This window comes from Phascolarctos cinereus, unplaced genomic scaffold, assembly GCF_003287225.1.
Source record: "Phascolarctos cinereus isolate Bilbo 61053 unplaced genomic scaffold, phaCin_HiC Scaffold_9;HRSCAF=440, whole genome shotgun sequence".
In the NCBI taxonomy this organism is placed as follows: domain Eukaryota; kingdom Metazoa; phylum Chordata; class Mammalia; order Diprotodontia; family Phascolarctidae; genus Phascolarctos; species Phascolarctos cinereus.
Window position 1 is genome coordinate 119679317 of NW_027556402.1, and position 72089 is coordinate 119751405.

Genomic DNA, 72089 nt, shown 5'->3' on the forward strand with positions numbered 1-72089 from the left:
TCCTTTCTACATAACATAACTAGAATAGATACTTTTTGCTGTCCCTAGCCTTCATTGCCAATCTCAGATCATTCTGTTGCTTTTTGACAATTCTGACACTCTTCTGATAGAATCATGTCATTGATTTTCATTCATCTTTGGTTACTTGCCATTCCTTACATAGTCTTGTATGTGCCCTTTAAAAAATTAAGCTGGTTGATGAGGTCCACATATAATTTTTCACCGAAAGTGACATCAATCAAATAACTCATTCATAAGACTTAGTTCCAAATGACGTTTGACAATTTGAACAATTCAAACTTATTATACAAGATGAAGAAATGCAACCTTTGGGAATACTGGTTATTTTAAATAATGTGCCATAGGCTTCAAAGTCAATTTAAAAAAAAAATTGAAGTTTGGAATAACCTCCCAAAGTGACCACTTTGAAAAGGATAATTCTTGTGTTTGTCATATTATCTATAGACATAGTTTTACACTGTCAAATGCAATGAAGAGATCACCTGTTTTACAGAAGTGCCAGCTTCATGAAATAAGTGACTAGTAAAGATGATTTATATTTGGCACCCCATATTGTGGTGATAGCTAGTGTTGTGGAATTTTAGCTGGTCATTCCAGTGTCTTAGGACATGTAAGTTAGATGGAGCCTTGGTAAGCTGTGGAGATTGTCAGTTGCCTACAGTATGATTTTCATATTCTGCTATCTGTATTGGTTAGTCCTGCTGTAGATAATGTAATGGTTAGTTTATCTGTGTGTGTGAAGGACTGACCATGGGATACTCAGGGAATTTTCACAAGGGAGCCATGCTTTCCTGGAGATGCAGAACTTTGGATCTTAAATCTCAGGCAAGGCACAGAAGCTCATACCCAGGACAATGTGAGGCAGTGCAACAGGCAGGTGCAAGCTCCACATGGAAATTCCAGAAAGTACCACTCTGTTAAAGGCAATCCAACATGGAGTATAACAGCACTAGTAGAACCTAGCAAGCTGGGGGATGGATTTACTTGGTGGCAAAAGCCAATTGCAAGGAGACCTCTTCTGTTAGTTTCTTGGATGTTTGACAATGACAGAGTAGCCACTGAGGGAGAAAAAAGAACCTGTTGTTTCTATGCTCCATCATATTTAAATTTCTTCATCCTCCTCCTTCCCCAATGTTAAGATAGTTCTAGATGCAATTATCTACATCTCCTTAGCCTCTTATTGCTCTTTCTGCTTATTCAATAACGCCAACTTTAATTTATTGTATCTTGTCCTGTGAAACCTTATCATTAATCTATCCTGGTCATTTTATTCCTTGTCCTAGTTCCTTTCTCATTAATGCCACTGTCTATTCTCCCAACCATAAAAGAAAGGAAGGAAGGAAGGAAAAAAAAAGAAAAATGAAAGGGAGGAAGGGAAAAAAGAAAAGAAAGAAAAAAGAAAGGAAGGAAGAAAAGGACAGAAAAATGTTATGGGTCATATTTTGAATTTTTATTAAAATATGGTAAATAAAATTTTTTTGACCATTTCTGTTATGTAAGCTTTAGCATTTTGATACTGTGCTAATTCACAGTTACACAAGCATGCCTTTAGAAGGCTCATTCCTATTGCAAATGCCATTAGTGAAATAGGAACTTAAAGCATTAAATACCATTTTCACATACTTTTTATTGTTTTCTCATTTAATTCTATTGCTGTGTTTTTACCTTAATAGTAAAAGTACATGGATAACAATACATCTAAAGCCAAGGACTAAGAGAACTGTCATTTTAGATTGGGGAGGGGTGAGGGTGGGATTTCCTAGATATTTTCAATTTTGGAACTACATAAAATTTCTCATGTAAAAAGTAAGCATATTTGATGAATAAACTGAGTCCTTGTCTAACATATATAACTGTATATATAATATAGATGAAGCAATGTTGATTTTACAATGTGTACATATATATATTGTAACATATATATACATACACACACATACGCACACACATACACACACATATGAAACATATACTGTAAGATCAACATTGTTTCTTCTGTTTGGTTAGCAGGCTAAATATAAATGAACATTTCTAATTTCCAGAAAATTACCACTTTATTTTCAAAAATAACAGAAGCCTATACAATTTAAAGTATCACCTTAATCATCATTAATTCCTCAATGCCCACACATCCCTTTGCAAAAACACACATACATATAAAGCATTATCTTATTGTGTAGAGAGAAAAAAAATAGATTCAGCAAAATTCCATTGGAAAGAAATAAATCTTTTTTGAGTCTTAACTTCAAGACAATCCCATACTAAAGTTTCCATGTACTTCTTTGATTTCGAAGCAGACAAATCCCCAATTAAAAACAGTAATAAAAACGACCTTTAAAAACTCCACAGCTGATACTACCATTGACACTAGCCATTAGCCATGAGTAGAATTTTTCAGCTGAGTTTTAAGCCCCTGAGAAATTGGGTTTCTAATGGAAATACTGACAGGCTCTTTACTGCAGGGGTACTAGCAGGCGCCGTTGTAATAAATGAGACTGAGTGAGATATGATACAGGCCCACAGGTAATTAATGGCAGGAGGAAAATAAAATAGAGACGCAACATCCCACTGAGAGCATGACTCAGTGGAAGAAACTCGTAATAAAACACAAAGAATGTCTATTTAGCAAGGAGCTGTGTGAGAAATCTTGTAAAATAAATCATGCACAGGGACTGTGGCTAGGAGCAATCAGTGCATATGCTCTTATAATCAAGACTTTTAAAAATACCTATTAAAGAACATTTATTTGGTTAAGCAAAATTTCACTAATGCAATAAGAAGGCAGGTCACTACTGAAGTAAGGTGTGAATATCCAGCAGGGGTGGGGAACCTGTGACCTGGAGGCCACAGGTTTCCCACCCCTGGGGCTTTCTAGAAAAGCTTTTGTGGAATGTTCACCTGCTAAAGGCTCAGGAATGTCCACTTCAGAATTCTTTGTATGGTGTTTTCTTAGAATGTTGCATGTGTCAGGAAGCACTTTTCTCCTCCCAGTGACTTCTTGAATTTCTCTCCGTGGCTCCAGGGTTATTGTTTTATTTTCTCCAAGAGAATGTGGAAGGAGCCAGAAAGTTCACTGCTCTTTGAAAACTTGTGTAATTTCTTTTAGTTTTGTCTATGTACAGTGGACTCTGCCATTATGATAGAAGTCCCCTTCACTCTTCTTCTTCAGGCACTAGTTAAGGTTAGCTCCTGTGCGTTTGGGGAAGTTCTCTGAGTAATTAACAGTTAAGGAAGTTGTGCCCATACTCCCTGGAAATTGTAGCAGGGATCAAGGAAATAAAGTTAAGAAATATCACTGAGGAAAAACATCTACCATAACGTTCTATTATCAACAGTGTAATGCTAAGTTTAACAAATGGCTGTTCAAAAACATATGACACATTTTTAAGTTTAACTCGCATTTTTAACATTTTCTTCGTTACTTTCTTCAGTGCAATCAAAAAAAACAATAAATCAAGTGCTTATTTGTAGCATTTGCCATTTTCAGAGGTATGAATGCTCACACTGAAAATTTAACAATCAGCTTTCCAGGAGCTGGTATGATCTGACTCCAACATACTCCTGCCTATTTTTCACTCATTCGTATTATAAGGTTCAGAGTGGCATTTTATAATTTCTTTTATATTTTGCAATAATAGACTTTTCCTTTATATTATCCCTCAATCTTTAGTTTGAAACAAGATCTACGCTCATCTAGAGAAAGTATTTGCATTGAGTTTTCATATAGTAAGGCTAGAATGTAAATGGTGAATGATTTGAAATTCCAGGAGTAAATCATCTTATTAATTAACATAAAATACAGATATACACACACATATATATATGTATATACATACACACACATATATACACACATATATTTATACGCAATACATACATATACTTTAAAACTATATATATACTTGTATATGTGTATATATACACATATGCATATATATATGTGTGTATGTATATACACACACACACAAGTATATATACATACATACATACACACACACATACATACATATATACACTTGCAAAGTCCAGGGTTAGGTGTTTAGCTGATGTTTGCTGTTGTGTTAATTGATTAATTGGAGCTTTTTATGCAGTTTTTAAAGCAACAAGAAAAGCTCAGCTGAGGCAGCACACAAAAAAATCATCATGGGTGCTCCATTTCCATACAATAGGTCAGGAATAAATGAAGGAATGAATAAATAAATACATGAATAAATGAATGAATGAATATTTAATCCACCTCTACATTGCTATTGATGTTGGTGTGTATTGAGCAAGAGTAGCCAGGTCGTTTTTGAAATTGCAATGCATTGTATGGCATGTGGTACAATAGAAGCAAAGGTTCAGAAATGTTTGCAGCAACCTGGCTCAGGTATTTTGAGCTTTACCTCCTTTCTTTCCTGGTGATGTGATACATGACCCTGGCTACTTTATCTCATGGGAGGGTTGCAATTTGAGAGTTTGTGTGCCATGTCTGATTTTTTCCTAGAAGTTATTCTGTGGTCCACGGCTAGTTTCTCTATGGCTAGCCAAGATGCAGAGTAGATCTAAGAGGAGATTTCAACACTGCAAATACATTTTTCAGAGTCTGGCTCAAGTTGTATATCTGATTCTTCCAGAGCAAAAACATGACAATCTACTTCCCTTCTCCTGGGTTAGTAACACAGCTACGTAACATCAATTTCAACACAAACCCAATTTAAAAAAAAAAAACAATGAAATAGACTTTTATCCGAGAAAAAAGTTGCATCTATTTGTTTGTTGTTCACTCGCTTTCAGTCATGTCTGACTTTTCATGACCTCATTTGGGGTTTTCATGACAGAGACACTGGAGTGGTTTGCCATAAGCAAACAGGGTTAAGTGACTTACTCAGGGTCACACAGCTAGTAAGTGTCTGAGAACAGATTTGAATTTAGGAAGATGAGTCTTCCTAACTCTAAGCTGGGCATCCTATCCACTGAGCCACCTCACTGCATGAACCATGTTTAATTTCTTATTCTGTTTAGTTATCATGAAGATACTATATAAATTCGTAAATGGATTGAAACAATAAAATTATTAAGAATCTTTACACTGCAGATTAGAGTGTACCTCAAACTATGACAACATAAATGAGTGAAATTCACAAATGTTTTCCATGCATGTTAAGTAAATTGGGAAATTACAAGTTATTTCAGAAGCTATACTTAGCACATAGCTAATGAACTTCATGAAACCAGCATGTGATGCTGTTTTGAAAAGTTGGCCATATAGGTGAAGGGGTGGCACTTATCTTTGAAATCTCAGGTTTGTCCATTTCTCCCAGATCATGGCCATCTTCTTCTACCATGTGACCCAGGAAAGCCATGTCCTTCTTGTATTGCACTCCTCTATTCTTTTCCCTACTAAGGGAAACAGAAATTTCAATGAGATGATTTCTAAACCAAGCCATCTGAATCTTGACTTGAATTTATAAATCGATAGTGTAGAAGTGAGTGGTTCCAATATCTCCACTATTTAGAAATATATAAGAGCTATTATTTGATAAAAATAACACACAAAACAACAAATAATAAAGTAATAATAATAAAAAAGATGAAAAAAGAACAAAACTGTAACAGTTTCTCATGATTACAACTCAGATTGTCTGAAAGCAAGGAAGCAATGACAGCTAATTTAGATCAAGGTCCAGACCTCTGTCCTATTTAGTACTGTGTTATTTCTAGCTATTCATTGGCTTCTTCTATGGAAATCCTTTCATACACAATTAATTAATAAATACAATCTATTAATTAATAGACATTATTAATAACTAATAATCAGCATTAATATATTACAGAATTTTTTGACCAATCATAGCTATAGCAGACAATGTGAAGAATTAGAAATAGTTGGAAGTTGATATTTAAGAAATTTAATGAAGATATTTAAAAAATGCCTGTTGTTTGCAGGAAGGAGAAGAACTACTTTGTTGTCAGTTCTCTGATCTGTAGGAGCAACATCAGCAGCTAGCAGATTCGGTCCATTCTACCCCCATACCACTTCTCCATGAATAAACAGAGCAATGGAAAACTCTATTCACCTTATCGATATCCTTTCTTTTCCTTTTGCCACCCAGTGTTGAGCTTTATTCAAAAATGCCCACACATTCCTCTCTAATCCTGAACTGAACTTTGGCATGAGGATGCTTTGGCTCTAAGTTCTTCCCATGGCCCCATGGGATCTTCCTGGTCCCAAAAGAAAGAACTTTCACTATCCCTTTGGATGGCAATTTTCAGAACTATATGTAATCATTTTCTGGAGCCTGGTCTTGTTCATGTAGGTATAAGATTTGTTTTCTTAGAACCTTAGAGTCACGGATTTAGAGTTAGAAGGGATATTTACTTTTATATGTTTGTCTGAATTTATTCATTCAATAAATTAAATAATGGACACCATGAGGATGGATGAGAATGATTTCGTGTTATCTACAGTAACTTCTAGTTCTAGCCACTTTAGACTTACTATGAGAAAAGTCTTAACTTTTTTTTTTCTGTCCTTGTCACTTGAGATGTATGCTTGACTAACCTTTATTCCCATCCACACTAAAATAAATAGCTTTCCTCACCTAGAACTTCATGTTAACCTTTGTTTTGGTTATAGGGTCAGTTCATTTTTTTTTAAAAATTGAATATGTCTCACTGCTATCTAGAAATTGTCTAATTTTTATAGCCCACAAATGGGCTATCTATGGCTAACACTGAGAACTATATGAGTAGCCAAAGAAATCAATAGTTTCTTAGATTCTTTTAAAATGTTATTACTTTGCAGGGACCAGTTCTTTCTAATGGGATGCTTTCTTACTGTACATTCATACTGCTTCTGCAAATTATTTGTCTGCTGATAAGGAAGAGATTAGAAATGAGGCACTTCTTTAAATCTATAACCAAAAATGTTCCAAAACAACCTTATCATTATAACGCAACTCAATTTAACAAACATTTGTTAACTGCTTAATATAGTGGAAATAACTCTGGCTCTGGAGTCAGGTCCAGTTTCAAATGAATCCCATCTCTAACGTTAACTATTGGAGTCCCCCAAGGCTCTACCCTGGGCCATTTTCATTTCTTCTTGTCTACTGTTTTACTTGGTAATCTCATTACCTTCCTTGGAAGCTTGGTGGTATAGTAGAGTGCTAGTCCTGGAGTAGGAAAACATGAGTTGAAATCTAGCTTCAGACACTTACTAGCTGTGTGACCCTGGGAAAGATAGTTCACCTCTGTTTGCCTAAATTTCCTCAATTGTAAAATGGAGATGATAACAACACCTACTTTCAAAATTGTTGTGAGGATCAAATAAGATAATATTGGTAAAACACTTAGTGTCTGGTACGTAGTAGATGCTATAGAAATGCTTGATGTTATTATTAATCATTGTTATTTCAAATCTTATGTCTGTACAGATAACTTTTCATTCTATTTGTTCAGCCACAACTTTTTTTCCTGATCTTCAGTATTAAATTAACTGCTTATTAGATATCTTGAAGCAGATGTCCCCATAGACATCTTAAACTCAACATGTTGTAAATGGAACTCATAACCTTCACTCCAAACCCTTCCCCCTTCCTAACTTCCCCATTACTGTCGAGTCCACTACCATTCTTCTAGTCACCTGGGCTCACAATCCAGGTGTCATTCTCTATACCTCACTTTCTCTTGCACCCCACATCCAATTATTTGCCAAGTTCCATTGTTTCTACTTTTTTTAATATCTCTTGCAGATTCCTCTTCTCTCCTTGGACACTGCAATCACCCTGGTGCAGGCCATTATCACCTCATATTTGTACATCAAAACAGTCCTCGCTTCAATTCTCTCCCTGCTCCAATCCTATCCTGTACTTACTGTCAAATTGATTTTCCTAAGGTTCAGGACTGATCCCATATCCTGCCTATTCATCCCCATTTCTTCAGAGAGACCTTGTGAGACATGGGAAACACTGGCACAAGACCACCCAGTATGGCACACCTGAATCAAAGAAGGCACTGTGCTCTATGAGCACAGCAGAATTGCAGTAGCTCAAAAGAAATGTGAGATGTACAAATTTAGCGACATTTCCACTACAAATGTTCATATAGACTATTTATGCCCAACCTGCTGCAGAACCTTCTGAGATCTTATTGGTCTGATCAGCCACCCTGTGCCTTGACTCTGACATTGTGATGTCATTTTGGTTCTCTTCAAGTAAGAAGGACAACAACAAAAAACAGACAAACAAAAACCCCCACCCATTTAACAAACTCCAGTGGATAATTGTTACATTTAGGGTCAAATATAAAATACTGGTTAGCTTTTAAAGACTTTTGTAATATGGCACCTTCTTACCTCAAAAGTCTTTCTACACTTCACTGTCTTGTGTATATTCTGTGTTCCAGAGACATTGAGAATTTTCACTGGCAGTCCCCTATGCCTGGAATGTTGTACCTTCTCAACCCTGACTTGTGGCTTCCCTGGTTTCCTTCAAGTCTCAGCTAAAAGCCTACCTTCTTCAAGAAACTTTTCCTGGTCCTCCTTAATCTTGGTGCCTTCTCTCTAAAACTAGCTCCAATTTATCCTAAATAAATTTTATATATATATACTTATATATATGAACAAAATTTATCCTAAATAAATTATACACACACACACATACACATATATGTATGTGTGTGTGAGTGTGTGTGTATGTGTGTGTGTATGTATTTATGTATGTGTTTTTGCATGTTGTTTCTCTCATCAGAATGTGAGCTTCTTGAAAGTAAGGGCTATTTTGTTTTTTGGTTTTTTTGCCTTTCTCTTTATTCCACATAACTCAACACAGTGTCTGAAATTGAGTAGGCACTTAATAAATGCTAGTTGCCTTGACTTGACTCCTACTACATACACGACCTTAACTTCCCTGAGCTTTCATTCCCTCATCTTCAAAGGATGAGGTTGGACTGCCATGGCTTCTAAGGTGATTTTCAGCTCTAGATTGATGATAATGCCGTGCACAAGGCATTAAGTAGGTTTTGGGATTACAAAGACAAAAGGCCCTCAAAGAGTTTATTTTCTACGAGGGAAGGTAACCAACATAGATGTGAATAAGTCATTTTTTTTGGGGTGGGGAAGGTTTGTTTTTTCGTCTGGAACTGTGATTTTATCAGTATGGGGAATTCCAAGTAGAAGAATCTCCATGTACTAAGGCAGATCTGAAAACTACTGTCTTTGACAGTTTTCTGGGACACTGAGAGGTTAGGTTATACCCAGAGTGCATCCCAAGATGGTATATCCAGTATTTGTCAAGTGGGACATGAATTTAATTGTTCCTGACTGTGAGGCCAGTCCTCCATCTACTACTCCATCCCATTCTGCTTCTCTAAACACAAAGTACGTACAAAATAATTTTTAAAGATGTAAATTTCAGCATGCTGGGGGTATTATCAATTGAAGAGGATGGGAACTAGAAGGCCCTGTAAAGGAAAATTCCTAGAATCTCTGCCACTTTCCAGGTAATCTTTCTGAAGTGGGGAGTAGCAGAAAGAGCAGATGATTCGGAGTGGTGAGTTCTGAGTGCTAATCTTAGCTCCTAAATTTAGTAGCAGTATCATTTGATTACTTTGGAACTTATTTTCCTTCTAATAGTATTGGAGGACAATGTGTAATATGAGAGGGAAGCCATATTTTTTGCATGTCTGCATTTTGGCTCAGTCTCTTTGATGCCCTCATAGCTCTAGAGCCACATACATAGGCTTGGTTCTGGGATCCTCTTCCTCTCTAATGACTGATATTATCCAATAATTCCTTTTGAGGCTTTTCCTGCCTTTTTAGAAAACTGCATCTTGACAACCTATAGTTACCAAGATGAGGCATTGCCAGATACTCTACTTTCCTTCCTGGCCATAATCTTGGTTCTCAAGGCCATCTTCTACTCACATATCAAAATGATATTCCTTGTCATGTCCACCTCCTGGCTTAACTGAATAAAATCCATTTTCTGTAGGAATCCTTTTCCAATTCCCCTTAATTCTATTATCTTCCTCCTGTTAATTCTTTTCGTTTCATCTTACATATAACTTGTTTGTACAGAGTTGCTTGTGTGTTGTCTTCCCCATTAGACTGAGTTCTTTGATAAAAGGGATGGTCTTTTGTTTTTCTTTGTGTTCCCATCACTTAGCATGATGTCCAGCACATAGTAAGTGTTCAATAAATGTTTATCATTGGGGCCAGCTAGGTGGCGAAGTGGATAGAGCTCTGGTTTTGGAGTCAGGAGGACCTGAGTTCAAATCCAGCCTCAGATACTTGACACTTAGCTGTGTAACCCTGGGCAAGTCACTTAACCCTGATTGCCTCAGCAAAACAAACAAAAATAAATGTTTATCATCTGACTAACTTACTCTAGAAGTCTGGGTGACAAAATTTTTCATAAGCCTGGCCTTGTCCAGATAATTGCCTTTTCTATGTTTATGAAACTGGCTCATGTGACTCCAGTGACTCCCTAGGCAATGTAGGTAAGAGACTCTCTACGATGCCTTTTGCTGCCATCTATCAGGCCATATGTTTGAGACGATGTGCAACTGCTCATTTAAGGAAAGATATTGCCACATTGGATGGAAATAAACTAAGATGGGGAAAGGACTAAAAATTATGTCATATGAAGATCATTTGAAGTAACTGGGGATATCCAGTCTTAAAGATTAAAGACTTCAGAGGGATGTGATATCGGTCAAAATGTTTAAAAGGTACAATGTAGAAGAGGATTAAATTTGTTCTGTTTTTTTTTTTGCCTTCAGAATCATATCTAATAGAAACTATAGGAGGACTAATTTAATTTCAAAATTTGAGAAAAAAAACAATAATTCCCTAGTAATGAAAACTTCCTAAAACCTAAATGTGTTTATTTGGTGAGCTTGTGAGTTCTATCTTCATGGAGATTATTAGGCAGAGGCTGGCTTGCCAACTCTTATGATATCATAGACCAGAGGTTCTTAATTTATTTTTTATTTGCTTTGTTTCATGGACATATTTTGGCTGTCTGATGGTGAAGCTAATGGACCTCTCAGATTAATGCTTTTTTTTTTTTTAATTTATAATTGAGGAAAATCCTCAATTTCATGTAATGGTTAGTAAAAATAAGCATGTAATTTTTTTTTCCTATTTCAAGTTCACAGATGCCTTGAAATATATTCATGGACCCCCTAGGAGTCTGGGGACCTCAGGATAAGAATTATTGTAGAAGCAATTCATGCTTTGGCTCAAGGTTGGGCTAGATAACTTCTGATGTCTCTTCCACCTTTAAATCAAAAATTCTATGAAAGAGTTAAGCTTCTAACTTTTAATCATCAGTTAAGAGAGGCTTATGTTTAGTTCATTCTCTACTTTAGGATAAGTAAGTTGCTCCTTCATTCACTGGAAGAAATGAAACTCTTTGCACTCTTCTCATGGAGGCAAATTTTAAGTTGTATGTGTTTGAACAATTTCAGGTAAATCATCTTAGGAAAAAATGACTCATACACTTTCAATAACATGTGAGAAAAATATTTAGTTAAGAAATTCAATGGAGCTCCCTCCCTCTACCCAATGCCAGCCTGCTTCTTTTCTAAATTGACCTAAACATATGAAGAGGAGAGGAATGGAAATAGTTTCTTAAAAACCTCAATCTGCAACTCATCTGCTTGAGATATTTTGGTTTCTTATTTTAGACACTGTCTTGTTAGTGTCAGCACTCTGTGCACAGCCTCACCAGTTTGAATGTGCAATACAAAAACCTGTCATGTATCACACGTACTCTATTCAATACTTTTGATGCTACCCTTCTCCCTAAAGTGACCTCAGCTATTCAGGTGGTACGAGAAAAGAAGGCATTACACCTGGAATCTGAGCTACAAAAAAAGGCTCTGGAGTAATTTCTGTGGATCCTGGGGGCAGTCAGTGTTATTCTACCTCTACGGATCTGCATGTTCTTCTAGCTGAGATAACAATGACAGTATACAGTGCTGTTGTAATTGTGTAGCATGCTCTTGATTCTCATGTTCTGGTGGATGATTTGAGAAGTCTTTGTTTATGTGCTCCTTGGAGCATGGCAGTTTCATTCTTTCATGAACTAGCAATAAAATATATCAATGAACCATTGTCTGTGTCTAATTTCTGAATTTCCTCCCCTGTTCTTAAAAATGCATTTCTGATATTTACTGTCTGAGAGAATGTATAGATTCTCTGCCAGCTCTCAAGGATTCTATTATTTGATTTGGAGCACTCTTACTGTCTGAAGCATATTCCTTAACTTGTAGAGATATGATAACTTATTGTAATCAAGATGCACTGGTAGTAAATTAGGGCATCCAAAATGTATAGATTAAGAATCTCTTAAGAAGAAGATGGATTATTTTTCATATCAGTAATCACCTCAGGATTGCATTTTAGGAGAAAGAGAAAAATATATCTAAATCACTTTTTTTTTTTACCATTTATAATTTCTTGTATTGAAAAAGTTATTACTGTGCCTTTCTGTAAGTGGACAGTGGTACAATGTTTATTATTACTATGGAAAACCAGTCTTATGAGGATAACAGAAGAATAGGATAGAGTAAAATATATTAGAACTGGAAGGTGTCAGATATCATCTAATTCAAAGTTCATAATTTGAAAATCAGTAAACTAAGGCTTACAAATGTGATGTGACTAACCCAAGGATGCAGATTCTCGAAAAAAACCTAGGTTACAATCCATTTCTTATTCCACTGCACCATTCTCTTTCATTTTAAAGCTCAGAAATCTCTTGTATAATTGTGCTGCTTATGGATGGAAGGTTAGTATTGAATAGGAGCTAGAGAAGAATTGGGTTCATTCCTCTTTCTTGATATTTGTGAAACGCTTGTATGTGGTCAAGTCCTCTGTTAACTTTGGGCTTTAGGCAGTTTTGTAAAGTTCTATCTATTAAGTTACAGATTTGTTGGGATCTGTATCAATGGAAAGAGTTCTCATATTAAGAAAATCAGAAATCGTTGATGTGTGGGTATAGATAGGCTGATGGAGTTATGAGATTTGTTATTCTATTTCCCTGGCGATATCCCTTCCCCTAGCTTTTAAAATTTGAAAGTAGCCAACAAAATTCTGCTCCTTTTATATAAAAAAAGAACTTGGTATACAGATAGAGGATTGACCTAAGTGTCAAGAAGACCTTACTGACTGTGACCCTCATCTCCAAGACCCTTTTCCTACATTATACAAATGTAGTTAAAAAGACATACAAGTAAATGCCAGCCTGGAACACAGAGGAATTCTTTTTTGTGACTATTTTCTTTGGCTTTTAATTACAGAAAATACCATGGCTGACCACTTCATTGCTTTGCTTCTTTGGGGAAAAATAGGAAATAAAAGGAAAAAAAATATTCACAAGAGTTTGACTCAAATGGGTTAAGATCATGGTTGACTGCTACCCAAGCACTTATTCCTTCTGTTATAGTTAAGTCATGGGTGTCCTTTCGCAGAGAATTTGTCTTCCATTCAGTTCCCTGGATATAATTCTCTGCTTGCCATCCATTTTCTTCACATAACCTACACAGAAAAGTTGAATTTAAATGAGCAGGACTTGAGCGCTGATGAACTAGCTATGCTTCAACACCCTATTATGGATGATTTTGTCCTTCCATTTCAAGCTAAGCAAACTCTGTAAGAGGCCTTAGCGATACTGGCTCTGAATTTGAATGAGAAGCCAAACATAGTAGAGTCCCACACTAATAATAACAATTTAGATATTATTTAGTTTCATTTGAGGACCTTATCCATGGGTGACTTCTTATCCCCAAGAGACATTCTGTCTTTCTTGATTTTTGTAAGGGACATTTCTAATTGGAAAGGATGGCATATACTCTCTAGAAGTTAAAATCTTCCAAATTCTGGTAATGATGTAACTTAGGAAATCACGTGTTAGACTTGCAGTGTAAAAGTTGAAGGGTAGTGTGGCCAGGGAAGAAGAAAAGGAAGAAGGAACTGTGAAAGTTCAGAGAAGGAAAAGAAGTAGTCCCAGAGCTGAGGCTTCTCTCCTGGGTTGACTCTTCTCTTTAGAAGTTTGAAGACTTTGAAGTGTTTTCAATAACTCACAATGGCAGCAGCTAGACCATTCCAGAGCTAGTGAGTTCAGTAAAAGATATGGAAAGGAAAGGTGACCAGAGTCTGGGGAGCGGAGGGTAAATGCAGAGCAGCTAAGATTCCCTTGGCTATCAATAGTACATGCTGAGGAAGCCAGAACATACCAAGTTCAGCAGCAAGTTTCCCCATCCTCTCTCCATGAATAATATAGTCCTTTTTTTGCTATGGTGGAAAGACTGAAGAGTTAAATGTGAGATAATCATAAAGTTTTCCAGATTGCTTTCCCATTGTTCTGTAGATACAAAGGTAATAGAGAGGGAGTAGATTAACAGACTGAATCTTAGGAGAAAGGTTTTGGGGTGGATTTGAGAGTGTTTATTATTTATATTACATTACTATCATTTATACTGAATTCTCATTTAAAATAAATTGTGTTTTCCCATTACTACAGTGTACAGCTTGCTTATAACCTTGGTGAGATTCAAGTAGAAGATGTGGGTGTGAGATTCAAAGGGAAAATGTGGGCTTATGATCAATAGAACTGGGGATTCCCAAGAGGTTCTAAGAATCTGGATGTAGCATATAGGGGTGTTATACACATTGTGAGTCTTTTAACTATTATGTGCTATTGTCCATCATTTGATGGTGTTGGTGGTGGAATCATCTCTTTCAGCTTCCCATGACCAGATAGGAGATTGAGTTTGAAACTTGTGGTAGAGTATTTCTGATGCTGGTTAACCTGGAACTTAGATCTTACTCAGGATGATCTTTCATCTTGTGAATGACTTCAGCTCATTTAATCAATTGAAAACATGCATGTATTAAGTGCTTCAAAATTATCAGGGCACCATGCTAAGCATTGAGGCTACAAAAAAAGTCCAAAGCATGATCCTAGCCACTAAGGATAATATTATCAATCAGGATATACTGGCAGAAAATTATGGCATCCAAGATATATAGAAAGAGATTCTTAAGAAAAATACTGATTATCCTTCACACGGGCAATCATTGTTTATATTCTAAAAGGGGAGACAACATATACAGAAATTGGAACATATAAGATACATACAGAGAAAGTAGAAAGTAAATCTCATTTGGGAGGTTCTAGCAACTGGGGGAGGGCAGAGGGAGAGAGAGAGAGAGAGAGAGAGAGAGAGAGAGGAAAAGGTTTCCTGTAGACACTGGAATTTGACCTGAATCTTGAAGACAGCTAGAGATTTTAGAAGGTTCGGGGAGAACATAGGGAAGTTGGGTGGCACAGTAAATAGAGCACTGGGCTTGGAATCAGGAAATTCATCTTCCTGAGTTCAAATCTGGCCTTCAACACTTTCTATCTGGGTGACCCAAGGCAAGTCATTTTACCCTGTTTGCCTCAGTTTCCTCATCTGTCAAATGAACTGGAGAAAGAAATGACTAACCACTAAAGTCTCTTTGCCAAGGTTCAAAAAAAGTTGGACACTACTGAAATGACTGAGCAGCAGTAAGAAGATCATTCTTGATATGGAGAGTTGGTGCACAAACAGGGAGATAAATCATGGAGTATCGTGTGTGGATAAAACAAGTAGGCCAGTATAGCTGTATCCAAGAGTATAGGGAGTGGACTAAAGTGTGAGAAGACAAGAAAAGGGAGGAAGGGCCATCTGTGAAGAGCTTTAAATTCTTTATTTACCAGACGACACTGAACCATGCATTTGTGTCATGAGTTTGGCAAGGTTGTTCTTTTAAAATCTAGAGTTAAACCAGCATGATGCAGACTTATTAGATCATAGATTTGGTGATGGAAGGATTGTTAGCGGTTATGTAGGCCAGTGGAGAAAGCTCAAAGCCATACACGTTATAAGTTGCAATTGGAATTTGAACTTGGGTTCTCTGACTCATATCCACCAAGAACACTTCCTATTGCATCATGCAATGGACTTAAAGTCAGGAGGAACTGGATTCCCAGCCCACGTCCAGTACTCACTAGATGTGCAATCTCAGGCAAATTTCTTCTCTTTGTTCCACAGGCAAATGCTAAGGATTTATCTGCTAAGCTCTGGGGAGTTTAATCTATTGGTGGAGGGAATTCCCGTGCTGAGAATTTTCCCATACAGTACTTTTCTTCCCTACGGAAGAATTCCCAGGCCATTCACATAAGCTTTCACGTGCGATAGAACTTAACCTAATAAAACAACATCAACAAAAACTCTTCTCCAGTTTAGGTTGTATTTTGAAAACAGTTAATAATTCACACTTCTATACCACTTTCAGGTTTACAAAGAGGGCTTTCTCAGAGAAAATTTCCACTATAGCAATAGTTTCCATATTTTTTAACAGCATTTTCTCTCCAGTACTTCATCCACATTTATTAATATAACACATAGTGTTTTCCCTCAGTACACTTACCCAGCAAAATATTCTCCTTATCAATAGTTGAACTGGTTTTGGTTGTATCACTTCTAAACAACTGCAGAAGAGTTTCCATGGAGCCACTTTGTGACTTTTATTAGATGAATTTGCCGTGTGTCTTTTGCATCCTAGAAGTCACATATATTTCTGTAATATTTTAAGGCCTAAGCCCAGGGGTGGGAAACCTTCAGCCTCGAGGCCACATGTGGTCTTCTAGGGCCTCAAGTGAGGGCATTTGACTGAATCCAAACTTCACAGAACAAATCCTTAAGGGGTCTAATAAAGGATTTGTTTGTGAAGTTTGGATTCAGTCAAAGGGCTGCACTTGAGGCCCTAGGAGGCCACACGTAGCCTCAAGGCCTCAGGTTCATGACTCCTGGCTCTAGACAATACTTTCCATATTCCTTGTTATATTTGAGCATTTCTTTAAAAATTCTGCCACTCCATAAAGGTAAATGTTCTGTGCCTGTGTGTCCTTTCTTACCTATTGAACTACAAATTCCTTGAGTTCAGGAAATAGATTCCAATGCTGGCATAGATGGAGATATAAGTCATCTAGTAGTGATGAGAGAATTCAACTACCCAGATGTTAGCTAGAGGTCTCTCTAGACCCAAAAAAGAGTGGTTAATTGTTTATTGATTTTAATTAATCATAATTTCATCCTTCAAAACGTGGGGGAACCAATAAAGGGAAATTCTTTTATAGAGCAAATTCTCATTGATATTAAGGAGAGACAACCACCCCTTAGAACTTAATCAGGGGAAGGAAAATTTAAAAGCATTCAGAGAAAGTATAGGCAAGGTTCTATAGGGAAAGTCAATCCTGGAGATATGGGAAACTTTCAAAAATGAAATACCTGAGACACAAAGAAAAATAATTCCGCTGTGAAGGAAAAAGGGGTGGTTGTCCAAAGAGATTGATGTGGATACGAAGAGATCTTATCAATCAAATTCTATTTGAAACTGACCTATGCAGAATATAGGCACTAGGATAGGTGGCAGTATAAATATAAAGCATAGTATTGTCCTAAGTGAATAATATCTTTGGTGCTATGTTTTATAAGGAACTGAGGTTGCTAAGAAACAACTAAAAGGCAACTCAAAAGAGGCTTTGTTAATTCATTCATTCACTTACTTATTTACTCACTTATTTGTTTATTGATTGACTTTATAGGTAAGATGAGGAAGATTAAAGACGTAAAGGAACCTGTGCTCAGAGTGGATGCTATAATGATAACTGATAAGAGAACTCAGAGCTACTCAACTCTTACTTTTATTTCTATTTTTCCAGATAAAGAGGACAAGGTTTTTTTTTTTTTTTGTTGTTGTTTTTGTTGTTTGTCTTCTGGATATGAAAGGACAGAACAAATGGCTAATGGGGAGTTGAAATGTAGGGCACTTAGGATGAGCTGGCAGATGGGATTGCTGTTCCACTGTCAAAGATTTTTGAAAATATGGGAAGAATTAGATAGCTGCTGTTGGAATGGAATAGGCAAATGTTTTCCTGATTAAAAAAGAAAAAAGAAAAGAAACAGGAGTGTCTGTTAACTATAGGCTAATGAGCTTGGATTTCATTACTGGCAAAATTCTAGAACCTAGTACTAGAAAGAATAGGTAGTGAGTACAAATTACCAATATCACTTCATCAAAAATAAGTCATGTCAGACTAACCGTATGTCCTTATTTTGATAGAGTTTTTAGACAATAAATCAGAGGATGCTGTAGTTATAGATTAATTATTTGTAAAACAAATATATATCAAATTTTCTAACCTAGATGGAGAGAAGTAGTTCATACAATCATTGTGAGGTGAGCTCAGAACTGCTTGAATAGTCACGCTGAAGTAATAGTCATTAAGGATTAAATGTCAACTTGGAAGGGCATTGATTGGGCTTCTGCGATTAGCACTGGGCTGCTTATAATTTTTATCAATAATAAATTGGATAAAAACATAAATGGTATGCTTATAGAATTTATAGATGGTGCTCTAAAGTAAGAGGGTTAGTTAGCATCTTGAATGACAGATTCAGGAGCTAAGAAGATTTCAACAGGGTAGAACACAGGACTGAATTGGCTATGATAAAATTCAGTAGGGAAATATGTTTTCTATCAATGTCAAATAAATTGATATAACAAGTCTAAACACGGGGGAAGTGTGGCTAGGCAGTAGTTTTAGTGGACTGAAAACTGAATATAAGTCCACAAGTTTACACATAGCAACCAAAAAATGTTCATGTGACCTCAGGCTTCACAAAAAAATAAGGCAAGCTTTCTAGAACTAAGGAGATGATTAGATGTATTACAACATGGTCAGATGACAACTTCAAAACTGTGTTCAATTCTGGGTGCTACCTTTGAGGAAGTAAAATGAGAAACTGGAGAGCATCAGAAGAAAGTTACTAGAATACTGAAAGGTCTTGAGATCATGCCCCGAGAAGATCCATTGAAAGTCCTTGAAATATTTAACCTGAAGAAGAGAAGACTTGGGGGGCAGAGTTGGGAAGTGATAGAGAAGGGGCAGACATCTATCTTCATTTATTGAAAGGCCATCTAAAGAAGAGGTTTTTGTTTGTTTTTTTAGTTCTGCTTCTCTGCAAAGAATAGAATTAGGAGCAATGGTTGGAAATTAATGAGAGATAGATTTCAACTTGATGTAGAGAAAAAAAGTTCCTGACAATTAGATCTACCTAAAAAATGCAATGGATTAACTTGAATAGAAGAGTTTCACTTTTGTGGAGGTATTTAAGTAGAGAATGGATGACCATCTGCCACTTGTTGGTGATGTTGAAGAGGAAATGGTTGTTTGGATAGATAGATAGATAGATAGATAGATAGATAGATAGATAGATAGATAGATAGCCTCTGAGGTCCCTTCCAACTCCAAGATTATGTAAATGCCAGCTTTATTCCTTATCTAGAGCTTTTGATTTTTCAAAAGGGGTTGTGGCTAAAAAGTATTTGTGAAATTTCTGGATGGAAATGATGTTTCTTCTCATTTCACATTCTTTAAAAGATAAAGAGTTTTTAGCTTTATTTAACAAACACTACCTAATATATTCTTACTGTTACCTTCATTTAAAGCTGGCTTCCAGGTGCAAACATATCTGAAGCATGATTAAAGATTAAAAAAAAAAGACTCATCACTCTGTTGTCCTTTGATCTAGGTTATGATAAATGGAGCCAGGGTGCTCATTGGAAATGTTCAATTCCACTGTTAGGAAGAAACTTCTCTTTCTTCTTCACTTTCTTGGATCCAAAAATGTCTAAGTGCCATGAGGTTCCATGAGTTAGGGCTCCTTTCATTTGTGTCTTTGTTTAACTTTATTGTTAATCATGGTTGCTTCTCTTCTCATGCATCAGAGTAATGGGCTTCTTATTTCTAGGTTAATTTCACAAGAACTGGGTGTTGTCATTCAACTTCTCACTGTGGAATATTCTTCATCTCTCCCCACCCACCTCTATTCCAGATTGCAAAGCATACTTCTTGTAATTGACTAGATGCTATAGAAGAATGAGATGGAGGAGAGATGGGGAGAGAGTGGGGGGGAGAGAGAGAGAGAGAGAGAGAGAGAGAGAGAGAGAGAGAGAAGAGAGAGAGAGACAGAGAGAGAGAGAGACAGAGAGACAGAGAGACAGAGAGAGAGAGAGAGACAGAGAGACAGAGAGACAGAGACAGAGAGACAGAGAGAGATAGAGAGACACAGAGACAGAAAGACAGAGAGAAACAGAGACAAAGAGAGAGACAGAAAGACACAGAGAGACACAGAGAGAGAGGAGAGAGAAAATCTTCAGTGAGTACAGAAAGGTGGCTCACTTCACATGTCCTTGACAGAGAAAGCATCTGTTCTTTAGCTGTTGAAAGTCAGCACTGCTCTAGCCCAATTATTTAACACTTCAGAGAAATATTATAGACTGAAGTCAGAGGGCTGATAGGCCTATAATTCTTAAGAATTCCTTTGTCATCTTGGCTGGAAAAAAAAAGATAATTTCCAGTTCACTGGATTTTTCTTTCCCATAAGTGGCTCTGTAAGCAGAATTCATCAGTTTTGCTCACCTTCTTGCCAGATGTCTTACTGTTGCTTTTTTTGTGTGTGTGTGGGTGCAAGTAGCTTTTGCCCACAATGGTATATGCTTTGTCAGTTCCTATTTTTAACTTACTGTAGGGTTTTTGCTCTTATACCTTTTTAGTTATTGGTCATCACCCCTATATGTGTTTTTGAGCTAATGGTAAATTTTGGATAGTTCTGGTGGAGTTATAGCTCAAGCAAGGCTTCATTTCCAAATTCCTTTTTGCAGGTGAGACAAATTGCATTAAATTTCCAAGAATAGGTTCGGTTAATTTACTATAAGTAGCAGTCATTCTATGCACATGAGAAAAGTGATGCTTCCATTTTTTTTCCCCTTAGTGATTCTCCCACATGGCTGGGCTGTGTGAACTGGCTCATCTATGTTTGATGGCCATAGTTTGATTTATAGGTCGTGTTGTTGTAGGCCAGACCTGATTTAGGCTTCTCTGGAGGTTTGGGTTCAGGATTAGAAAAAAAAATATGCTCGTAGGCCATTTGACAATTGACAGAATGACATTGACTTACATAGAGCATAACACAGAAATGATATTGAGCAAGGAAACAGCATTGGTTCAATTGGACTCATCACTTCCTTTCCTCTGGATTGAACACATTGGGATAGTGATTAGAATCGTGTCAAATATGAGGAGTTCCTGACTCCTGCCCTGGCTTTTGTACTTAAGCCAGGAAGCAAAATCAACATCTGTAACCTTAGTCCCCTGGGTCAATTCAGTCTCTTCTTTTTAGGAAAAACAAACCAAAACAACAAACAAAACCACCCTAGTCTATATTGCATGGACCTTAGTATGTGTTATACCTAGCACATGTATGTAGAGCTAGCCTCAATATTTTCAATCATATTTTTTTTTTCAAAAATGGCGAGTCAAAATGGAACACAACTTTTCCTATAACTTTATACAGGGATAATTTAATGGACCTATAACCTCTTCCTCCAATAGTACATTCCCTTTAATAGTGCAGTTTGTAACTCATCATGCCATTTCATCCTATGTGACTCTTGTCTTTTATACATCACATAGCTAGATGACCTTCCTTTACCCATTTCTGCATAGTTATTCATTGATAATATACAGTAGTGTGCTCCAGCCCCTTACCTGCCTCTCCATTGACCTTTGAGTAATGGGTAGAAGAACCAACTTGAGTAATTCTGCAACTTGAATTCTTTAGAGACTATGATGTGCCATGATTCATAACTATTTTACATTACCCAAAGATTATTGATATAAAAGGGAGGATGTTGAGGTCATTAAAAATACTGTACAATTTTGCCAAAGATATTTTAATTTATGTGCTCCTCTTCCAGTTCAATTTGAGGTCCAGCTCACTGGCTGTGACATAAACACATACATACACATACATATATTCATATATATGTGTATATATATTAAATTTTATATAATGTTTATTGTACATTATAAATTTTATGGTGTAAATAAATATACTTATATAAAATATATTTATATGTTTGTACACAAATATATAGTTGTATGTGTATATATATATATATATATATATATATATATGTGTGTGTGTGTGTGTGTGTGTGTGTGTGTGTGTGTGTGTGTATAATAAAATATGCTCTGAGGGCAGTTAGTTTGACTGCATGTCATGGTCTACACAATATACAATCTTCACCTACTTGATTTTCTTGGATAGATGATTGAAGCAGAGTCTTCTGAGGGATCATTTAGGAACCTCTGTAGTGATGGAATCTGCATGAGGACAACCCAGACAGGAGCATCTGGAGGACATCTGCTTTAAACTGAGTGATAAGTTGTGTGTTGTGTCAACAAAGCCAAAGATTATATGCTAGTTTCACTATACACTTTTCGCTTGTTCTGGAAATAAGCATCAATCATTAAAAGATATGGGAGACTTGAGCTCAGGTAGCACAATTTGGCAATTAAGAGTTTTTAGGATAACACATGAAGAAATTCAGTTCAATCTGGTAGTGGCAGCGGTAGTGATTAATAATGATGGTGCTGATGGTGCTGAAGAAGAACAACAAGGAGGTGATGATGAAACCAGTGAAAATGGCTGATATAAGCTTTATCACGCACACACATATGTGTGTGTATGTGTGTCTGTAAATAGATATATGCTTTATATCTACCTATATAATATATAAATAAAAATTTGGGTATAACCCAGTTTGATAAGACTGGGAAAGTAGCATGGTGTATTGGAAAGAGAAATAGCTGTAAAGTCAAAGAAGCTTAATTTAAGTCTTTCCCTTGACACTCAACATTTGACTTTGGGCAAGTAACTTAACTCCCCTGGGCCTCTGTTTGCCAACTTGCTCCTAGTAGACTATATGTCTCTGAAGTCCTTCCAGCTCAAAAATCTATGCTCCTATGAAACAGTTACATATTATACACTGCAATTTAATCTTAATCATTAAATATATTTCAAGAACTCCACGTGTAATAGCATTATCTTAAGCCTTGCAAGAAATTACAGAGGAAGTAGAAGACATAATCCCTGACCTTGGGGAGATTTAAGGGCCCAGAGTCTATTATGACTAGAAAAAAGGAGATGAGCTGGCTACATTGGGAAAATAAGGTTTGGCCATTCTGAACACTCTGTGCATGCTCTTCATGCATTGTCAACAGAACCAGGGGGAATCCCCTCAGCACAATGGATGGATCCCTCTGAAAGATTAATAGGAAGACGGATAAGAGGAGCACACATTGAAAAGGCTTAGATGCTGGTGAGCTGCACCGTTGGAGGGTGGATTTGCCTACATCAAAGAGTCCACAGATGTACTCAAGTACTCATCAGAATGTCTGATCTGAAACAAATCAAACCATGGCAATGAATCCACATGCAGACCAAAAAGGAGCATACAGATTTGTTGCTCTTTGCTCTTATCTTTGAAATGTTTACTATCACTAGAAATTGGAAACAGCACACATGAGGGGAAAATAAATAATTTCTTGATCTGCGTACTGGTGGAAAAGCAAAGGGGCATCATAAAAGGTTCTGCTTTGGCCTTGGGCAAATTCCTTGTCCCCGAATTCATAGGGTCTGCTTTGTTTGTATGAATGAATATACTTTCTAATTTCTGCTCTCATTTAGAGGGTTATCTCCCTAATCTGTGTCTCCAGTTTGGAAGATGGTTCTTTACATCGTGGACAATCTGGTTTCTAAAGTTAGAACTATCCTCGATGGTCATCCTAAGGACAAGTATAAAAAGTTGTCACCATGACCCTGTCTGAGAGACTACTTGTCATTGACCATGACCTGACTTCTACCAACTTTACCCTTTGGACACTAAGTGTTTATTGTTAAATTATCTGCCTCCTACTACTATGTCTAGTCTATAATTAATTTCCTTCATTTCTGTTCCCTCTTGCTCACACATAACTGTTTTTGAACTTCAAGTGTAAGACCTTGATACCCCTGCTTTGTGTGCCATGGACACCGAGTCTGCTATCCACACCAACCCTGCCCTGCCATCAAGTTTAACAGAAATTCTGTTTAGGTTCAACTCTCCCAAGTCTTTGCTTCTTACATGACTCCCCTCCCTCAAAACTTTCTTCTCCTTTCTAATGTTTAGGCAGGGGTGGGGAACCTGTGGCCTCAATAGGTCCTCAAGTGTGGTCCTTTGACTGAATCCAAACTTCACAGAACAAATCTTCTTAATAAAAGGATTTATTCTGTAAAACTTGGACTTAGTCAAAAGGCTGCACCCAAGGACCTAGAAGGCCACATGTGGCCTCAAGGCTTCAGGTTTCCCATCCATGGTTTAGGGCATCAGGTTATGGTGCAGAAGCATGGGCTAAACATAATGAAAGATGTTTTTTCACTTCTCTTGTCAATACTGTCCCCAGCATGGCCTGATTTCTGGACCACTTCTCTACCAACAGAGAATAAAAAATTCCTACTTACGTCTCACACAGCATTGATAGAAATAGCTCAGAGCAGTACAGTATTCCATTTCACCACTGAATGGTTCCAAAATACAAATGAGTTACCATTTATCACAACTTCTTTTCCTCACTTGATATGCCATCTCGTGATAATGACAGGGAAACCATGCTAGTTAGCAGATCCAGTGACCTTCAGAGTAACAACAGTGGAGTGGGTCCTTATGATCTGATGAAACATGGTGCACCATCTTAATTCATTCTCTTTCACTACCCACAGTCAGACAAGAGAAAACATGAGCTCTTCTTTTGGTGAATCCAATTCATTTAAATTAAATTCAACCACCCTTAAAGAGGCACATACTATGTACCAGGTACCGGGCTAGGTGTTGAAGATACAAATGCAAAAATAGAATAGTCTTTGTTTTCAACTAACATGTTCAATGTCAGATATAGATTTAGTTTTATCAGTAGAAATGACTCTAAGAAGATAAATTATCATCTGCCTTATCACTGTAGTCTAAGGACTGCTGTACCTTCCTATCTGTCTTGCAAATGAAAACTCCCAAATATTTCTTTCATTGTCAGAGTCCTTGATAAACAAGGATTGTCATGCTTGTCTATATCTATCCTCAATTCTTAGTACATTTCTTGGAATGTAGTAAGCACTTAATAAATGCTTTTTTAAAAATCACTCATCCATTCTACTGGATTAGGAAACTGAGGCATAAAGAAATGATGACTTGCCTAATTTCACACAAGAAGCTCTTTGAACAGGGTGAACAGCCTTATGATTTCCAGATAACAAACCTGATCTATTTTTATAGTTAAGCTTTAAAAAATGTCTTTTTTTTTTTAAAGAAAAGAGTTTATTACATAAAAACATCCTACTAATGTTATTATCTTCTCATGCGATGGTGCCATCATTACAAAACCTATTTTCATGGTCATATATTAGCAACATAACCCTGCCAAAGGAGTCTAAAGACCCACCTGGCCATCCTTCACAAAATGGAACAAACAAATAGTTCAGGGAAAGCTAGGTTGGATCATCGGTTTGTATTTTCAGCCAATATTCATAGCTTATAAACATCAAGATCAATGGACTAATGAGAGCATCTGTTTCTTATTTCCCCAACTGTCTTTTGCTATTAGTAGCACAGGTGCCTCCTATTATGTAGGCTGCAGAAATGGACCTGAGGTCTCTACAGTGATGGTCCATTAGAGATGTGAGATGGGTTGAGCTAGGCCTCTATAACCTCCTACAGAACTTCAAATTCACTAAAGGTAACACATTTTTGTAAGCTCTTTAAACAAGCTCAGAGCTTCCCCTCCTCATTTTCATTCATCTTCATTTGACCTATAGACCTGTTTCTCTCTATACTTCCAAATCCATGGTTGGAATTTATTTTCTTTTCACCTCTGCCTCTTACAATCGCTTGTTTCCTTCAGGGCTCAGATCAATTGCCATTTTCTTTATGAAATCTTTTCTGACTACCCTAGTTTTTAATGCCTTGTCCTTTCCCTCCCTTGCCATTATCATATATTTATTTCATTTATGCCTATATATGGTACATCCCCTGTAGAACATAAACTCCGTGAAGGATGATAATTTCCATTTTTAGTTTTACATACCAAATGACCAGTAATATGCTTAAATAATGCCTTGATGTATTGATCCCATTTTTTCCCCTTTGCTATCTATTTGATGTATATAGCTACTTCCCCTTGCCTCTGGCTTTTCTCAATCTATGTAAATTGGTTTTGATGTCTTTCTTTCTGTTGCATACTTCAACTTTAGTCCTTAATAGGCTCAATTTCATGATCTCAGTGGTTAACCACTTTATCTGGCCTTAGGCCTGTAGTATCATGCCCTGCTGGTGCCATGTTTGATTCTGAGCCACTCCAAGCCTTGCATTTGACCTCTGTACTTTGTGCTGATCAAGTCAAGGCCAGATCAAACAGAACACTTAAAAATGTGGCAATATCAAAATTTGACATCCCCAAGCCTGACAGCAACCCAACATTTTGTAGAGGGCTTCTAAGAAATCATAATTTCCATTTCAAATTTTGGTCTTTATTCAATTATTCATGAAAGCATTTATCAACATCAGATAATGGGGAAAAATCAAAGGGAATGCTCACTGAGTCTGACATTTCTTTTGCTAGTCCATGTCCCATAAAGGATTTTTTTTAAAATCTAGAATGCAACAATCATGTCCTAAGAAGTGAAAGCATGATATATGAAATGCTCAGGGAGAGCTAAAATCAATGGATTCATCCCATCACTTTCAGAATGATAAACTCATAGGACACTATTAGTAGAGGGAAATACAATGGAGCTGTCGTCTCAAAAATAATCTGTAGCAAGACGTGAAAAAACCAAACCATGGTTGATAATATGAAATGTTATTTAATTCAAGAAACATGTATTATATACATATTGTGTGCAGAGAACTGTGCCAGGCATTGGAAAAGATACAAGGTTCTGATAATGCAAAGTCTTTGACCTCACAGAGATCGGGGTCTTGTAAGGGAATATATCATAGGTCCAGTCCAGTTTACTCTAATAATTCACAGAGTCCAAGTTGAAAGAAATCTTGGAGGTCATCTAATCCAATCAATGCCTGAACAAATGTTCCTCCTATAAGATCCCAAAGAAATAGTCATTCAGTCTCTCTTTAAGAACTCCACTGAAGGGGGCCTTCTAATTCCCAAGGCAATCTAATTCACCTTGGGTCATCTCTAAGTGTTAGGAAGCTACTCATTATATCAGTCCAAAATAGGCCCCTCTGCATATTCTGCACATTCTCGAGAGCAGAATGAAGTCTAATTCTTCCACACAGTATCTCTTTATGCATTAAAAAAGGTTAAATTCATGCTAAGTCCATGGAAAATTCATGCATTGGAAAGGTTAAATCCTATGCTAGGTCCAGGGAGGGAAAGAAGTGATCAACTAAATAGACCAGGGAAAATTTCATGAAGGAAGTGGAATTGGTCATGAGTTTAAGAGGTCAAGAATTAAACAGGTGAAGTTAGGATTTAGCAGGTATTCCTGAGTTTAGAAATAGTATACAAAAAAGAATGGAGGATGTGAAACACAACTCAATTTTTCTAGGGTATCTAGTGGTCTAGTTTGATGGGAGTATAGAGTTCAAAGAGGGTCATAGAATGAACTAATGTCAGAAAGATGGGATGGTTGCAAATTATGGCAGACCTTAATGATAAATAAAGCTTTAAATTTATTTAGGAAGCAACAATGACCTGCTAATGTGGTGTAAATATAAAGAAGTTATTGTCTAAAAGAAATATTTTGGAGGTAGAATCAATACACTTTGCTAATTGTTCAAATACTAGAAGTGAGAGAGAAGGAAAATTCAAAGGTAACACCACGGTTTGAAAAATGGGACAGTAATAACAATATTATTTTAAGAATAACTTTGAGCAAACAAGTCATTTTGACTACTATAAACACCCAAATTAACTACAAAGGACTATGAAGGAAGAAGCTATCTGCATCCAGAGAAAGATTTTCAAAATACATATATAGAATAGTTATAAACACACACACGTTTATGTCTAATGGTAGTCATCTCTGGGGTGGCGAAGGGGAGGGGAGGAAAAAATTACATGATAACTTTATTGTATATTTAAAAGGAATAGCAAGTTGTACATGACAGATTTATATCTTCATGTGCAATCATCTTTTTTTATTATATTATGGAAATGCTTGTTTTATTCAATAAATTAAAATTATACATATATATATTTAAATGAAAGGTGAGTAGTATTACCACCAATGGATATAGTGAAGTCAAATTAAGGAACATGCTTAGGGGAAAAAAATAATATTCTTTACGTTGGTATGACTGCTTTGGAGTCGCTGGTGAAAGGTACATTTTTAAAAGAGGTTTGTCAGTAAAGGGGAAGAAAAAGACTGAATAATGGATAAATCCACTTCTATTCAAAATATGTGAATGAGTTTCAAGAGTTAAGATGAAGAGAATCATTGTAAATATGCATTGTGTCTTAGAGACTATTGAGAAGTCCAGAGAGAAATATTCTATATTTCGAATGAGGTAAACAGAGATCCAGCAAACTGGGTTTCCCTATGCGAGGTCTCTTAGATCTGTTCCTTTCTCTCCAGTCACACGGCTATCAGCCTAATTCAGGCCTTCCCTGCCTCTAGCCTCTTCTTTCCTTCTTTGCATCCTCCACACAACTATCAATGATTGTTTGATGTTGCAGATTTGAGAGTGTCACTCTCCTGTCCTTTTTGCTAACTTCCAGTGTCTTCCTGTTGCCTCTAGAATCAAGTAAACATTCTTTCGTTTATCATTTAAAGCCATTCATAAGCTTTCCCCAACCTACCTTTCCAGCCATATTATATCTTATTGCCCTTCACACACTCTGTGTTTTAACCAAAATGGCCTTCTCATTGTTCCTTATGCAGGAAGCTCGGTCTCCTGCCTCTGCACCTTTGCCGGAATGCATTCCCCCTCACTTGTGCCCCCTAGAATACCTAGTTTCTTTCTAGTCTCAACTTGTGTCACTTTCTGCCTGAGCCGTTAGCTAATGCTCAGCTACTAGTGCTTCCCCTCTCTGAAATTATCTTGTTTTTGTATTGTTTCTCCTGCAGAAACATACACATGCAAACATGGTCGTAGATGTGGAGCTAAAAGGAGAGCCCTTAAAGGCCATTACTCCAGCTTTCTTATTTTACAGACATAGAGGTTGAACGTCTTGTAAAGAGTTACATAGTCAATAAATACCTGAAGTGAAATTTGAACTTAAGTCTTCCTGATTCGATGTCCAGCAGTCTATGCTTCAGCCAGTATTCCAAACTGCCCTTATGTATATATGCATATGTGTATAGACATAGATATACATGCATGTAGTATTATATGTACACATACATACACATATATATGAATGTGTGTATATACACACCTAGAGAGAGGGTGAGGGGGGGAGAGAGAGATCAAAAGACAGAGAGACAGAGAAAGACACAGAGAGACAGAAAGACAGAGACAGCTACAGAGGAGGGAGAGAGAGAGAGAGAGATGTCTATGGCACTGAGAGGTTAAGAGAGTGGTCCAACGTCACTCAACTAGTTTGTTTGTTGTTTGTTTGTTTTAAGGCAATTGGGCTTAAGTGACTTGCCCAGAATTACATATCAACTAGTTTTTGTCAGTCAGGAATTAAACTCAGGTCCTCCTGGCTCTCTGTATTGAAACACACTATCTCCCACACTGTTTATGTATCTATTTTACTAAAGTAATGCATTGATACATAAAAGAAAAAAATGATTATTTTAATTCTCTCTCCATGTTTGTTTTCTCTTATTTTTCCTTTTGTTGAATTATCTGCTTTAACATGAAATAGAGGCTGGATGCTGATCTTGGTAAGATATGGATGTGATAACAAGATGGAAAGTGGCATTAAGAATGAAATATTTGTTCCTGAAAGCATAGCAAGGCATGCTATAATTTAGTGACAGCTTCACATATTTTTTTTTTATGTGCCTACTAGAGAGCCATTAAAATATCACTGTTACTCTTGCAGTTCTCTAGCTCATCTAACCATCTTTGGGTGTTAACTGAATTGTAAAAACGCAGTAGAGAAGATGGCTTAAGAATTTTAACTACTCTGCTTAACTGACATGTCTATCAACTGTCGAACTGGTAGTTATTATTTTCTTTTATATGCTTGATATACAGCATGAAGATAAATAGTCATACACAGACAGTGAAATGGTAAAGCTCCTCTTATTTAGCACTTGCAAGTGTGGTATAGTTACTAAGATATTGGACTTGAAATCAACAAGATGTGGGTTCAAATCCTATCTCTTCCACTTATTAGCTGTGTGATCCTGGGAATTCATTTAAACTTCTTTTTATCTCACTTTCCTTTTCTGTAAAATATCGGGGTGGGACAGGACTCACTGGTGTCTAAGGTCCCTTTCAGCTCTAAATTTATGATTCCATGATCTATGATAACAGATGGGAAATAAATCTCTGAATTAGATTTTTGAGAGTATTATAGTAAAATTTTATTTTGTATCTAAACATTGGTTAACCATAGTAGATTAGGTAGATTTTGTGGCTCCATTGAAGGTGAAGAATCTATGATGTCAAATAAAAAATACGGTCATTAAAATTCCTGGCAATTTTATATCTATATAATATGTGTATATTATATATAATATACATCTATCTATCTATATAGATATATGTGTGTAGATACATATAGAAATTATATATATACATATAAGTATATGAATTTAGTAGAAATACCTAGTGAGTACAAGAGAAGCACACTATATGTGCACAAACATATCAGAGCATATATGTACATATACCAATTGTATGTTTGTACACACATACATGTATACTTACTATATGTACAATGTGTGTATGTGTATATATAGAATATGTATATATGTATATATATACATACATGTATATATAGAGAGAATGTGTATGTTTTACATATAGTCAAAGAGAGACATTCTTTGTCATTTCTTGTGAAATTGCCTTATTTTGAAAATATAACATTAATGAGAAAGGGATAACGGCATAATAACTAGAATTTTGGCTTTTGAGTCAGAAATAACAATAACAATAATAATTTCAATAGTAATATAATTTTTACAGAATGTTAATGTTTGTAATGCACTTTATGTATTTTGAATCATTTGATTCTCATGACAACCTTGTGAGGTAAGTGCTATTATTATTCCCATTTTACAGACAAAATAACTGAGAATGAGAAAGGTTAAGTGATTTGGGTTGCACATATAGTAGACATTTGAAGCAAAATTTGAAATTAAGTCTTCCTAGCTGCAAGACCAGCACTCTATCTACCATGTCATCTATTTTAGCCTTAGAAAAAGTGAAGACTGTGTTCAAATCTTACCTCTATTCTTGCTAGCTGTTTGTCCATAGGTAAAACCCATAACTTTTCAATGCCTCAAGCACCTCTCTAAGACCAGTTACAGACCAATTGCATATGCACATCTGTAGAGGGAATTTTCATGCTAGGATATCCTTATACCAATGAAATTGCATGTGTGAGTCAAAACAATATCAGCAAAAATGACAGACATTTAGATGGTGATAGATGGATCTGTCAGCATTTTGTGTATGTAATCTCATTTAAGGGGCACAAAATACTATAAGGTAGCTACTGTAGATGTTACCTCCATTTTACAGTTTTGAGTGATACGGTGACAAAGTGTCCAGAAGGCAAATCTTGGAGTGAGGAAGACTTGGGTTCTTGAACTCTTGCTTCTGACACATACTGGCTGTGTGACCAAAGAAATAATAAAAATAAAAAAACATATGAGGAAACTGAGGCTCAGAGAGGGTAAATATCAAAAATTGTATTTTTCTTCATATCTCACCCAACTAAAGGCCCAGAGCTCTTTTCCCTCTGCTCTGCTTCTTCAGAACCAGAAAAAATTCAAAATTGAAGTGCCCTGAATTCTATTTATAATCCACTCATTCACATTCCAGAATGATGTGTTTATGTTATTTTTACACCTTTTTTCTTCTGAAATCATATGTTCAAATTTTCTACCTCCTGTTTCAGTATTAAAAAAGACTATTTTTTGAACTTGAAATTTTTAGAAATTTGTTTAAATTCTTGGACATAATCTACATAACTAGGTTATTAGTTATGTTGCATTATTTAACATAAGTTGTGCCTCTCTTGACAATTAGAGAAGTCAGAAAAGAGTAAAAAATATTATTTTAGATTTATGTGGAACCCAATGGGGGTTATATTTTTCTTTATTGTTGTTCACTCATTTTAGTTGTGTCCAGCTCTTCATGACATCATTTGAGGTTTTCTTGGGCAAAGATGCTGGAATGATTTGCCATTTCCTTCTCCAGCTATTTAAAGATGAGGAACTGAGGCAAATAGTTCTGGGTTAAACTGGGTTAAGTGAATTTCCCAGGGTCACACATAGTAAGTGTCTGAGGCCAGATTTGAACTCAGGAAGATGAGTCTTCTTGATTTTAGGCTCAGTATCCTATCCACTGCTGGAATCCACTACTGCCTGGGTTATATTCAGCAGATACTTAATACATCTGAGACTTAGTTTTTCAAACATACACACATATTTATCTACCTATCCATCCATCCATCTATCCAAACAGATATCTACTACAGATATGTACATATATATACATATATATATATATATATATGTATGTATACATGTGTATGTATGTCTCATTTTAAAAAATGGCTTCATCAATGGACCAGACATTGAACATTACATAATAATGACTATATTTTTATCACAGATGCTAAAGAAATATTCTAGCTTTTGCTGACATGAAGGCTTGCTCAATTGAGAGCATTTTCAGCAGCATGGAAAGTCAAACAAGGGAACAATGAGAAGAATTGTGACAAGCAGCAACAGGATGTGCCCTTTTCTCTTGTCTGTTGAACTTGAGTGTATACGCACACACACATGTAAATATACATGCACACACACATGCACATACATCCTCAACCCCAATATTTTCCCTTTTTGTCAAGAATGCAATAGGCAATGACACTTTTGGTCCAGACTATTGTCTAAAAGGAAGAAATGACATAAATATATTCATATTATAGTAATGCTCTCTGGAATTTAAACTGAAGCCGCTTAAGGTCCTGGATTAAATTCAGGCAATTTTATTGCATTCAAGCTTTTCATTATAAGGATTCCAATAGGCTAACAAAAGTACTGTCATTTCCTATAGTAAATAATGTGACTACTTGCTACTCTCATGATTTAGAAAGAAATAGCATAGCCAAATTCACAGATAGCCATATATCAATTAAAGTGATTTAAAAATATCTTTGTGTTTATTCTGATTATCTTTATTCCCTAATTGTCCAACTATGACCTTCACCTATACAAAAGTCAGTATATTGCTTTGACCTACAAACTTATTTTTTTCCAAAATAGAAATTATACCTTTACTCAAAACTGATTTGGAAATGACCCAAAGCCCTAGAGACCCTCTTGGTAGGGGCCCTCCAGGATGAGTGTGCCAGTTTGAAACAATAATGAGCTCTCTATGAGGTTGGCTGCCGAAACATATCTGTCTTTCTGACATGTTGGAAGAAATCTACTGGAAATGTTGGTGGCAAGAACATGAAATAGACTTGTTGAGATATAAGATATCCGAAAAGAGATAAACTTAAAGACATTCCATTAATCAGTCTGACAATGGAAAAGTCCAAACAGAGAAAAGAGCATAGATGCCTTGCTGGACCATGGCTTATTAGTTGTCCCTCCTCCCCTTTCCTAAATGTGTGTGTGTGTGTGTGTGTGTGTGTGTGTGTATTCTGTTAGAGTCTATCTATCTATCTATCTATCTATCTATCTATCTATCTATCTATCTATCTATCTATCTATCTACCTATCATCTATTGATATAGATATCAACATATTCTGTTAGAATGCTCCCAAGTCTGAATACAGGCATGCTCATACAACTGATTTAAAGCCTCTTGGTGACATTACATGTGATTTATTTCAAAAATGTAAATAGCTACTCAAATCATTTTGCCCTTTGGGCCTCACTTCCCCTACCCCATATGGGGATATGAACAACATTAATTGAAAAGATGTATAGGAGTTTGCACAAACAACTGGAAACTAAAGACCTAAAGTGCTTTGCAAAAGATGACTATTATTTATCCCTTTCATATTATATGTTAGTCAAAGCTCTTAACAGAAAAAAATGGATATAAAATTATGTTAATGACTGAACTTTGCTACAAAAGCACTAAGAGTCCCTTTTAATTTTTCTTCTTTCATTCAGGGGTTGTATTTTTTTTTTGGAAGGGTAGGGATGGGGACTTTGCAAGGTTGCAATATACTATTCAGCTCTAAAGCTAGAATCTTGATACAAACGTGCCCATATAAGATTATACAGATTTTAAGATCTCCACCCATTCAGTATATAGCCATTGAAAAGGAAGACAAGAGAGGCAGCTAGGAGGCTCAGTGGATAGAGCTCTGGCCTGGGAGTTGGGAGGACCTGAGTTCAAATCTGGCCTTAGACCAAACTCTTGACACTTACTAGCTGTGTGACCCTGGGCAAGTCACTTAAACCCAACTGCCTTAAAAAAAAAAACAAGCATGGGCTGGAGTGACTTTGGGAAAATGCACAGTTTTTTTTTTTCTTAATGACCTCAAGGTTCACCCAACAACAAAGACCCATCTTTTACACACATATATTATTCCTGCGATTCTGAAAGGCTATGCCATTACGGAAAAACACAGACTTTGAAGACTGAAGTTGAAGGTCACTCAAAGTGCAACAGAGAGTGGATTGGTAGGCAAAAGAAATCTATGACATGTAATAGACAAGGAATTGTATAGTAGTTACATAAAGTATATTATTTGTATGAATACAGTTTGCAGTTATAAAGGATAACCAACAGATAGTCTCCCTGCTCTCTGGCATTCACACAGTTTACATAGATGTAAAAGCAGGCCCCCAGCACATTGGTTGAACTTCCAATGGTAAATTTAGGGAAGGCATGGGCAAGGGTAGTAGAGTATGGGCCTGTATGGGTAGGTTGTGATCTGTGCCAGGTAAAGGAGGACCCACATTGATGAGACCACAGATCATTGAATTATCAAAGCACCATTTTAACTCCTCACATATCTATTAAACATCTACCACATATGACACTGCAATCATAACCAAGGCGGTTCTGGGTTGTTGGTCTGATCTCCGAAAACCCAAACCACAATGCCATTACCTGATGTCCACTTTTTAATTCTTCTTAGTAAGACAAATTAAACTAACAAGGACAAATTGATGGTCTTTCACAGTAGACTGTATGAATAAGGAGAAACATGATAAATGAAAGAAGCAGTGATAAAGAAGTGGACATCTCTAATAGATAACATAAATGTTCAATAAATTACATATTATTTCCTTAGTATGTTTTTTGTTTGTTTTACCTAGATGTTGAACTGATATGACACCATTACAGGAGATTGAAAAATTTCCTGTGAAATGAGTATGGAAACAAAGCAAAATAGAAAATATCTGTGCAACACGTGCTTCCTAAGGCATTTTACATTCTTTTTTTTTGCAATTGACAAAAATAATTATAGAAAAACATTTCTCACAAAAATGTTGCTATATTAACACCAACAAGTTTCATTTTTCCTTTTCCATTTTTTTCTGGAATGATCATTTCAACACTTTTTTTTTTTACTTATTTATTAGAGGAGCCATGGTTTCAGCTGGCTTTTGACTCAATTGCTTTCTTACATTTTATTTCAAAGTCTCAGTGTTTGTTGTAATATCTAGTGCCTTTAATCGGGCTTATTCAAAGCTCATTTAGTTTATTGGTCAATTAGGGAAATGTCATACAGAGGATTTTTAAAGAATGGCCGTTTTGTTTTAATTAAATGTTGTTCTGAAGAACACAAGTGGAATTCAGAGGCTTTATCTGATGTGCTGTGAAGTTTTGCTGTAGTGGAATTTTTATTCACATGGATATAATTATTACCTGTATTACAACAGATTGGATCTGACCATGCATGATTAAATCCAGCTGAGTCTCTGAGGAAACAATTGAATCAACTGGAGGTTTAGATTTACCAAATACAGATCTTCCTGAGCACATTAAAACAATCATGCATCCAGATAATGTTATCCTGTTTACCACTATATCTCTACATCCTAAAGTCAGGTTCATAAAATCAAAATTTGAATCATCGAATGTATAAGAAATACATAAAAATATTTTGGTTGGTTCAAAAAATATGAAAACATCCATATCCCAATTGAAATCTCATCAAAGCTTATTTTATGATTTTAAGAATTAAATCATTGAATTTTCACTGGACACAAATAATATTGGTTATGAGGATCAAGAGATATTGTTTCATAGGTAGTTTCAAGGGCATATTGGAACCAACACTAGGCCTGCTAGAGAGTGGATTGTTAAATAATTGCTGTGACCATTTACAACTTGGAAATGGACCAACACTATGAATCAGGGGTTTATAACAACTATTCATAGACGTTGTAGATCAATGGTATCAAATTCAGATGGGTGGCCAGTAAACCATACATAAGGATCACTACTGCCACATACTGACTTAGAAAACTGCATGTTTTCATTTTTATCATTATTTCCAGCATGGACTAATAGTTAGAATTTCTTCTTTTCCTTGTTTTTATTTATTTTTAAAATTTATTTACTTTCCCCCCTTTTTAAAATTTTGAATCTAACAAATATTAATTATAATAAGCAGTTCAATATAGACAACAGAATAGAAAAATAGGATTGCATATGAAACATTAAACCTACATTATTTACAGCTTGCTTTTCTTTTTAAATAGACATATTCTTTTTAACAGATATTTTTGTTTGTTTTACCTAGAGGTTAAGTTGATTTGAGACTGTCATGGGACAGTAAAAAAATTCCAATTAAGATGAAATGGAAAAACAGATTAATTAGAAAATACCTGAACATAAAAGATATAGGTTTTAAAACGTCATTGTAATGTCATAATAACAACGATTCAAGATATTAACCAAGTTATTATAACATAATTATTATTGTAACATAACACAGTAACATAATAATAATTTATTATATTACATCTGCAAGAGATGTATGTGTATGTTGTTTTGTCCATGCAAGTTATTTGTGTCCACAAGGTTCTGTCTAAGATGTGGCTTGCAGGGAGGAACAGCTCTCTCTGTAGTCTTCCTCCCGCCCCAACCTTCTCCGAGGGAAACTCTGATTCCTACTAGGAGGAAAAGCAGGAAGTTGGGGCCTCTTCTCAGAGTCTTGGGGGTGCCAGGTTAGAATTATGTCTACATGCTCCCTTAAGTGTTGTTTGTCTAGGACAAATAATTCTTAGGTTCAAGCTACACTCTTGATCACTATCTCTTAAGGAGAAACAGTACCTCAAGCTATGCACATGTAAGGCTTGACTTTCTTCACCACCAAATGCCAGGTATGTAATAAATAAACAGAGCAAATACAAAATAAATCCATTTATCCAAATTGACAGCAAAATAGAAATCAGAGAAAGTATGCATAGGAGAATGTACACTAAACAAAATACCATGTAGATGACAGTCTCGTTCCAAGTGATATAACTCAGTTCAAAAGGTAAGTAGGGAGGGGAAAAAGGAGAGGGGGGAGAGAGAGACAGAGAGAGAGAGAGAGAGAGAGAGAGAGAGAGAGAGAGAGAGAGAGAGACAGAGAGAGAGAGAGAGAGAGAGAGAGAGAGAGAGACAGAGAGAGAGAGAGAGACAGAGAGAGAGACAGAGAGACAGAGAGAGAGACACACACACACAGAGAGAGAGAGAGAGAGAGAGACAGAGACAGAGAGAGAGACACAGAGAGAGAGAGAGGAGAGAGAGAGAGACAGAGAGACACAGAGAGAGAGAGAGAGAGAGAGAGAGAGAGAGAGACAGAGAGACACAGAGAGAGAGAGAGAGAGAGAGAGAGAAGAGAGACAGAGAGACAGAGAGACAGAGAGAGAGACACAGAGAGAGAAGAGAGAGAGAGAGACAGAGAGACACAGAGAGAGAGAGAGAGAGAGAGAGAGAGAGAGAGAGACAGAGAGACACAGAGAGAGAGAGAGAGAGAGAGAGAGAGAGAGAGAGAGAGACAGAGAGACAGAGAGACAGAGAGAGAGACACAGAGAGAGAGACAGAGAGAGAGAGACAGAGACAGAGAGAGAGAGACAGAGAGACAGAGAGAGAGAGCAGTTCTCACCCTAGGAGAAATTTCACTGTAGTTTAGTAAGCTGGGAAAAGGGAAATCAGTGAGGTTGCTGGCTGCCTACATGTCTGCTTCTTCCTTGAGTCTCTCTCTCCCTTCAGGGACCTGAAGAAAATCTAAAATTACATGTCTTCTTTCTTGGAGCTAGAATCCAGAAGACTAGGATCTCTCTTTCCAGTTCTCAACCAACTTCACCCCTCGTGCAGGCATAAAGAGACAATCAGCTTGCTAGGGTTGAAGATAATTTCATGTAAACAGCCCTTTGAGCCAAGTGTTACATATTATAAAAATTATAATAAATAAAATATGTTGCTGTCAAGGTCGTCTATGTGTTTATGATTCCTTTTGAAACTATTATCTTGTGTGAATTTACAAAAAAAAAATATGTTTCATTGGCCTTTTCTTTCTTTCCTTTTTCTTCCTTCCTTCCCTTTTCTTTCTTTCTTTCTTAGTAACCCTGTCCCTAGTGCCCATTCCCTCTCTAACAACCTAATTGAGAAAAAAAGAAAAACCTTTCAAACAAATATTCAAGGGGACTGCAGGAAGAGAGTGGTGTAAAAAGGCTCAGATTGAGGCACCTAGGTGATGCAGTGGATAAAGCTCCGGCCTTGGAGTCAGGAGGACCTGACTTCAAATCTGGCCTCAGACACTTTACACTCACTAGCTGTGTGACCCTGGACAAGTCAGTTAATCCCAATTGCCTCACCAAAGAAACCAAAACCAAAACAAAAAAGAAATGCTCAGATCCCCTCCAAACCCTCCACTAAAACTTTAAAATGCACCAGTTAAAAACTAAATGATTGGAATCAACTATAGACTTTCCTATCCAGCCTGAGGATGAACAGGACTACAGAAATACCACAGGAACGCTGAATGAGAAAAGCCTAGGTAGGTGGAAAGCACTGCACAGTAAATCCCCAGGAGTAAAGAGAGGATGAAGTTCAGCTGGTCGCAAATGCAGGAGAAAGGAACTAAGCAAAGAGAAGCCAACAGCCCTTGGCCTCGATGAAAGCTCAACTAGAGGGAAGAGCCTGATACAAATGGCCTCAGAGAGAACCTAATTCAGGGGGAGGCTTCAAAGACCTGCAGGAAAAGCCCAGTGTTAGAGAAACCCTGGAGTCCTTAAAGGAGCCCCTAGTCTTGACAACCATACTGAGGACCAGATGAGTCCTGTCCACACCATTAAAGGATGCAGGAATGGAGCTGGAACCAAGCACAGCCCAACCACCCAACTCCCAACCCTACAACAGCTGAGATAAATACACCAATAAAAACCCCTGAATACTGTGAGGAAATATCTTAGAATAAGAGATGCCCTGGGGATAAAGGCAGAGTGCAATCCCATTAAAAGTCCAAAACAATAATAGTGTCTTGACCATAAGAGTTACAAGAGCATCTGGAAGAAATTAAATTAGAAATAGAAAATATAATAACTAGTAGGGGGTAACTGGCGAGAATTGATGCCTTAAAATAGATAGCAGAAAACCTCACCCAAGAACTAAATGTCCTTTAGAACTAAATTAGAACGGGCCAAAAAGAAAATGACTAAATACCAGTTTCTGGGAAAGCTAATCCCTGTAGTTGCCTATTCTTCATAGTTAACTTTGAAGACATTCTGGGTTGGTTTGGGCAGTGAAGAACTACTGAAGGTTTTTAACAAAAGAATTACATGATTAGAGATATGCTTTCAGAAAATTAAGTATTTAAGATGGATTAGAGAAGTGAGAAACTATAAGTGGGGAAACCAATTAAGAGATTACTAGAATAATCTCCATAGGAGTTAATAATAGCTTGAATCTAGATGGTAGGAATAGAATGAATTATGAGATAAAATAAGAGAAAAACTGTATAGCACACGAACCAATGGATGGTGCTGGGGGATGCTAGAAAGAAGGCAAAGACACCCTAAGGATGTTTCTAGCTGGGGTAAACAGGAGACTGGTCCATTAATGGAAACTAGAGCTTAAAGGGAAGGGCTAGTATGGAAGGCATAATTTTAGATGTACTGATTTTGAGGTGAAAAATTTTCAGACGATTGTACAAGCAACAAAACAGCGATAATGAAAAAGAAATTCAAGATCACACATTCAGCGTATTTGTGATCTGCTGATTTTAGCTTTACATCCATCTCAGTGATTAACTCCAAATAATGTAAGATGTGTATGGGTATGTGTATTTGCCTATATAAATTAAAGAGCTTTCTATAGCTTTCTATCCTACTGGTCACTTGACCTAGGTCTACAGGCAGCAACCAATTGGTTTAAGAACAATTAATTTCAGGGTATCAAGTAGACCCTATTTTGGACCAATTAAGCATATTTCCTAGATCAAGTTAATTATGGCTACATCTATATCCAGATTTCAACATGCAGAAAAAATATTATTATTTTTCTTCAAAACCCTGCCTTAATACAATTTGGTCAGTCTAGGCTGCTTTGAATCAATTAGTGTAAAAAATCAGTTATATATGTCTTTGATAATGAATTATAAAGGGTACAAATTGATTAAAAGCTGATTAGAAGTGACTGATTAGAAGATGACTTCTTATTTTGGTAATATATTAAGCACTCTTCTGAGAAGAAACATGTTATACTCTCCACTCAATGGGAAATTCATCTCTATGTTTAATTTAAAACCAAACAAATAAAAAATAAAACAAGGGGAAGGGGCTGTCTTCATAAAGCACTAGACTGGGAAGAAAGACCTGAGTACACTTCCTCAGACATGTATTAGCTGTATGACTCTAGTCAAAGCTTTAACTTCTCTGTACCTTGGTGTCTTCATATGAAATATTACCCAATATCTTCTAAATCTGTGTTTCTGTGAACCCCAAATCAGAAGCTAAGTTATGAAAATGAGTTGTATAACTCTAAATCACAGGGAAAAGTTTTTCACTTATTCTGAAAACCGTCTTGCTATTGAGAGATTCTAAAAGGCCATAGAATCTAAATTTATTAATTCACAGGTCACAATGAAAGGTTATTACAGATTCAGTGTGTTTTAACATGAAGTCTTCTTAGCAGAATTGATATTTATAAGAAGACAAACTAAGTTTCCCAAAAATTTAGAAACAAAATTATTGTTTTCGAGGAACAAGAGAGAAAAATACCTTTGAATATTGCATTTTCTAGAATCCTATTCTTCCTTTGAAGCACAAGGTCTTCAGTGTAGGATCACAGATTTAGAACTAGATGTGACCTTACAAGTCATTTTAGAAATGAAGAAGTTACTAAGGCCTAGGGAGACTGGATGACTTGTTCAGGGTCACACAGTAAGTATGTGAAGCAGAATTTGAACTCAAATCTTCTTGACTCCAAGGTCAACACTCAATTCACGATGCTGGGCTGCCTCTCAAGAATTTGATTGCAGACTATATGGACTCATAATTTATCTGTCTCATTGTCATGAATATTTTTCTAACAATTCATTTACCTTCTGGAAAAGCTAATTCCTACACATGCCTTTCTTCTTTTTTATGGCTAATTTTGAAGGCATCCTAGTTCAGTATCATGTAATTTCATATGTCCTGCCTTCTGTTTTCTGGGATTTGGACAATATCTTGAATTAACCCAACTGAAAAGTTGGGTTTTCAACATGAGCATTTAGATGCATAAGGTATATCCTGGTACTTTAGCCCAGGAATGTTAATTTCTCTTTAGTTCATTGCACTCACTTGAGATTATTCCAGGAAAATCTCATCATATCCCAGGTTAAATCTTGGGTCTTGGTTCCCCCAAATATGAATAAAAAACTACCACACTTCTTTCTACAAACACTCAAGAAACAATGTGACTATCATTATGGGAGAGTCTTTATTTTGACCCACAAAAATACAAACAAACAAAAAATAATCCCTCCAAAAAGTCCTCAAAAGAAAGAAAGAAACAAACAAACAAAAAAACCCAAAATAAAATATAGTACTATCAGGAACCTATGAACAGATATAGAAACACATGGAGAATTCATTAGCATTCATCCTTAGAGGTAAACTGAATTTAGGGTGTCTACTGACAACCTTGTGAAGTCTCTCTGGGTTTATCTGATTCCTACAACTTTGCTAAAGTTGTTACTTCTTTTTTCTTTCTTTCTTTCTTTCTTTTTTTTTCTTTTAGTGAGGCAATCGGGGTTAAGTGACTTGCCCAAGGTCACACAGCTAGTACGTGTCAAGTGTTTGGTCTGAGGCCAGATTTGAACTCAGGTCCTCCTGATTTCAGGGCCAGTGCTCTATCCACTGTGCCACCTAGCTCCCCCTAAGTTGTCACTTATTTGAAAAAGTTTTTTAGTCAATTCTCTAGGGTTCTCTAAGTATGCCATGATATCATCTGCAAAGAGGTACAGTTTTTTTTCCTCATTGCCTGTTCTAATTCCTTCAATTTCTTTTTTTTCCCTTATTGCTACAGCTAACATTTATAGTACTATATTGATTAACAGTGGTAATAATGGACATCCTTGCTTCACCCCTAATCTTACTGGGGAGGCTTCTAGCTTATCCCCATTACAGATAATGCTTGCTGATGGTTTTAAGATAGATATTGCTGATTAATTTAAGGAATGGTTCCTTGATTCCTATGCTTCCTAGTTTTTTTTTTTTAAGAGGAATGGTTTTTAATAAGAAAGCTTTTATCAAAAGCTTTTCTAGCATCTGTTGAGATAATCATAAAATTTCTGTAAGTTTTGTTACTGATATGGTCAATTAGGTTGATAGTTTCCTTAATACTGAACCAACCCTGCATTCCTGCTATAAATCCCACCTGGGCATTTTGTATAATCCTTGTGATAGCACTGCAATTGCCTTGCTAGCATTTAAAATTTTTTATATCAATGCTCAAAAGGGACAGTGGTCTATAATTTTCTTTCTCTGTTTTAGCCCTTCTTAGCTTAGGAATCAGCACTACATTTATGTCATAAAAAATTGGTAGGATTCCTTTTTTGCCTATTTTTTCTAAATAGTTTATATAGTATTGGAATTGATTGTTCTTTAAATGTTTGGTAGAATTCACTTGTGAACCCAGCTGACCCTGGGCATATTTTTCTTAGGAAGTTTTTTAATGGCTTATTCAATTTCTTTTTCTAAGATGGAGTTATCTAGGCATTCAATTTCCTGATCCATTAATCTGGACAATTTATATTTTCATAAATATTCATTGATTTTTTCCTCAGATTGTCAGATTTATTGGCATATAATTGGGTAAAATATGTCCTAATGATTACTTTAATTTCTTCTTCATTGGTGGTGATTTCACCCTTTTCATTTTTGATACCAGATATTTGTTTTTCTCTTTTTTTTTCTTTAAATCAAAGTAACCAATGACTTCCCCCTCCCCCCATAAAACCAGCTCCTAGTTTTCTTTATTAGCTCAATAGTTGTTTGTTGTTGTTGTTGTTGTTGTTGATTTTCAATTTTATTAATCTCACCTTTTATTTTCATGATTTTCGATTTGGTATTCAATTAAGGATTTTTAATTTGTTCTTTTTCTAGTTCTTTTTAGTTGCATACCCAATTCATTGATCTGCTCTTTCTCTATTTTGTTGACGTAAGAATTTAGAGAAATAATTTTCCCCCTACGTACTGCTTTGTCTTTATCTCAGAAATTTTGGTCTATTGTCTTATTGTTGTTATTCCTTTTAATGAAATTATTGGTTATTTGTATTATTTATTCCTTAACCCACTTATTCTTTAGATTTAGATAATTTACTTTCCAATTAATTTTTAATCTCTCTTTTCATTGCTCTTTGTGGAATATAATTTTTATTGATTTATGATCTAAAAATAATACATTTCTTATTTCTGCCTTTCTACATTAATTTTTAGGTTTTAATGCCCTAATACATGGCCAGTTTTTGTGTAGTTGCCATGTGCTGTTGAGAAAAAAAAAGTGTATTTGTTTCTGTTCCCATTCAGTTTTCTCCAAAGGTCTGTTATATCTAACTTTTCTAATATTCTATTCACCACCTTATTTTTTTTTTATTGGTTGGATTTATCAAGTTCTGAGAGGGAAGAGTTGAGGTCCCCCATTAACGTAGTTTTGCTTTCTATTTCTTCCTGTTACTCACTTAACTTCTCCTTTAATGATTTGGACATTATACCACTTGGTGTATATATGTTTAGTATAGATATTACTTCATTGTCTATGGTACCTTTAAGCAAGATGTGGTTTCCTTCCTTATCTATTTTAATTAGGTCCATTTTTGCTTTTGCTTTGTCTGAGATCAGGATTGCTAGCCCTCCTTTTTTTACTTCAGCTGAAGCATAATAGATTCTGCGCCAGCCCCTTACCCTTACTCTGTGTGTGTCTCTTTGCTTCAAGTGTGTTTTCTTGTAAACAATATATTGTAGGATTCTGGTTTTTGACTTACTGTGCTATCTGTTTCTGTTTCATGGGAGAGTTCATCCCATTCACATTCACAGTTATGGTTACTTAATGTATTTCCTTCCATCTGATTTTCCCTCCTGTTTGTCCTCTCTCTCCTTTCACCCTTTCCCTCCTCACTAGTGTTTTGCTTCTTTCTACTGCCTCCTCTGATCTGTGCTCTCTTCTATCAGCCCCCCCCACACTTTTACTTAATCTTCTCCCCTCCTTCTTCCTTGTCACATAAGATAGATTTCTATACTCAACTGATTGTGTATATTATTTCCTCTTTGATTCAATACTGATGAGAATGAGTTTCAAGTGATGCCCATCACCCATCTTTCCCTCCACAGGTTTTTCATGCCTCTTTGTGTGAAATAATTTACCCTACTCTCCCTTCACTTGCATCTAATGTGCTCCTCTTACTCATTCCTTAATCATTTTTATGTCATTCCCTAAGATTCGCCTTATACCCATATCCTCTGTCTATATACATATATTCCTTCTACTTGTGCTATTAGTGATACAATTTTTAAGAATTACAAGTAGCATCTTCCCATGTAGGGATATAAAGAGTTCACTTAGTTTAGTTCTATTCAATGCCTTATGTTTTCTTTTCCCTTCTCCCCTTTTTATGCTTCTCTCAAGTCTTGTATTTGAAGATTGAGTTTTTCTCAGTTCTGTTTTTTTTTTCTTTTTGGCAAGGCAATTGGGGTTAAGTGACTTGCGCAGGTTACACAGTTAGTAAGTGTCAAGTATCTGGTCTGAGGCTGGATATGAACTCGGGTCCTCCTGACTCTAGGGGCAGTGCCCTATCCTCTGTGCCACCTAGCTGTCCCAGTTCCATTTTTTTTTGTTTGTTTGTTTTTAATCAGGAATGATTGAAAGTCCCCAATTTCATTGAATGGCCATCTTTTCACCTGAAAGATTATACTCAGTTTTGCTTGATAGTTGATTCTTTGTTGTAATCCAAGCTCCTTTGCCTTCCAGAATATCATATTCTAGGCCCTCTGATCCTTTAATGTAGAAGCTGTTAAATCCTGCACAACCCTAACTGTGGTTCCACAATATTTACATTGTTTCTGACTGCTTGCAGTATTTTCTCCTTGACCTGATAATTCTGGACTTTAACTACAATATTCCTTGCAATCTTCATTTTGGGAAGTGATTGGTGGATTCTTTCAGTGACTATTTTGCCCTGTGGTTCTAGGACCTGAGGGAAGGTTTCCTTGATACTTTGTTGAAAGATGCTGTCCAGGCTCATTTTTTTGATTGTGGCTTTCAGGTAGCCCAACAATAAACTATCTCTCCTGTATCTATTTTCCAGGTCAGTTGCTTTTCAAATAAGGCATTTTACATTTTTTTTCCTATTTTTATTTAATTTTGTTTTGACTGATTCTTGATATCTCAGAGTCATTAGCTTCCACTTTATTCAAATTTTTAAGGAATTATTTTCTTCAGTTAGCTTTTGTACCTCCTTTCCCATTTGGCCAATTCTACCTTTTAAGCAGTTGTTTTCTTTTTCTAAGCTGTCGACTTTTTTTTTCATAATTCTCTTGCATCACTATCATTTCTTTTTCCAATATTCATCTACCTTTCTTATATGATTTTTAAGCTCCTTTTTGAGCTCTTCCATTAGCTGTTTTTAAGCTTGAGACCACTGCTCATTTTTCTTTGGGGCTTTGCCAAAAGGTGTTTTGACATTATTGCCCTCTTCTGAGTTTGTGTCTTGATCTTCTCTGTTACCATACTAACTTTTTATAGTCAGATTCTTTCTTTCTTTTTTTTTGTTCTTATTTTTTGCTAATCTTTTTTTTTTCCTTTTTATTTTCTTTTAAATTTGATCACTGCTTTTGTGGTGGAAGGGCACTATCTCAGGCTTTTTGTGTCAAGGCCTTCAGGCCCTGGCTGTTTACCTGGTGCTGCACTGATGTTGCCCTGAAGCCCATGAAGTATCCCTGGGTCTGGTGCTATGCTGAGGGGGTGAGGTGGAGGGGGTTGCTAGCACTGTTGTAGGTTGTAGGCATCCAGCAGCTTACCTGGTGGTCTGGCCACTGGAAACTGCCTGTTTGCCTGGGGCTACGCTAAAGTACCTGGTGGTTCTCAGAGCTGGATTTTACCCATCCGCCTGGCTATGCTGAGGCATATGGGGGGGTCCTGGTGTTGGCATTTGCCTGCCCCACCACACTGAGGCTCAGGATCTACTGCTGTCTTGCTGGAGTGGGGCTTGCTGCTGGCTTTTTGTAGTGCTTCCTGTCCTGGACTACACTCCTTTTTTGCCTGAGTGAGATAGACCTTTTCTGCCAATCTTCCAGATTTCTTGGGCTAAAAGATTGTTTCACACTGTCTTTTTGATGGCTCTACTGTTCCAGGATTTGTTCTGGGGTGCTATTTCATGGTCATTTGGAGGTAGATATGGGAGAGTTATGGTAATATACTGCTTATTCTGCCATCTTAGCTCCTAGAAGTCCAGCACAATTCTTTCCACTTTGACATTTTGTAGCTCTTTATATATAGCACCTCACTCTTTGCCTTTGCATGCCAGCCTTGGTGTTTGTTAGAATTTATCCCAGCTCCCAAAAAAATTTGTAAAGAAGAAAAAATGAAAGTAAAAAAGCAATTAACAATAACCAAAAATAGATAAACAAACAAGGAAAAGGAAAATAAAATGAAACTTCCCTTCTCAGACAGACAATTTAATTCTAGAAGAGCAAATCTCTCAAGAGTGACCTGAGACATAGGACTTGTGGTTTACGCAAGGGAGATACCAAACTATCCTGAAAGAAAAAAATTCCTGGTGGGGGGCAGAGACAAGATGGTGGAATAAAAGCAGTGACTTGCTTGAGCTGTCCCCCAAACCCCTTCAAATACCTGTAAAAAGACAGAATGAAACAAATTTCCAGCCCAAGACAACCTGGATGGTTGATTGGAAAAGTCTGCAGCACCAGGTTGAGAGAGGAGCGCAGTTCAGCATGCGCGCACCTCAGGAGACTAAATCAAGTGGAGCTGTGGCAGTTTCCAGACTTCTCAACCCACAAATGCCAAAGACAATTTAGAAGGTCAGTGGGAAAAGTCTGTTGGACCTCAGTGAGAGAGAAGTGCAGTTAAGCCCCAGCACAGGGTGAGTTGAAGATGAAGGGGTGATATCTAAAAAATAAAATTAAAGGGTGAGAGAGGATTATACTGAGAAAGGAGAAAGGGAGAGGTAGAATGGGGTAAATTATTTCACATAAAACAGACAAGAAAAAGCTTTTATAGTGGAGAAGTGAGGGAAAGTGAGAGGGAATGAGTAAATCTTATTCTCATCAGATTTGGCTTAAGGAGGGAATAACATACACACTTAATTGGGTATGGAACTCTATCTTATCCTACAAAAAAATAGGGGAAAGGGGTTAAGAGCGGGGATGACAGAAAGGAGGTCAGATTGGGGAAGGGGGTAATCAGAAGCAAACACTTCTGAGGAGGGACGACATCAAAAGAGAGAATAGGATAAATGGGGGGGATAGGATGAAGGGAAATATAGTTAGTTTTTCACAACATTACTATGGAAGTGTGTTGCGTGGCTACACATGTATAATTTGTATCATGTTATTTGCCTTCTCAGTGAGAGTGGGTGGGGAGAGAGGAAGGGAGAAAATTTGGAACCCAATGTTTTAAAAACAAATGTTAAAAATTTGTTTTCAAGTAAATGATAGATGTTGGGGAAGACGTGGGAAAACTAGAACACTAATGCATTGTTGGTGGAGTTGTGAAATGATCCAACCATTTTGGAGAGCAATTTGGAACTATGCCCAAAGGGCTATAAAAATGTGTGCAGTCTTTGACTCAGCAATAGCACTTCTAGGACTGTATTCTAAAGAGATCATAAAAACAGGAAAAAGACCTACATGTACAAAAAAATATTTATAGCAGCTCTTTTTGTGGTGGCCAAGAATTGGAAATTGAGGGGATACCCATCAATTGGAGAATGGCTGAAGAAGTTGAGGTATATGAATACAATAGAATACTTTTGTGCTACGAGAAATAATGAGAAGGTGGACTTCAGAAAAACCTGGAAAGACTTGTATGGACTGATGCTGAGTGAAGTGAGCAGAACCAGGAGAACTTTGCACACAGTAACAGCCATGTTGTGCAATGACTAACTTTGATAGACAGCTTCTCAGCAATGCAAAGATCTAAGACATCTCCAAAAGTCTCATGGATGGAAAATGCTATGCACATCCAAAGAAAGAACTATGGAGGTTGAATGCAGATTGAAGCATACTATTTGCCATTTTTTCTTCTGTTTTGTTTTGTTTCCTCTTTCTTGTGGTTTCTCCTATTTGTTCTAATTCTTCCTTACAACATGACTAATGTGAAAATATGTTTAATAGGAATGTATATGTAAAGCCTATATCAGATTGTGCACCATCTTGGGGACGGAGGGGGAAAATTTAAAACCCAAAAGTTTAAGGAAGTGATTGTTGCTATATCAAAATAAATTAATAAAAAAACACCAATTGTAGAAAAATGTTTTCACATGCAACTGGGAAATAAGATATACAGGCAACGGTGTATGGAAATCTATCCTGTCCTATAGGAAAATAGAAGGGGAAGGGGATAAGAGAAGTGGGTGGTGATAGAGGGGAGGGCAGATTAGGGGAAAGAGTATTCAAAATGCATGCCGTCTTGGGGTGGGTGGAGGGGCAAAATGGGGAGAAAATTTGGAACTCAAAATCTTGCGGAAGTGAATGTTGAAAACTGAAAAAAAAATTGAATTAATAATAAGAAAAAAATTCCTAATTAATTCCCAAAGCACCTAGGGGTTTTTACTTGGTGTATGCGAAATTTTATTAAAATATATATGGAAGGAGGTTTATCAGATTTTAAACTATATTATAAGGTAGTAATTATCAAAATTATCTAGTGCTGGCTAAGAGATAGAAAGATAGATCAATGGAAGAGAGTAGACATACAATGCACAGCAGCAATAAATCGAGCAACCTTGTATTTGGCAGGTGTAAAGACTTAAGATTTTGGGATAAGAATTCATTATTTGGGAAAATTTGGGGAAAAATGAGAGCAATATAGCAGAAATTGGACATAGACCCATACCTTACACCATTTACCAAGATAAGGTCAAGATGGATATATGACTTAGATAGAAAGAGAGATATTGCAAGAGAATTTGAAGAACATGGAGCATGTTACTTATGAAACATAGAGATAGGTGAACAATTTATAAATAAATAAGTGATAGAGAGCAGGGTGAGGTATGAAGAGGATTTTATTACATTAAATTAAAAAGGTTTTATACAAATAAAACAAATGCAACCAAAGGAAAGCAGAAAATTGGGAAAATTTATAGACAGTTTCTCAGATAAATGTGTTATACCTCAAACATATATAGAAAAAACCTTTGTCAAATATATAAGAATATGTCATTCCCCAATTGATAAATGGTCAAAGTATATGAGCAGGAATTTTTCTGATGAAGAAATCAGAACAATTTGTAGCCATAGGAAAAAATGCTCTAAATCATTATGGATTAGAGAAATGCAAATTAAAACAATCTTTAGATACCATTTTAACACCTATCAGATTGGCTAAAATGATTAAAGGGAAAGCAACAGATATTGGAGAGAATGTGGATAAAATGGGACACTTTCATTGTTGATGGAATTATGACCTGATCCAATCATTTTGGAGAACAATCTAGAATCATGCCCAAAGAGTTATTAAACTGAGCCTTTGACCCAGCAATACCATTACTAGGTCTATTTCCAAAGATGATATTCTAAAATATTTATAGCAACTCTCTTTGTGGTGGCAAAGAAGTAGAAATTGTGGAGATGCCTTTCAACTGGGAATGGCTGAACAAGTTGTGATGTATGCTCATAATGGAATATTACTTTACTATAGGAAATGATAAGCTCAATGATATTAGAAAAATGTGGATAAATTTACACAAAATAATGAAGAACAACATTAGCAGAACCAAGACCATGTTGTATACAGTTGTAATGATATTGTTTTAAGAACAACTTTAAGTGAATAAGTCATTTTGACTATTATAAATACCCAAATTAACTAAAAAGGACATATTAAGGAAGGTGCTATCTGCAACCAGAGAAAGTACTGATAAATATAATTATGTATAAAATGATTTTTCATATATATATGTGTATATAGGTATATGTATATATATATATATATGCATATACATACACATACACATACATATTTATGTCCAATGAGAACCATTTCTAGGGTGGGAGAATAAAAGAAAAAAAAGGAAAAATATTGTATGATAACTTTATTATATATTTAAAAGGAATAGTAAGTTGTATACAATATAGATTTGCAGTTTTATGTGCAATCCTCTTTTTAAAAAATATCCTATGTTAAAGAAATGTTTGCTTTATTTCATAAAGTACAAATAAAATAAAAAATTAAAAATATCTGTATTTGGATAATTTTATTTTAATAGGGAAGACGTTGGGATTCGGGATCACTGCTTTCTCAGGCCGTATGAAAGTTATGCCAAGCACTGTCATATGCTTCTTTATAATATCTGCCAGCTATTACTAAGGAGGGGAGGTATGATGTGGGGTGGGAGAGCCCTTCTGCTGCTGCAATATGGAAAAAGGTATAAAGGGGAAAAGCGGGTGAAGTCATGGAGAGAAAGAGAGAAATTTCTCAGTTAGCTTTTTAAATGCAGAATAGTGGTGGATTCTCAGACAATCATCAGAACACCCTCCCCAAGAAACTTTGAAATAAAAAAAAACACCCTAAACTAAAATGAAATTAATATAGAACTAGTATGTTTGCTCATATTCCATAAGATGGTGTTCATCTTGTTTCCAAACAATGACCTACATTCCATATTCTTATCAGGTTGAATGAATCAGTTGGTGACTCCACCATTCCAAAATAGGTAGATGTATGTTAACAAAAGGGATATGAGTATGTGTGTATGTGTGTGCATGTGCAAGAGAGAGACAGGAGAGAGAGAGAGAGAGAGAGAGAGAGAGAGAGAGAGAGAGAGAGAGAGAGAGAGAGAGAGAGAGAGAGAAAGAGAGAGAGAGAGATTGTCATAGAGAGGGTCTAGTGCAGAGTCCAACTGAAGATATAGATGATGAGGTGCTCCAGAAGCTCTGCTTTAATAACTCCCTAGTTCTGCAATATAGTAAAGTCACCTAAAAGAGATATGTAATCACTTAAAAACTTGGTCTAACAAGGAAAAACCCAAGTGGATAAAAAATGTTTTCTGTCCATATTATTTGGATGGACAACTCCTAGAGTTGGTACATCAGTTGCTACTTCTGAGATCAATATTGCAGATTGTTAAAGAACAAGACCCACAATCAAAGAGAAGAGTTTACTGGATTGTCTTTAGGAAGTTGCACAATGCTTTTTTTAAAAAAATATTTCCTTCTAGTTCATTATTTTTCAAATCAAAAGGATATTTTACTAATCTATCATGTCCACTATCTTACCTGCCATTGAGCAAATTAAAAATTAAAACAAAGAAACAAAGAAATTTGAAAACACAGCCCTCAATACACAGCTACACAGCCCAGAAAAAATATAAAGATGCCTTACCCACATTGTTCATGTCCATAAATGTTTGAATATATGTCTCTTTCTGTATTTTAACTTCATCACCTCTCTGCCAGGAAGTGGGCAGAATATTTAATCTTCATTATTTTAGACTTGAGATTCATCATTGCTTTGATCAGAATTCTAAGACCTTTCAAAATTGTTTTTCTTATAATGTTGTCATCATTGAATAAATTATTCTATTTCTGTTTTCTTTGCTCTTTTGCAGTGCTTTTAATGACCTAAAGTGTCTTCCTGACACAAAGGTCTATTTTTTTACGAATCAATATTGCAATATTCTTCTGGTGATGCTATATGGTTATGAGTCATGAAGCTCCGCAATATCTGAAAAATTAAAATTTTAAGCTATCCAAAGAACAATGGAGAGGACCACAGTAGGTCTAAGCATCTTGTATAATATTATTAGTGAAGGATTGCATTGAAGAAGTAATGCAAAAGATGTCATCAGAGAGATGAATGACTGGACAAGGAGATGGGCCAGTCATGTATATAGAGTGAAGGATAATCAATAGGGAGCTTGCTTACTTCAGTGATATAATTAATCCTCAAAAAAAAGAGCAAAAAACCTCCCCAAAAAACCCCAACATTTATTAAGTATCTGCCAGGAATTGTGCTAAGTGCTGGGGATACAGAGATGAAAAAGAAAGATAGCCCCTGCCTTCAAAAAACTTAAAGTCTAATAGGGGAAGACAACACACAAAAGAAAGCTGAAGAGTTTGGGGGAGACATGGGGAAGGTACCAGCACAAGGACATGGTGGAGAAGTCAAAGGAGTCCAAAATGAGGGCAACCAAATGGGAAAAGACCTGTTTATCTTGTGCCCCCTTTATAAATGGAGGTCAAAGAGAAGGATATCTGTGCAATATTAAGAAATAAAGAGAAAGGCTTCCCAGCATGCTGTGTGGACCTACTATAGAGGTAGGACTCATGGAAAGATATGGACAAAAATAGCAAAGCATCTGGGTGCTGGTTTGTATTTTGGTGGCAGTCTTCAAAGCCATGAGTTCAACTGAATAAATGTATGCTTCCTGAGAGAAGGGGCAGTCTTGGTATTTTCAGTGACTAGCATAGTGTAGGTGCTTAATAAGTACTATTTGAACAGAGGGTGAGAAATAATTTTTTTTATTATAGCAGAAATCACTTGAATTATTATCTGTTCGTGCAATAGTCACTATATTAGAGTATTGATTCTGAGGATACCATTTTTATGAGGTCTGGTTATGGAATATATCTGAATGTGACCAGAAACCCCTTCTCAAATCCCTTATTTTCACTTCTGTGCCTTGTAGGTGACAGAAGATGCCATGCAATGTGAGGTTGAATTGCAAGCTTATTCAGAGCTTCATATTTTTTAATAACTTCTTTTCCTCATTTCCTTTAACTAAAGTCAGCAGGGCTTTTAAAATGTAATCCCTTTGTCTCTGACCTTTTAAGCGAGAACATCTCTTAATGATTTCTTCTCATACCAAAAAATCAGTCCATTAAGGCTATCTTTACACTAATACCCATCCAGCTAGGGAACCTTTTTAGCATTATTATCCTAATGAAATGAGAAATAAATCAAATAGAAGACAAAATGTGATAGAGGATGAGGTGGAAAAAATGGTAAAATAAAGGAATGGTACAAACATAAGGTGGTATCATCGTTATTATTATTTAGCAAAAAGGAGTCAGCATCTTTACCCCTACCTTGTCCTAACACTTAGATGCCTGTCTACTTTATATGTAACATACATATGTGTGTATATATATATGTACACACACACACATATGTATGTATATACATGTGTGTATATACACAGGTAGATGGATAAATACATAGATAGACAGATAGATTGACAGACATAGACTGGCAGACAAAGGTATATAGACAGACAGACAGATAGGCGGACTTAGGTATATAAAGACACAGACAGACAAATTTCTATTTTGCAGGAAGGGATTTATTGAATTGCTTTTCTTTCCTCCCATACCGTCCATGAAAGAAGTTGAATCCTATTACCTTAATTTATCCTTGCACTATAGTAAAGATTGCACTGCTTGTATCAAGGGAAAGGTTTCATGCGTCCCTACTCATTCTTCCATGGCTTCCTGCTATGGTTTATTATTTACGATATTTCCAATGAAAGAAATTTGTTGAGTCTGAAGAGCTGGTATGATTGGAAGGAGATTGTTCACCTCAAGAACTAAGAGAAAATGGAGATGATTTGACATTAATTTCCCCTTTTGTGATATTTAAGGAGAGTTCGTTACCTGGAAAAAAAAGTTATGGGTGAATTTAATTTAACAAATATTCAGGTACTTATTATGCATGAAGTCCTGGGAAATGCAAGAATACATAAGCATTTGGTCTAGTGGGAGGCATGAATATAGCTACAATGGAAGATGATATTTGAGCATAATACCACAAGTGATATAGAAGCGATATGCCACAACAGCACCAAAGGTGTGGTCAGGTAAAGGAGATGGTGTCAGGCAAGGTTCTAAAGAATAAGCAAATATGAACTAAATTTTAACTGATTGGTAGGATATCCTAGAACCATGACATTTTTAGACCCAGATGGTACTTTGATGATTTTCTAGTACATTCCCTGTGATCTGTGAAACGTCACAGGAGTGGAAACTGAGGGCCGTAGGAGTTAGGTGATATGCTCGAGGTCAACCCGATCATTTGTGGTGGAACCAGCAGGTCAACCCTGGACTCCTGGCTCTTCCCATGACAACCTCCAAAAGGTTCTTTGCCTTTTTATATGTGTGTTGGTCCATATGAACCCCTTTTCAGAATGATGCACATAGAATAAAATGCATAGAATAACAAAGGAAGTGAAATATATTGAGGTATTCTTAACAATATTTTTTTAGAAGTTCACAGACCCCCCCAGGTCAAGAACTTTCTGTTTCATTGTTCTGTAATAGATCTCAGCCAGGGACACAGAAACTTGTTTTTGTTTTGTTTATTTTTTAAAGTGAAAATTGTTTTGTATACTAATACTATGAAATTAAACAATTTATTAAGTATTTACTATGCAGAATACTGCACTTGCTAGATGATAGAGGTGATACAAAGTTTATAAAAATTATAACCCCTGCCTCCATAAAGCTTAATGTCAAGTAGCAGTGTAAGACACTAAAATAGATAGCTATATTTTACAACATAATTAAATAATTGCATGTTTCAAAAAGAAAGGACTTGGTGGGGTTTAACAGGAAGGGTTCTTATCAACAAGAGAAAGCTTTGCAAAGGAGGTGGCATCTGAATTGGGCTTTAAAGGACAGATGGAAGAAACTTGATGTATGAGGAAAGGGAGGGATCACAGGCAGTGATTAAAAGCATCCCTGCATTTTCTCCATTTGTTCTAAGAAAAAAAACTGAATCGAATGATTGGGGTGGGGAAGTTTAACATTTATATTTCAGGTCAAAATGTGTTAAGAAATAATGTGTTCATCAAAAAAAAAAAGATACTGCTGTGAATATAGTGTCCATGAAGGAAATTGAATCCTATTACCCTAATTCATCACTGAATTATAGTGAAGTCAGTACTGTTTTTGTCAAGGGGCAGGGTTCATTTGTGCCCATTCATTCCTCCATAGTGCTCCACCTTGGTTTATTATTTAAGATGTTCCTGGTGAAAGAAATTGCTTGAATCTAAAGAGCTGGCATAATTGGAAGGAAATTGTTCACTTCAAGAACTGAGAGAGAATGGAGATGATTTGGCATTTAAGCTCATATTCCCCTTTTGTAATATGAAGGGATAGTTTATTGAATAGAGATATTTTAAAATGAATAAATTCCTCTATCTTCTATTTCCTTCCAGTAATTTATTTAAAGACTAAAATCAGGGCCAGGCATATCTCCTTGAATAGCTGGCATATGAACTCAATTATAGTGTGAAGAAAAATAAGGTTTTAAATTTTATCCTACTGTTGAGCTCTGCTTGATGATGAATTGGAAGAAAAAAAGAAAAATATCTTCATTGATGTGGCATAAAAACCCCCAAACCTGCATTCTTAGGTCAAACTTGAACTACATTTTCCCTAATTACGTATTTTCTGAGATCAACTCCTTGGGTGTAAATTGCCACAGAAGACCTCAAGGACCCGTTCTCTAAGAAGAACCTTTGCATAGTAGATCTTTGGTGTGGCAACAGAAGGAACTCTGAGTTTTCCATGTTAGAGAGTTCTAAGACATATCTTATCCACTATGAAGTTGACTATTGCAATAAGGAAATAAAGACCTAGAGTCCTAACATCTATTAATTTCAGTTTTTGCAAGAAATAAATTCACTAGAAGAATGTGGGGAGCAGTGCTTGGCAAAGTACAAACATAATTTAAGAATAAGCCTAAGAGAGAAAGGAAGACCTGGGAATCATAAAAGAGGATTTTGCTTGAGGGCTGCAAGAGTACTCTAAGCAATATAATTAAGAATGAATACACTAGGCTCTTTCTTTTTCAGAAATAGTTCTTGAATACTTTGCGGGAGCTACATCTGTGTTTAGTATTCACCCTCCTGAGCTCAATTCAGGAAGAGCAAGGTTCAAATTCTATCTATCTCTATTCTGTCTCCAACAATTTTGAGCTATGGGACTATGGCCAAGTCACTTAACCTCTGAGTTTCAGGATTTCAGTCATTTTTGTTTTCCAGTTGTGCATAACTCTTTGTGGCCTCATTTAGGTTTTTTTTTTTTTGACATAAATACTTGAGTGGTTTGCCATTTCATTCTCCAGGTCATTTTACAAATGAGGAAACTAAGGCCAACAAGGTTAAGTGACTTGTCTAAATTCACACAGTTAGTGTCTCAGCATACTCATTTATAAAATGGAGATAAAAATATTTCTATCACTTATCTCATAGTGTCATTATGAGACTGAAGTGACAAGGTATACATACAGTGCTATGACAGGAAATATATGTACCAGAACTCCCCAACATGTTGGCTAAGCTTGCTATTTTCCTTCAAAAAGTATTGAAAACATCATTGAGTTCTACTTGGTTCAGGGGAGTAATTGCCCAGAGGAGTGATAAAGTTTTCTGTTCAACTGAGTACAATAAAAGTCAGGGCTTAAGAAACTCCAACTCCTCCCTCAGGTTTGATCAGTGGACCAATGTAGTAAATGTGGAGGAAGGGGATTTGTGCCCAAATGAATCAAGGCTATATAATCCATGAATTTCCTTCCCCTGTTATCCCTGTTATGGCTAGGTAAGTCTCCCTTTGTTTGCTAGACAGTATTCTACAACTGTCTCATTTCATTCAAATACCAACCATGAGGTAGCAGATCACTTAAAGTCAAGTCTAGTCTACTACAAGTGCTGTGAAAACCTTAAAGCACTATTTAAGCATCATTTGTCACTACTACTACTTCGACTATGACTGAAGCTACTGAGTGGATGAGTAGACCACTGTTGCTGCTGCTGTAACTACTACTCCTACTCCTACTACAACAACAACTAACACCACCACCACCACTACTACTACTACTACCACCACCACTCCTCCTCCTCCTATTCCTCCTCCTCCTCCTCTCCTCCTCCTCCTCCTCCTCCTCTCCTCCTCTTACTGGCAACTAGGTGTTACAATGGATAGCCTATTGGATTTGTAGTCAGGAAGACTTGAGTTGGAATCCTGCCTCATATACTACTTGTGTGATCTAGAGAAGTCAAGTAATCTCTCTCATCATCCATTCATTCCTCTGCAAAATAAGAATGATAAAAATATCACCTACCTCAGAGAGTCATCAGGAGGGTCAAATAAGATAACATATGTAAAGCATTTTTCAAACCTTCAAGTGCTGTATGCTATTGTTACTGTTAATAAATGTTATTGTTGGGAGTAGCTAGGTGGCACAGTGAATAGAGCTCTGGCCTTGGAGTCAGGAGGACCTGACTTCAAATCCAGCCTCAGACACTTAATACTTACCAGCTGTGTGACCCTGGGCAAGTCACTTAACCCTGACTGCCTCACCAGAAAGTAAAATAAATAAATAAATAAATAAATGTTGTTGTTACTGTCATCATTTTCATTATTATTATCTCTCCACAGTGGAAAAAAATATAACCCATCTATGTCCTTTCATTCTGTCTGAATTTTGTCAATGCCTTTCTATAAATTCTCCATAAAATATCCATATAGTATTCCTACCTTTCTTGACTCTTGCAAATTACTCCCCTCCACAAAGTCCATGGTGCAGCAATACTGACTCACTTCACAAGACACTCTATCTCATCTCCATGTCTTTTTTTGGATTTGTGACAATGGTTTGCTGGTGTATATTTAACAACTGGTTTCCTGGGGGGAGGGAGGAATGTTCAAACACACTTACAAATTTAATCTGTGTTGTTACTTTCTCCATCACTTTCCTAAGTTTCTAGACAGATGACAAAGCAACAAATCAACTCCTGATCTGTAGCATTTGCTAGTTTCCAAGGTGCAAAAAAAACACTTCCCTGCTTTGTGGTCACTTTATTTTATCCATGAATTTTCAGTCAATTTTCATTTGTTATTACCAATTTCTATCTGCTTTTACTTCTTTCGCTTGTTTTGTTTTATTAGACTTCATTTTTTTCCTATCTTATTTGGTAGACTATAAGGTAGATTTTCTTCTTTAAAACATGCTCCAAGGAAGAATGTTTGGATTTTTAAGCACTCTCAGAGGCTTATAAGAAAGGGAAAAAAAAGATTATTCAGACTTGAGAATAATTGCTAAGGAAAATAGACTCTATTCTATCAAAGTTGCTAGATCATGCAGCTAAAAGAGTGCTTAAATGCAAAGGAAGAGCTTAAACTCAAAAGGATCTGGAGACTGGATAGACATTTTGCAGATGAACAGAAAGGAAAAATGCAAGTTTGATTTGCAAAGGTGAGGAGCAATGGATATTCATTAAAGGTAAACTTTAATATCTTGAATATTACTGTAGCCCATGTAAGTTCTAAGATATCTTTATCCCAAAGCCCACTCTCATAGATAAAATCTGCTTCCCAGAGCTAGGATAGGAACATCCTGTATCTATCTACCCATAAGGATTCTGGGATAACTATGAGGAAGCAGGGGTGATTCTCAAATGCCATCTGCTCAAGCCCTCCTGGATGTGCTTCCCCCTAAAATTACCAATTGAGAATCAATTTTTGTCAGCCAACAATAAATAAGTTTCTGGAAAGAGGTTTTGCTAAGGGGCACAACAAGAGCAGTTAGTACAAAACACCCCTCAAATATCTGGGACACACTCTCCCACAAGTACCTACAGAGCCAGGAGAACATGGGCCCAAATCTGGAGTGTGTAGGAGGCCAAGAGGTAAATCACAGCACCTATCTACAAGAGGTGCTCAAGAAATTCCCCTATAGCATGACAAGTCTAGGTCCATCTATCTGTGGCTTATAATGCAGAAAGACATCGTCACTAGATGATTGTGGATGCGGCTTAGGACAGTGAAGACAAGATGGAAGTCTAGCATTCTCTAGGTTAGAGGCGGCCTGCTGGCCTCAAGTGGCTTGTAGAACTTCACAGTCAGGACCAGATTAAAATGCAGTTGGGAAATGTTCAACAAAATAAATAAAAATACAATACAATATAGATAATGTTAATTTTTTTTTCTAAGTCAATATGTCTCTTCGAGGATCTGTTTCTATTTGAGTTTGATACCACTACTTTAACCCTTCTGGACTATAAATTACTCTGCTCCTCTTTCAGGTGACTGTGGATAGAGAATTGACCAAGACTAAAGCCAAGACCTTACTTTCTAGCTTATGCTTCACTGGATAGCTTCTCCTCAGGAATTTGATTGAAAGACACTTACAATTTCTAGAAAAGCTCCCCATTCCAACTAACCCAAGACAAGACTGGGAATGTAAATGCAAATCTCAAAGGTGACTGGAATAGACCCCTTCCCAGTTACCACTTCTTTTCATCAAATGGCTAGTCTAACATGCTTGATTGACTGAGTCCCATCTAGTGGAGGTATCCTGCTGTAACAGAATGGAATCGTTTCAACCCTACCTTTATATTACACTACACTAGTGGAATCAAGCAATTAATCAGCATACATTAATTAAATTAAATTAATTAAATGTCTGCTATGTGAAAGACATGTGGTAGATACTAGAGGTAGAGACAAAAGTAAAGCTATCTCTGGCCTGAAGGGGCCAAGAATTGAGGGGGTGGAGTAGGGTAGGGAGAATTTGCCAAGTTCAAGATAATAGGTAAAAACAGATCACATACAAAGTATTTACATGGTGATTTGGATGGAGGGCCATAAGCAAGGGATGGGTGTGCATGGATTTATTCACTTAGTCACTTAACCAGTTCTTTATTATGTGCTTACCAGGGCTCAGTGACTGTGCCAAGGGCTAGAGATACAAAGGCAAAAACAGTTTTTGCCCTCAAAGAACTCACTATCTAAAGGGAGAGAGAACATGTAAATATCTGATTACATAGGATATATATATATACACACAGACAGACAGACAGACAGACAGACAGGGACAGAGAGAGAGAGAGAGAGAGACTACCTTTTGTCAAAGCAGGGGGATGTCTACCACAAACATGTGAAGACCTCCCCTAGAGGGAATGATGGATGAGAACAATTTGTTCCAATGTCCATGCAGGCTGCTGAAGCAAGTGCTATGGGGAGCTTAGAGTTTGGTCGGACGTCAAAGATGCCAAGGTCATCTACTGTATTCCTGACCATTGCTACTCATCCTGACTTTTGTCTTGCCACTGGATTTTAATGAGTCTGGAAGAGAGAGTGAGGCTGACAACTTTGTGCAACTCTGCCTCACTTATATCCAATTTACATGCAAGTCAAGACATTACCCCATGATATTATTTGTCCTCATCAAAAACAAACGAAAAACCACATTATGTGTTAAGTGCGGGGTACATAAATACAAGCACTAATAGAAATGTTCGGCATTTGGTTCATAGTAAAGTTGAAATGGTGATGTAAGCCCTGATTTAGCCAATTCACATGAATTAGATTGATTGAAAGTTGCTATTAATTTTAATTTATGGAACTTGATATTACTGCAATATTTGTGCATAAAATTCAATACTGAATTTATCTATTTTTAATGGAGGTAAGTCATGAAGTTCATCCACAGAGGTCAAGGGAGCTGAGGTTTATTTCTCTCAATACGCTGAAGAGGTCCTTTTGCAAATACAGGTCAGAATCTTTGAAAGAAGCTAAGATTTCTGCTTTAGCCAGATTCATTCTCTCCATACCCACACCCAATCTCTTAACATTGAACAAAACCAGACATCTTTTCCTCTCTCCCTATTTTTATTTCCATATTCCATACAAATGAGTTACCTCCAAAGCTCCTACTTGAAGTTAGGAGATATAGTTATTTTCCTGGCATATATTTTTGAAAATTGCCACAAAGTTATCCATTTCCAGACAGGCAGTGAGTTTAAAGACTATCATTCTACTGAGTACAATGGAGGATTGTTTTTGTAGGTGCTAACATGCACTTTTGGTTTAAAATATGATCCTATGAAAAGACCCAGCTGAAAGAATCATAAAGAAAATAATATATGAGCTAGGTAATACAAAATTTCAGAGATGAGAACCCAAAGACTAGCATCCAGGAAGATCAGGGTGACATTTTTCTAATACAGAAAAGAATGAGTATTCTGCCCTTCTGATGACTTTGCTTGGCTGCTGTAATAAATGGATGACTTTGAATTATCCAAAGGTTAATTAAGTGGTCATTCTTGATGAGAGTGTGAATCTGTCATGGGTCACTTATGAGACATACAGAAGTGCTCGATAGAACTATGAGGACATGTCTTTTTCAGTCTTCCCTTTGTTTCAACTGCAAACTTAAATTCAACTTTTGGTGAATTTGTGACTGTTGACATATAGATGAATTTGTAAAGTCTAAACAGCTAGCTAGCTAGCTAGATATACTGATGGTGGGATAGCATGACATTTCAAAGACTTAAGATTCCATGGTGATAGCTATGTAGAATACCTATGTTAAATCCTGAATTTGTCCTTTAAAGTACTTTGCAGATACTTTGTGTATGGTCTATATTTAATCATATGTCTCTCTTTTGAGGTCTTTGTATCCCCTGCAATGATCACAAACCTTTCACACACTAGGTGCATAATTACCATCTCTCAAATGTACTGTAATTGAATTCTGTTTGGGGTCAATAATATGAAATGGATGGAATAAATAAAGAGGACTCCCAGAAATATCAACTGCTTTGCTAGAGACAGAGAACAAGAGCAATGATAATAAAGAATGAAACATTCTGAAAAGTCACAAAGGAAACTGAAGATTGGTTGTTTCAAAACTAGAGATGACAGATGGTAGTGATCAATATCCCTTCTTCAAATTAATCCCAGAATCCCTTTTTGATTTGGTGAAGAATTTCACCACTGGCAAGTCATATTCTCCCATCACCACCGCTTATGAGTTAAAATACAGAGTGAATTAGTTCTGTTGAGCCAAGAGGGCTAGACTATACTCTGTTGAGGGTTTTTTATGGATAGAGACATTCCATTCCCAGAACTACGAGTTTTTTAGATTACACAAATGCCAGAGATGCATAATACTGAGTATTCCAAAACAAATTGAGGAGATTACTTTCAAAGTGTATGTACCTTGATGCAATTGGTTTACTCATTCAGAGTTCTGAAGTATTCCAGTCAGAATTGCAGACTCTTCTAGTTCAGGTCTGGATGCTAAAAATGTGACATTTGCTAGGTGCATCCAATTGAAATAGTGGTTCTCTTGATATATATATATATATATATATATATATATATATATATATCTCAGTACTAACAAAGAAATAATTTGTTTTTACTCTCCTTTTTTTATCCTATGGCAATGTAATAAGAGAGGCCAGTAAGTAAAACCTTATAAATAAATTATGGATAGATTTTATTAATATTTTCATGATTAGCTGTTTGGGGAGTTATGGATATGGTTCAGGGAAGCAAAATTAAACTACAGCACAGATTCCCTCCAGATATAAATACAGCCAGATGTGATATATTTTTGTAAATATGAACAATTGGTGGTGATTGCCAAGCTCTTTCATTGTAGCCATAAATAATCAAATTACTTTGTTTTATTACAGCAAAGAATATTGCTTTCTTTAAAGCATGGACTTACTGAGGTTAATTTTCTCTCTACGATGTCTTGGAGAAAACCAATTTGAATAGATTTGTATATTGTGTGTGTTGGGGTGTGTGTGTGTGTGTGTGTGTGTGTGTGTGTGTGCATGACAAAGAGACAGACAGAGGCAGAAACAAAGAGACATAGAAAAAGTAGGGAGAGAGACAGAGAGACATACAGACAGAGTGGAAGAAGAGGAGGAAAAGGAAAAAAATGGAGAGATAATAAGTCTATCTCCAATCTACCTTTTTTCCCCTTTTAACTCTTCATTCTTTTGCAGCCGATTCTCTTCCCTACCTTTCATAGATCCCCAGGATAAGATTGCAGGTATGTATTTGAAGACTTATTCACTAGCATGTGTACATGCAAACATTTTAAAATAAGAAATACCCCCTCCATATTTCCATTCTGTTTGAAGAGCATGGCCTAGAAAGGACTGAGGAAGAGTAAGTTGTCTTCCTGCTATGACCCTTGGTATTAGACTCCCTACCTATCCAGGTAAATCAGGACTTGCTTCACTATTCCACATCCCATATATCAATATGACACTATTGTTATCATCATCATCATTATCATAAAGATTAAACCTTTATGAAGCACTTAGTGTGTGTATCTTTGTTCCTGTAACAGCCCATGCTATACTACTCTATGCATAGTTCCATCTAAGTAATAAATAAAGAAGACCTTATTAAAAATGTACAGATTCAGCTTCTAACCAATCTAAAAGCTACCTGTGGTTATTTGAACGATTATCTAAATTGGGTACTTTGATCAATTTTAAGTATTTTTTAGGGTCACAGCATTTAGACTTCAATGGATCCAGATCTCACCAACCCCAGCCCCTCATTTTAAAGATGAGAAGTGACTTGACTAAAGTCACACATTTTCATTTTCTTACTTCTTTTTGGTCTCAGATAGTGATTTTTTTTTTGAGAGAAGAAAGCAATTTTGAAAGGATATTTATGTGTAGTTGGTTTTTGTATCTGTGGACATTAAAAAAAATGAAGTGACTCATACAAGATTACTTCTGAAGATGAAGAAGGCAAAATCATATTACTTAGGAACTAGAAGAGATGGGAGAGGGCATCTAGTACAAACACCCCATTTTACAGCTGAGGAAATGGGGAAGTATCAAAAAAGGTGAAGTATTTCTTTTTTCCTAAATGAGACCTATTAAAAAGGCAGAACTGGGATTTGAACCCAAATCTTTAGATTTCAAATGTGTTGTCTTTTCATTATTGCAAACTTTGCATGAATGATGTAAAAATTTCTATTTATGCTGAGACTGAAGTTTTTAAAATTGTGAAAGTATGTGAGCATTTTCTCATTCTGTTTCAGGATCGAGTGTTTCTGCTGAAGTCAAAAGTAAGCAATGCAAAGACTTGGAAAAACTTACAAGCATCATAGATGAATATGTAGTTGGTATAGTCAATTCCAAGAAATGAAAAGAAAAGTCAATAAATCTACAGTGACCACTCCATGTATGTATTTGCAATTTACCGATTAATGAAGTAAATCTTCATATTTTAAGCACTAACTGTTGAAAATACATTCTAAAATTCCTAGAAAATGTTATTGGAAGACAAAGCAGTTAGTCCTGTGTTGTGCATTTTAAGGCATGCTTTAATGGTCCTTGAGCACTAGGGGGTAAATTTCCAAAATATAGTAGAGTTGTCAATGCAAATTATAACTTTTCTTTATATGAAATGTTTAAGAAGTTTGCACTTGTGTATTCTGATTTACTGGGGCAGCTAGGTCATGCAGTGGATGGTGTGCCTGGCCTGAAATCAGAAGGACTCATCCTCATGAGCTCAAATCTGGCCTCAGACACTTACTAGCCATGCGACCTTAGGCAAATCACTTAACCCTGTTTGCCTCAGTTTCCTCATCTGTAAAATGAGCTGGAAGTAGAAATGGCAAAGCATTCCACTATCTTTGCCAAGAAAATCCCAAATGGGGTCATAAAGATTCAGATATGACTGAAGCAACAATTCAAATTGGTTATTGATCACAAAAAGTAATTTTTTAAGGTGTTTGTAAAAAGCTGCTATTTTTCAAAGACTGAAAAAGCTTTTATATTTAAGATTTTTCAGTGACAACTGAGAAAACATATTCTATACAGAATTTAAACATGGTGTTGTGTCTGACAGTTGCAAGCAGTAGGGGTTTAAGAAGGTGATACCTCTTTTTCTGTGTTCATAATGTGAGAATGAAATCTGATAAAGCAAGAATCCTGGAACAAAGGAGAAAATGATATAATTTAAGTATTGAAAAACTTCTTTATATGCCCCCAAGTGGTCTGTCTTTTTTGTATCTTTGTTTATTTGTTTACTATATCATCATGATCATCAACAATAATAATATTCTCCCAGTGGGAGCAACCAAACACTTTGGTCTCCAAAGAAATGAAACTGTCGATCACCCAAAAGGCAAAGGAGAAGCATGTGTTGGTCGTGAGCTGGCTACAAAAATCACAAACAAGGAATTTTGAAAGAGAAGTGGTGTGGAAGAAGAAATTAATAAGTGAAAAAGATGGCCCAGAGATAAGACGAGAGTGAAGGGTAAGGAATGGACAGGCTATATGTTCCATAGGATCCTTATGATATCAGGCAGGGAAAAATGAAGAAGGCTTTCATCATGTTGCATGGACTTTTCATTAAAAGTTTTTGGAACATCAGGTATAAGAGTCTCCTTGGATGTACCGGAATGGATAAGCTACAAGAGATGCTAACCACATAGCTTTCACATGCAGCCCTATGGCAGTAGGCAGCATGTAACTCTCCCAAGTGGGCCCCAACCAGATTAAAATGTAATTAGCAAATATTTAACAAAATAAATTAAAAATACAAGTAAAACCTAGATAACAGTACTTTAAAAAACTAAATCAATGTGGGGCTTATATATACATGAATTAGTGGCATTATTTCTTTGTGGGTTTGTTGCCACTGATTTGAAGCTTTATACGGAGGAACTGTATTAATGAGATTGTGGACCACTTGGAATATTGGATTATTTGATGATTTTATTTATGAGATAATTCTTCCTAGCAATAGTGCAGAGAACTATACATTTTCAAAAGGAAAATTTCACATTTGTAGTAAACAATTAAGGAAACATGGGGCCAAATGAAGTAAAAAATTATTTGAGCATTCTCTCTGCCTAACACTGTACTAAGTTCTAAGATACTCACTTTGTAAAAGAGAAAAAAAAAGAGCACGGAAGGTAAGATGTGACAGAAAAGGAGGTGTGTAGCAGTACACGACATTACATCTGGTAACATTTTCCTGCAGGGTATAATTGTATTTAAAAAAAAATGTACAACCTTATAGTCTTAAAGAGTTGGAAAGAATCTTGTAAGTTATCTAGTCCAACATCTTACCCAAAGCCATAATTTCTTTTACAAAATTTTGGATAGACAATCATTTATCCTTTGCGTGAATACTGACTTCCACATAGATATTCCTTAGGAGGGGGCAGTGTGCATAGAACCAATTTTGTATGATCTCTTCTTTTCTCACTGCATGACAGTGTTCTCTCTTAGAGTTTTGTATCCTAACATTTGAGGTCCCTATTATCCAGGTAATTTTAATGTCTGCCCAATAACAGAATTGTCTTATTCCACACCAGAGTTATAACTCTGCCATCATATCTTATGTTGTGGTGGTTGTTCAGTCATTCAACTTTGTCTGATGTCAATGCTAACCGTGAGGTTTTCTTGGCAAAGATACTGGAGTGGTTTACCATTTCCTTCTCTTTATGGCAAATAGAGATTAAGTGACTTGCCCAAAGTCACACAACTAGTAAATATATGAGGCTGGATTTGAATTCAGATCTTCCTTCTTCCAGGCCAGCACCCTATCTACTGAGACACCTAGCTGCCTCATACATCTTATATATTCTCACTATTTTGCCAAGTCTCACAAATTTCAAAGGGTTGAACACTAAAGTATATTTAGTGATGGTAAGCATAGCAACACAGTGTGTGTGTGTGTGTGTTTGTGTGTGTGTGTGGGGGGTGTTGATCTCAAGGTCAGAGAGCTAAGGAGTGATTCCATATAAAAAAGCCTAAATAGGGAAGAAAGGTGATATAATCAAATAAACTCTGTCTTGGGACTCAGGGACTTGATTTTGAATCCTGGCTCTGCTCCTTATTATCTTTCTGACCTTGGGTAAGTCATTTCACCTGTATAGAATTTAGCTTCTCCTTTGTGAGATAAGTGAGTTGAACTACATAGATGACTGAAAAGATTCCTTTCATCTCTAAATATTATGAACCTAATAGTCTTTTTTTTTCTTTAAAAGAGGATACTAGACTGCATGCCGTTCAAAAGGCCCAAGGGGGAATGGCTTCCTGAAGAGAGTCAGCTCCCATATGCATACCCCACCCAAAATCTAAAGATTGGAAAAATCCGAGTAATGATCAAGAAATCCATCTTAAACTATGCTAAATGACTCAGTGTACCATAGAACTTCCCAGAAAGTCATCTAGAAGCCCACAGGCATTAGAAAAGGGGGTTACTTGCAAAGGCAACATTTAATCAGGAAAAAAAAATCATCAGATTCCTTGTTTAATCTGAGACAGACTGGAGAAACGTGAAACCTACAGGGCTCTGTGGCTGGGCTCTCCGGCATTGTTCCGCCGTTGTTGGATACCCACTGCCGGGGCCTAGGAAGGTATCAGGAGGGGGCGCAAACAGGGAGACCTCACTGGTGCTAGGTCAATAGCTAACAGCCAATAGTCAGTAAATATTTACAAAGTACCCACTACATGTCAGTCACTATGTACTGTGCCTGTGTGAGCCACTTGTGCCCTGAGGATGCAAAAAGAGGTAAAATACAATCCCTGCTCTCAAAAAGCAAAGAAATAAGTACAAACAATCCATGTACAGGACTAAAAGGAAATAATTAAGAGAAGGAAGGTACTAGAATTATGAGGGGTTGGAAAGGCTTTCCCATGTAGCTGGGATTTTAGGTGGGACTTAAATGAAGTCACAGAAGGTAGTAGGTGGAGATGAGGAGGTAGAGCATTCCAGGCATGGGAGATAGCCAGGGAAAATATGGAATGTTCTGTTCGAGGATCAGTCAGGAAGCCAAAGTCACTGGATTGAAGAGTATGAGGTTAGGAGAAAGTAATAAGAAAACTGGAAAGGGGGATGGAAAGCTAAGTTATGAAGGTCTGTGAATTCCAAAGAAAGGATTTTGTCCTCAGACCAGTTGGACTCCAAGGTCCCTAGCATTCTATCCTGAGTCTGCATCGAAACACCTAAAGGCCCCACACTCTCAACTTCAAAGATCTAGGGGGTTACTCACCTTTGGAGATGGAGATCAGTGAAGGAACCCAGATGACCTGGATCAAGACTATTCACTACATGCCACCCCATACAAAAGCAAAGCAAGAGGTAGAGCCAGGTGCTGGCAAAACCCCACAGTTCAGGGACTAGGGTTAGAAAGGCTAGTGAATGGACGAAAACACAAAATGTTCTAAAGAATTATCGTTGATCCAAAGATGCCTCAAAATCCAACTTGGAAGTAGAGTATTCCCATAACAGTGGCTAACAGAGACTCAAAGGAAAATGAAATGTATTTTTCACACAGCCTGCATGAATATCCAGAAGAAATAAAGTGTGAGATTAAAAATAAATAAAAGCCCTGGAGGATAGATTTTGAAAAAGAATAGAAAAGCTCAGAACAGAAAGTGGTAAACTTAACTCAAGTAATGGAGTCTCTGAAAATTAGAACAGATAAAAAAGAAATCAGTGACTCCATGAGAGAAAAGCAAATTTTAGAACAAAATAAAAAGACTGAATAAAATATAAGAAAATGCAGGATAGCTAATATAAAAACAACTGTCCTAGAAAACAGGTCAAAGAAATACCATTTAAGAATAATTAGGCTCCCTGAAAATCATGACCAGAACCCAGCAAAAACAAGAACTAAAACAAGCTTGGATTCTATATTTCAAGAAATCATAATGAAAACTCCTCATAGGTATTATAATCAGAGTACAAAATGAAGTTATAAAGAATCTACCAATCACATTCTGAAAGATGTTTCCAAAGCAAAAGTTCTAGGAATATTAATAAAAATCCAGGGTTTCCAAATCAAATTTAAAAAAAAATACTGTAAGCATCCATAAAAAAATAGTTCAAGTTTAAAAGAGCCATAGTCAGGATAAGAACTGGTTGATTCTTCTATAAATAAGGCAAGATATTGAAACGCAATATCCCAAAGGGCAAAAGACAGGGGCTCACAATCAAAAATAACTTATCTTGCAAGGCTGAATATAATCCTGGGGAAAGAAGCAGGGGGGGGGTGAGTGGGTGAGGGGGGAATGAACCTTTAATGTAAGAGACCAGAAACAGGGCTCAATGGAAACTTCAAAATGCACATACGGTGAAGAGAACTCAAAGAAGGTAAGCTTGTCTGAGCCTTGGGAAGATGCTGTACAAACGTACTAAAGAGAAGGAGAAGAAGAAAAATAAATGTTATCTTTAGAACCTTAATGTCTTTAAGGCTATTGTTGGAGTTGAGTAAGGAAAAACAACAAAAAAACAGAGGACCAAAAGGGTAGACTGATTCTGTTCTGGGGTTTTCAAAGGAGAAAAAAGCAGGAAGGGAAAAAGGAACATACTTGTACAGAAAGGAAAGAGGGGGTGGAACTTGTTATTTCTTACGTTTGGGGTACTTGAGGAGAAGAATAGACAAACATGAAGGAAGTGGGGAGGGAGAGCAAGCATCAGATAAACCTTTCTTTCATCTGAAACTGGCAAAGGTCAAAACACACACACACACACACACACACACACACACATGCAAGCACACAAACAGTTTGATGTAGAAATATATCAGACTTAACAGGGAAACAGATAGAGTTGGTAGATGGGGCTAAGAAAGTGGATAATACCAGGAAGAAATAAGCAATATAAACTTTTTGATTCTGATGGGGGATGGGAAAGGAAAAAAAGGGGAAGGAAAGGGAAAGGAGGTGGGGAGGGAAATTGAAATCTATTAGGAGTATGATAATCAATTGGAGAATGGGTAAAAAAGTTGTATTTGAATATAGTGTAATATCATTGTGGGATGTATGAGGTGTTCAGAAGGACTAGCATCTTGGTGAGAGGACTTGCTGAACCTTTTCAAGGCTGCTCATCCACACAATTCTCACCTGTGGCTCCAAGAAGCAGGAACACGTGCAGTGGCTACATCCCAGCAAACCAGTTTGGCAAATGGGCTAAATCAGGTTGAGGGTAACTGAGGTGCCTCAAAAATGTTGGTGAATTGGGGAAGGGTCTACCTCAAGCATGTGAAGATTTCCCCTGGCAGAATGGGTGGATGGGAACAATGTGTTCCAGCAGCCATGAAGGCAGCCTGAAGCAGGTGCCAAGGAGTTTGGTTACATTAAAGATACCAAAGTCATGCACTGCATCCCAGGCCATTGCCAATTCTCTTGGCTTTTTTCTTACCACTGGGCTTCAGTGACTCTGGGAGAGGTTGTGAGGCTGAAGACTTTGTGAAATTCTACCTCAGATAAATCCAAATTGAAGTGCAAGTCAAGACATCACCCCAAAATATCATTGGTACTCTTCAAAAATGAAGGACAAACCACAATGTACCCTGACAAACAATGGGAGAGAAAATTTCAGACAATTCTGAGAATTGTATTATCTGTTGCATAGTGAAGTGAACAGAACCAGGAGAATGATTTTTACAATGACAACAACAATGCAAAAAAAAAAATCTCTGAAGGTCTTAGGAACTCTGATCAAAGCAATGAACAACCATGATTCCAGAGGACCTGTGATGAATCATACTATCCACCAACAGAAAGAAGTGATGGAGAAAGAGAAATACATTTTGGACATAATCATTGTGTAGATTTATTTTGATTGACTGCTTATCTGCTGCAAGATCTTCCTAGTCTGTTATTAATTGGTGCTGATTAATTGGGTAGAGATGGGGGTTAACAACAGTGATTAACATAGAAAAAAATGCTAAATACACAGACGAGAATAAAAGGAAGGCAGAAGGATGCACACATATAATGTACATACATAAGGCACATATATAATCAGTATCAACTAGAGACTCACTGTTTCTTTTATGATTCTCTTTCTGTTTTATTGTATACATGGAAATAATGATGATAATTATTATTTTGTTTTTTAACTTCAGAATTTTTTAAAAAGAAGCCCATTTTTTCCCTTCAAAGGTTGTACTCTGAGTTCGTATAACCCTATTGTTAAAAAAATTGCATTCAGGATTTTAGCTGTCTATATTTTAGTTATTTGAATTAAGGAAATTAAATTATGTAAACAAACATTGTGGTTAAATAGTACATTCAATTTGTAGAATCCTAACTACTATGGAAGTCAACATGTTTCTGTACATAAGAGAATGTAAAATGATTGCATTTGTTTTATCCAGATTTATGGCAGGGTACCTAGAAGGGGACAGACTCAAGTAATTAGAATGTATATCTTCAGACTCACCTCCATAAGGTCTTGATTGGAAACTTTTTTTAAAAATTTAAACCAGGTGTGTTGTTTTTGGAAACAAAAATCTAGAAGCAAAATGGTTGTCCATCAATTTAGAAAGTGCTAAGTAATAAGTGGTTGGCTATGGATTCCATAGAGTATTATTGCCTAATGAGAAATGATCAATATAAGATATTTTAAGAAACTTAGAAGACTTTCATGAAGTGATATTTAATCTAAGAAATTAGAAGATGATAATCTACCCCTACTATTGTGAAGAAAAGCAACACTAAAAGACATGAGAATTCAGAACACTTCAATTGTCAATATTGAG